We start from the raw sequence: 71,059 nt of genomic DNA, 5'->3' as shown, positions 1-71,059 counted from the left end.
TTATAGAACAAGGAGAGGGATGCGTTACAATGTGGGACAAATCCCGACTTTCATGGGATCGTCTGTCCCGACTTGACTACTCTTCGGCGCCATAAAGGCGCCCTCGATATTCACACCAAATGTACATGGGTGCGTACACACGCTGCACCCCGCCGATGTAGACAATGTTTCCCGGTTTTCGCCTATGGTCGAAATTCTTCACGACATCTGCCCCCACCTAACTGCACGTCCACCGATACGTGCCAATCTGGTTGAAGGGTGAGAGATTTCGGCCGGTGAGAAACCGGTCTCCCGTGATCCGCATCTCGGCTCGCTGCCGGTTTGATCCGGCGGTTTCGAGTCTTCCTTCGCGCTCGCCTCCCCGTAGGCTCGTTCGACCCGTCGATGGGTCCTCTGCCGCGATCTCCATAGCACGCGTTCTTCCGTTGGCCCTTGTTCGGCCGTATGAACGCCCCGCTTCCCGCCGTATGCCCGATGTCCTCCACTAGAGGAATGCCCGTGGCAGCCCGCTTGGCCTCCGTTGTCGAATCGTGATGTCCCGATGGTGTTTCGTGTCGCCTTCGTCCTTCCGCCGCCACCTTCCTTCTCCATGGTCTTACATCGCCGCGTCGGCTCGAACCGCCATGGTCTCCGGAACGGTGTGGAAGATCCCTTTCCGGCCTTCTCCGCTGTCGTGAAGAAAACCGTCCATAAGCATAATCGGCGCACCAAGGCGTGGGAACCGGTTCTTCACGCGCGCACGCTCCAAGTTGTACATAGAAGCGAATTAGGAGGATAATCGGCAGGAACGGGCCCTAACACAAGTGGAGACAAAGACCGCGCGAACAGTCTTTTCGGTCGCGCGCGCGAGCTAAGGAACTGTACGAGTCGGCGGCGTAACTACGCGGATGCGTGAAGAACGGAGCGGATCCCTGTTCGAAAGGGACAGGGAATAAAGCTGACATGACGGCCTGCTCGTCGGCCTATATAAGGAGCAGGAAAGAGCTGTTGCAGGCATCTCGCGCAGAGAGGACGAAGTGCTGTCGGACCGTTTCTGGACGCTTCTCTCTCTGTTTCCTTCCTTCTTGAGCTCCATAGCTTTCTGTGCAGGGTTCCGAGGAGGCTCGCGCTGTTTCGAGGAACGCCCGAGTGCTTCCGGCAGCACCTCCGACCTGCTACCCCCCTTTGTGCGTCGAAGCGAACAGGCATCGGCATCTGTTCGCCGGCCTGTTCGGTTGTAACCAACCTGTGCCCCATCGAGGGTTGTAGTCGTGTTAGCCATTTTGTTAATATACATATTTAGTCATTCGCATTTGTTTGTGTCGGTGTCTGTTCGCGTTCTCCGTGCTGAAGGGCCGTGTCCCTGTGTATCCCCGGTCCTGCGTAGCAGGTTCTCTCTCTTTCTCCTCCCTCGCTTGCTCTTTGGTTCGAGACCCCCGCGGTCCCGCCTCGTTTCCACACGCACTTGCGTAATATCTCGACATCTTTGGTGAACCCGACGTGAAGGAGGCGGCAGAAGAGCAGAAGATGAGGGGGTCGGATCTTGCAGAGGCCATGGCTTCGGCCGTGGATCGGATTGTAAACGCGCGCGAGGGCACCGGTGCCCTCGACAGAGCTATTGAGGCGGTCGTCGGCACGATCAGCCGGTTCGATGGGAAGGATGCCACAAAGTATTTGGCGTCCTACGGTGCAAAGATGCTGATGCGGGACATTCCGGAAGAAAGGCGTTGTCGAGATATTTCGCAAGTGCGTGGAGAAGGGCGGAACCACGGGGGTCTTGGACTAAGGAGAAGGGGGGAAGGAATAGGACTTCGGAATGGAGCTTAGCACAAGAAGAGAAAGAAAGAACAAGAGGAAGATGGAGGCCAAATGCTCAACAAGATATACTAGAACCGAAAACCGATTACAAAAATGGCGGCCGCGTAGGCCGCACCAAACGACTATGATAAACCCGAAACCCTAATCCGACGAAGAAGAAAAGAAACCCTAACCCTAAAACGAAAGGTATACCTCACTCACACTCCAAAATAAGGCAACCCCCACAATGGTGCTCTTCCTCCCCTTTTATAGCACAAGGAGAGAAGACCGTTTACAAAAGGGTGCTACAAAATATCCCCTTTCAATCAATGGGGATATTTCCCTTGATTTTAGGGGAGGTGGGAAGGATGGGTCTTAACTCCCACCTCTACACGAACTACCACGTACCTATCTCTCTCTCTCACGTGGATGTGCGCGCAAAAGCACATCACCTTTACACTTTACAAATCCTAAGGTGCATTTCTAGCACCATACTTATCACTATCGATAAATAGAAATACAACATGTTGATGTGCAACGTTGCACATCGCGGGTTTGCTTGCTTCGCTCGGTTTTCCGCCTATGGACGAAAATCTTCACGACATCCGCCCCCACCTAACCGCACATCCACCGGTATGTGCCAAAAGGGGAACAAAACGCGAGATTTTCGGCCAAGGCGGCCAACCGAGCCCTTGACAACCTCGTGGGCTTGCCCGGCTTCGTCTTCCACTTCGAGCAAGTCCACCCCGTCCACACGAACCACCGTCGCCTTCCGGCCCACCATCTCCGCCGAATGGTCTCGAACCGTCGGCTCCATCCGATCCGCCACACTCGACGATGCTCGCCGAGTCGTTGCCTCCACCTGATCCGCCACGTCCACCGTGTTTCCTCGAACCACCGACTACACTCGGACCGCCATATCCGATGCCCGCGCTTTCCTCCCCGTTCGGTCCTCCCGAACGTCGTTGCCGACCCTTTGTCCGCCTCGCATATCCTCCGGATCCGCCTTTTTCGTGCCGCGCACCTCGTCGTGCCGACTCTTCTCGCTCTGCGCTTGCCTTCCGTAGGCTTTCCCCGTACGTTGGTGTTGTCCTCCGAATGCGTGCTCGTGCTTCGGTCCTTCGATGACCCCATCACGCATTTTTCGCCTTCCCTTTGCTTGCCGCGCTCTCTCGCCGTAGAGCATACCATCGTTCCCGTGCTCGTTGCTTGGCCCTCATGCGGCCGCATTGCACGTTTCGCATTCCGCTCCTCTTCGCGTACCCTTTCGGAAAGGTACCTTTCTTCCCCGACCTCCGTTTCGCTCGGAGGAACACCCTCTTGGCCCTCTTGGCCCGCTCGACCGCACACATCCTTCGTGATGTCGTGTTCGTTCTTTTGGGCGCATACATCTTCGTTCTCCGCGACCTCCCATATGCCTCTCTCGGTGCCTTCATCCGTTGTGGCCTTCGTCCCCTCGCCGCCACCGTCCGCCACTCTTGGTCTCACGTCGGCACTCGCGCCGACCGCCAGAGTCTCTATAGCCGGTGTGGAGGATCCCTCTCGGGCCTTATCTTCGTGGCCGCCGGTCTTAGCCTCTCCGTAGGCCACCTCTTCCCACCAATCTTCCCTAGCATCGTGCCAGGTCTTGTCATCGCCGCCTTCCTCCTCGTATTCGCCTCTCGAAGGCGTGATCCGACCGTCATCTTCGGTCGCTTGGCTCCTTCGTAGGCATGCTTGTGTCTTGGCCCTCCATCGGCCGTATTGCATGCATCTCGTCTCGCTCTTCCGCCGTAGACCCGACCTCCGTGTCGGTCTTCTCCTCCTTTGTCACCGTAGCCCGTTCCGACACGGGCTCGCCGTCTTGGACCCACCCGTCCACCATCTCGTAACGGATATCCGTTCCGGTAACCTCGTACGCTCCGGCCTCCGACTCCTCGCCGCCACCCGCCGTCTCTCCGGTCTTATGTTGATCCGCAACCGCCGTAGTCTCTAGAGTGGGTATGGAGGGTCTCGTTTGTTTCCGTTTTCCCCCCGAACCATGGTCGTCGTGCCCGGTTAGCCTCCATCTCGCGCTTACCGGCTCCCATCGTAACCGTAACCGTAACCGTAACCGGCCAATCGGTCTTGCCGGCTTCCTTCGGTTTGGGCCCGGTTCGCCGGCCCTTACTCTCTTCTTCTTCCGTGCCGTATTCCGGTCGGGTCGGTTCCCGACTCTCTCCTCGTTTCCGCTCCGGTCCTCTCCGTCGGACCCACCGTATACGCCCATTCCGGGCCCCGCATACTCGTCTTCGTATGCGCTCTCTCCGGGCCTCACCTCCTCACGGTCACCGCCCATCTCTCCGGTCTCACGTTGGCATTCGAGCACAACCACCGAAGTCTCCGGCCCCGGTGTCAAGGGGTCTTGCCTCCGTCCGCTCCAATCTTCCTTCTCGTTTCCGTTGCCCGCCTTGCCGTCGTCACCTCCCGTCGCACTAAGCCTCATGCCGGCACTCGGGCCGGCCATTGGAGCCTCTAGGATTGGTGTGGGTAAGGACCCGGCACCGCCGCTTGTTGTCTCCGTAGCCGCTTTCGTTCGGACGTCGTTGTCCGCGGCTCCCCCATCTCCGATTCCGTAAGCCTCTAGTATGCTGGCCACCACCTCTTCTTCGCCGTTCTCTGCGTCATTTTGTTTGCCCGCCTTGCCGCCTTGCCGCCCGTCGTTCTAGGTCTCGTGCCGGCACTCGGGCCGACCGCCGAAGCCTCTAGGGCCGGTGTGTGGAAGGTCGCGGCACCACCGCTCGCCTCCTCTCCGCTCGATGTTTTGGGCCGCCGTGCCCCGAATCTTCCGCCCACTTTCGAAGTGGCGCTCTCCGCTTTGTAGTCACCGGCCTCATCCTTGGCCGTCCATTCGCCGCAAGACGAGAGGGTTGCTCGCTCCGCACCCTCTCCCATGTCGTCGTCGTTTCGGTTGCCCGCCTTGCCGCCGCCACCGTCCGTCACTCTAGGCCTCTCGCCGGCTCTCGGGCCGGGTGCCGGAGTCTCTAGGACCTGTGTGTGGAAGGTCGCGACACCACCACTCCTCTCGTCCGTAGCCACCTCCATTCGGACATCGTCGTCCGTGGCTACCCCGTCTTCGGTTTCGCAAGCATCGAGTATGCTTGCCGCCGCCTCTTCTTCGCCGGTCTCGTCCTCATCTCGGTTGTCCGCCTTGCCGCCGCCACCGTCCGTAGCTCTAGGTCTCGTGCCGGCACTCGGGCCGACCGCCGAAGCCTCTAGGGCCGGTGTGTGGAAGGTCGCGACACCATCGCTCGTTTCGTCTTCCTCCTCCATTTCGCAAGCCTCGAGTATGCTCGCGAAATCCTCGTAGAACGTTTCGGGCAACCGCGTCCCGAAACTTCCGCCCTCTCTCGAAGTGGCGTCCATCGCTCCGTAGATATCGGCCTCATCCATGGTCGTTCTTTTTCCCCGAGATGAGACGGTCGCTTGCTCCGCACCTTCTCTCGTGTCGACGCCGTGGTCGCCCGCCTTGCCACCGCCACCGCCTTTCACCATAGGTCTTACGCGGGCACTCGGGCCGGCCGCCGAGATCTCTAGGAATGACGCGTGTAAGGTCGCGGAACCGCTGCTCGCCGATGTAATGTCCGTAGCCACCTCCGCTCGGACGTCGTTGTCCGTGGCTGCCCCGCCTCCGTATATGCAAGCATCGGTTATGCTTGCCGCCGCCTCTTCCGCGGTCTCCTTACCGTTGTCTCGGTTGCCCGCCTTGCCGCCGCCACCGTTCTTTTCCCTCGGTCTCACGCGGGCGCTCGGGCCGGCCGCCGGGGCCTCTTGAACCGGTGCGTGGAAGGTTGCGGTACCGCCGCTTGTCTCCTCCGTACTCGATGATTCGGGCCACCATGTCCCGAATCCGCCATGTCCGCTCGAATCGGCGATCGCCGCCTCACCGTCCCCGACCTCGTCCTCGGTCGTTCTTTTCCCCCATGTCGAGAGGGCGGTTCGCTCCGCACCCTCTCCCGTGGTACCGATGTACCATTCTCTTTCGGCCTCCGCATAGGCCCCGTCCTCCATGTGTGAGGAAGCTCCTTCCTCCGCGTCCTCCGATCCGCTCGGGCCCGACCCCGCAATAAGCCATTCTTCGGCTTCGATTTTCGCCATTACGAAGGGGAAGAAGAAGAAGCAGAAGAAACCTAACCCTAAACCTACTGGTATACCCTCTAATCCAAAATGGGCAACCCTTTTACAAAGGGTGTTCCCTCCCTTTTATAGAACAAGGAGAGGGATGCGTTACAATGTGGGACAAATCCCGACTTTCATGGGATCGTCTGTCCCGACTTGACTACTCTTCGGCGCCATAAAGGCGCCCTCGATATTCACACCAAATGTACATGGGTGCGTACACACGCTGCACCCCGCCGATGTAGACAATGTTTCCCGGTTTTCGCCTATGGTCGAAATTCTTCACGACATCTGCCCCCACCTAACTGCACGTCCACCGATACGTGCCAATCTGGTTGAAGGGTGAGAGATTTCGGCCGGTGAGAAACCGGTCTCCCGTGATCCGCATCTCGGCTCGCTGCCGGTTTGATCCGGCGGTTTCGAGTCTTCCTTCGCGCTCGCCTCCCCGTAGGCTCGTTCGACCCGTCGATGGGTCCTCTGCCGCGATCTCCATAGCACGCGTTCTTCCGTTGGCCCTTGTTCGGCCGTATGAACGCCCCGCTTCCCGCCGTATGCCCGATGTCCTCCACTAGAGGAATGCCCGTGGCAGCCCGCTTGGCCTCCGTTGTCGAATCGTGATGTCCCGATGGTGTTTCGTGTCGCCTTCGTCCTTCCGCCGCCACCTTCCTTCTCCATGGTCTTACATCGCCGCGTCGGCTCGAACCGCCATGGTCTCCGGAACGGTGTGGAAGATCCCTTTCCGGCCTTCTCCGCTGTCGTGAAGAAAACCGTCCATAAGCATAATCGGCGCACCAAGGCGTGGGAACCGGTTCTTCACACGCGCACGCTCCAAGTTGTACATAGAAGCGAATTAGGAGGATAATCGGCAGGAACGGGCCCTAACACAAGTGGAGACAAAGACCGCGCGAACAGTCTTTTCGGTCGCGCGCGCGAGCTAAGGAACTGTACGAGTCGGCGGCGTAACTACGCGGATGCGTGAAGAACGGAGCGGATCCCTGTTCGAAAGGGACAGGGAATAAAGCTGACATGACGGCCTGCTCGTCGGCCTATATAAGGAGCAGGAAAGAGCTGTTGCAGGCATCTCGCGCAGAGAGGACGAAGTGCTGTCGGACCGTTTCTGGACGCTTCTCTCTCTGTTTCCTTCCTTCTTGAGCTCCATAGCTTTCTGTGCAGGGTTCCGAGGAGGCTCGCGCTGTTTCGAGGAACGCCCGAGTGCTTCCGGCAGCACCTCCGACCTGCTACCGCCTTTGTGTGTCGAAGCGAACAGGCATCGGCATCTGTTCGCCGGCCTGTTCGGTTGTAACCAACCTGTGCCCCATCGGGGGTTGTAGTCGTGCTAGCCATTTTTCTTAATATACATATTTAGTCATTCGCATCTGTCTGTGTCGGTGTCTGTCCGCGTTCCCCGTGCTGAAGGGCCGTGTCCATGTGTATCCCCGGTCCTGCGTAGCCGGTTCTCCCTCTTTCTCTTCCCTCGCTTGCTCTTTGGTTCGAGACCCCCGCGGTCCCGCCTCGTTTCCACACGCACTTGCGTAATATCTAGACATCTTTGGTGAACCCGACGTGAAAGAGGCGGCAGAAGAGCAGAAGATGAGGGGGTCGGATCTTGCAGAGGCCATGGCTTCGGCCGTGGATCGGATTGTAAATGCGCGCGAGGGCACCGGTGCCCTCGACAGAGCTATCGAGGCGGTCGTCGGCACGATCGGCCGGTTCGATGGGAGGGATGCCACGAAGTATCTGGCGTCCTACGGTGCAGAAATGCTGATGCGGGACATTCCGGAAGAAAGGCGTCTTGCCGGATTTCCCCGAGTAGCAATGCCGAGCATCCATGCGGAGGTGCTCGAGGTGCGGGCGGAGAGCCGTACCTGGGAGGAGTTCGAAGGTCGGCTCCTAGAGAAATACGGGCTGGACGACGCGCTCCGGCTTTCGAAGCGAAGGTTCATGGAATGGGTGGAGTCCCCGGGGAAGGGAAGAAACGCGTCGGCACTCCTCCGGGAGTTCGAGGAAAACTTTGCGCGCCTTTCGGCGCTCGACCGATCCATCCTGGACACGAGCCGGGTCTTGCTGTTTGTCAAGTCGGTCGACGAGCGGGATCGGGAGCAAGTGGGCCTCTTGCTGGAAACCGAAGACGGGCTCACTACCGACTGGGCGGCTGTCAAGAAAGTCTGTGGCCGTTTCGACAAACGGCGAGAATGGGCGGATAACGGGGTAACCGGGTCGGGCTCGGTCGCAGCAAGGAAGTTCGAACCAGCGCCGCAGGTGCGAAAGGAAGAGACCCGAGAGTGGTTGGAAACCGGTTCGGCTTCGACCGGCGTAGTCAGAGGCTCAACCGGAGGAGCGGCGCTGGAGGAATTGACGAGGGCGGTAAAGGACCTCCAAATCGCGCAAGCCCGAAGGGAAGGTGGCGAACCGGCTCGTGACCGACGGCCGGCGGCAGGAAACAGGTGCATGTGGTGCGATGAAGTCGGCCACATTCGGAAGGACTGCGGCGACTTCGCGGAGGCGCTAAGGGACAGGGTGGTGTACCTGTGGGAAGGGCGGGTGCATGCCAGCGACACCCGAAGGGCCCTGAGCCGAAACGACGGGCGAGGTGGTATGAAAAGGTTGATGGAAGAGGCGGCGGCCCGACACGCGGAAACCGTCCACTACTCGGCGTCGGCCGGCATTCGAGTCGGGGGCGGCGAGGCCCGAAGGGAAAGCAAAGCCGGATTCTGGCCGACGATGCTGGGAGGCCTTGCCGGTGCAAGGCTAAAAGGGGAGGAATCGGACCGCGCGGAGAAACGGGTACGGGAGATGACCGGGTGGAGCGACCCGGTCGAGGAAAGGACGGGCTTCGTGGAAGCCGCTTGCCAGAACTACGAGGCTCTGGTAGAAGAGAAGCGGGTGGGGAAACCCGGGACGACCGGGCCCTCGCAACGATACGAGACCCGGTCCGGGCCACGACGGGACGAAGCCGGCGGGGCCGGTACGAAAGATAAACCCCAGAAGGGCGGGTACCGTCTGGGGACGGAGATAGAAAGGACCACGGACTTACGAAAGGTCCTGGAGGAACGGATCCTCGACAGCAAGGTGGAGCTGTCGTTACGAGAGGTGCTGGGAATCGCCAAGAAGGAGTTCCACGACTCCATCGTGGACTTGGTGAAACGGAAGAGGCTGTCAACGGAGACAGAACCGGAAAGACCAGTGGGAGTGCAGACGACGCACCTAGACGACATAGCGCTGGGAGACGAGTGGGCGGAAAGCCACTATTCGAGACCACACTGGGCCCGAGCGACCACGGAAACCCCGGTGAAGATCGGCGATGTCCAGGAACCGGTGATAGCTTTGGTGGACCACGGATCGGAGATCAACTTGATGTCCATGGACTTCTATAAGAAGGGCAAATGGCCGATCAACACCAAGCACGGGTGGAAAATAAGGGCGGCAACGCGCGCCACCGAGGAGCTGCACGGGGCCTGTCCGAATGTGCGAGTCAAGATCGGCGACGTCGAGATTGACCAGCACTTCTTCGTGCAGGAGACGTCTTCGCATCCGGTCATACTGGGAGAGCCGTACATCACGGCGGCGCGGATGGAGACCAAGGTGCTGGACAATGGTTCGGCCTACGCGAGGGTCAAAAGCCAAGACGGGCGCCATTCGGTCCAGTTTCTGACGGTACGGCCGAACCACGAACGTAACCGCGACTCCCTCGGTTCCGAAAACCGAGAGGATTTTTAGAGAGGACTGCCAAGGCGTGGGGCCGCGACAGTCCGGATGCTCCGGGAAAACCCCACATCTGTACGATAAAACCGTGTACAATAGGTAGGAAATTTTGCTTCTCCGACAGCGGAGCATGTACGATGGTCGGCATCGCCGGCCGAGAGAAAACAAAGACGGAGGGGAGACTTCGGGCGTGCGGAGTTCTCGGCCCTGACGAAGAAATCAACGGAGCCGTGGAGGCAGTCTCCTTCGACGACACCTTGGGAATGCTGAGAGGGTAGTCGAAGAAGACCTTATCGAAGACCGGACGATACCGGTATGTTCCGTAGAAATGTACGAAGTCATCGCGGACTTCGGTCGAGGGCTCGAGTCGGAACGGACGGCCCGAGTTAGCACCAAGTACAAGACTGTGGACCGGAAGGTGAGGCCAGTTGCGGCGCCCTTACCGGAGGGCAGCGAATCCCGAATCAAAGGGGTTGCATCGGACCCCAGCTTACGAGATCCGGCCTGCATAGGACACACCTTCACCAACGAGACGCTCCGCGAGCTGAAGATCGGTGGGGGCAGGTTCCTACTGCCGGTGGAGGAAGACCGGTTTCGGAGGATGCTCGGAAGGCACGGGAAAGCCTTCGCATTCTCACCGGAGGAAATCGGGTGCGTAGACCCGACGATCGTAGAGCCGATGGTGATATTCACGGTACCGCATGTACCGTGGAATCTCAAGCCAATTCCGGTTCCGAGAGCTCACATCCCGAAGTTGATGGAGCTGTTGAAGCAGAAAGTTGATATGGGCATTCTCGAGCCGTCGAGCGCCCCGTACTCGAACCGGTGGTTTACGGTACCAAAGAAAAACGGATCATTGCGCTTCATTCAGGACCTGCAACCGGTCAATAGGGTGACCATTCGGAACGCAGGGATCGGACCGACCATAGACGAGTTCGCGGAGGCCTTCGCCGGAAGGTCGATTTACTCGGTCGGTGATCTATATTCAGGGTACGACCAGTTCCAGCTAGCCGTGGAGAGCAGAGACATTACGACGATGCGAACTCCCCTCGGCCTAGTGCGGATGTGTACGCTGCCGCAAGGAGGGACCAACTCGGTGGCCCACATGGTGAATGCAATGAACAAGGTGCTGAGGGACTGCATCCCGGACATCACCATGCCGTTTCTAGACGACATCCCGATCAAGGGATGCCCGGTAGAAGAGAAGGACGAGACGATCGGGCCGGACGGATGCCGGCGATTCGTGGTAACGCACATCGACGACTGCGAGAAGGTGCTGCAAAGGCTAGAGGATGCGAGGCTCACCTTCTCGGGGGAGAAGTCAGCCTTCGGGTAGTCGGAAATCATGGTGGTCGGACATTTATGTGGACCATATGGCCGGAGACCGTCTCCGGCAAAGATAGAAGCCATCTCCGCGATGAAGCCTGATTGCAGCTCGGTCACGGAAGTACGAAGATTCTTGGGGGCATGCGCCTTCTACCACATATGGATCCCGCATTACGCGCACGTCGCGGAACCGCTGTACGGATTATTGAAGAAAGGGCGAAGATTCGAATGGCTAGACAAGCACACGGAGTCGGTCCGGAAGCTGAAGGAGGCTCTTTCGGCAGCACCGGCGCTCCGAAAGGCCGTCTACAGGAAGGGCACCCCAGTGTACATAACGGTTGACACGAGTCCGACCGGAATCGGGTGGGTCGTCAACCAAGAAGACGAGGACGGCAATCGGTTTCCGATCCGATTCGGCGCGAAGGTCCTCAGCGAACGGCAGCGCGGATACGCCCAGGTTAAACGCGAACTCTGGGGTATCGTTTCGGCGGTGAAGGCCGACAAGGACTATCTGATCGGGACGGAGGTAATCATAGAGACGGATTGCATGCCGATTCTCGGCATGGTTTCCGGATGCGCGACGCCGGACCTGGCAATGCTCAGGTGGATAGCGTACATCAAGTCCCTGGACCCGGAAATACGACACATTTCCGGGAAAGACAACGCCATAGCCGACATGCTTTCGAGGGCGAGATTCGATGACGAGGGCGGCATGGTTTCGGAGGACGAAGAGGTCGGCGTGGACTTCTTCGAGACTGCGTATGTAACAACCGACGGAACAAGCACTCCGGCGCTTAACGACTTCGACGCGAGCAAGTACGACGGGGAGTGGCTGCAGATCGGTGGGTTTTTGAAGACAATGACGCCCGATGCGTCATGGACGAAGGACGAGGCCAACCGGATCCGGAAGAAAGCGTACCGGTTCTTTCTCCGGGATGGCTATCTATGGAAGCACCCGAAGAAGAGGGACGGCGCTCCGCTCCGGGTGGTGGCGATGAGGGAAGAGCAGGAGGAGCTGCTGACGGCCTACCACGACAGCCCTTGGGCTGGACACCGTGGAACATGGGCTACGTTTGAGAAACTGAAGGGGAAGTATTGGTGGCCGGGGCAGTACCGGGACGTGCATCGGTTCGTGACAACTTGCGAGAGCTGTCAGATGCACTCCATAGTCCGACATCGAGACGAGCTTCACCCTACGTACCCTCCGGCCATCCATTTCAAATGGATGGTAGATCTGGTAACGATGCCAATGGGAGTAGGACAGATGCGGTACCTGGTCCTAGCGCGAGGGTCAAAAGCCAAGACGGGCGCCATTCGGTCCAGTTTCTGACGGTACGACCGAACCACGAACGTAACCGCGACTCCCTCGGTTCCGAAAACCGAGAGGATTTTTAGAGAGGACTGCCAAGGCGTGGGGCCGCGACAGTCCGGATGCTCCGGGAAAACCCCACATCTGTACGATAAAACCGTGTACAATAGGTAGGAAATTTTGCTTCTCCGACAGCGGAGCATGTACGATGGTCGGCATCGCCGGCCGAGAGAAAACAAAGACGGAGGGGAGACTTCGAGCGTGCGGAGTTCTCGGCCCTGACGAAGAAATCAACGGAGCCGTGGAGGCAGTCTCCTTCAACGACACCTTGGGAATGCTGGGGAAGGTAGTCGAAGAAGACCTTAACGAAGACCGGACGATACCGGTATGTTCAGAAGAAATGTACGAAGTCATTGCGGACTTCGGTCGAGGGCTCGAGTCGGAACGGATGGCCCGAGTTAGCACCAAGTACAAGACTGTGGACCGGAAGGTGAGGCCAGTTGCGGCGCCCTTACCGGAGGGCAGCGAGTCGCGAATCAAAGGGGTTGCATCGGACCCCAGCTTACGAGATCCGGCCTGCATAGGACACACCTTCACCAACGAGACGCTCCGGGAGCTCAAAATCGGTGGGGGCGGGTTCCTACTACCGGCGGAGGAAGACCGGTTTCGGAGAATGCTCGGAAGGCACGGGAAAGCCTTCGCATTCTCACCGGAGGAAATCGGGTGCGTAGACCCGACGATCGTAGAGCCGATGGTGATATTCGCGGTACCGCATGTACCGTGGAATCTCAAGCCAATTCCGGTTCCGAGAGCTCACATCCCGAAGTTGATGGAGCTGTTGAAGCAGAAAGTTGATATGGGCATTCTCGAGCCGTCGAGCGCCCCGTATTCAAACCGATGGTTTACCGTACCAAAGAAAAACGGATCGTTGCGCTTCATTCAGGACCTGCAGCCGGTCAATAGAGTGACCATTCGGAACGCAGGGATCGGACCGACCATAGACGAGTTCGCGGAGGCCTTCGCCGGAAGGTCGATTTACTCGGTCGGTGATCTATACTCAGGGTACGACCAATTCCAGCTAGCCATGGAGAGCAGAGACATTACGACGATGCGAACTCCCCTCGGCCTAGTGCGGATGTGTACGCTGCTGCAAGGAGGGACCAACTCGGTGGCCCACATGGTGAATGCAATGAACAAGGTGCTGAGGGACTGCATCCCGGACATCACCATGCCGTTTCTAGACGACATCCCGATCAAGGGATGCCCGGTAGAAGAGAAGGACGAGACGATCGGGCCGGACGGATGCCGGCGATTCGTGATGACGCACATCGACGACTGCGAGAAGGTGCTGCAAAGGCTAGAGGATGCGAGGCTCACCTTCTCGGGGGAGAAATCAGCCTTCGGGCAGTCGGAAATCATGGTGGTCGGACACTTATGTGGGCCATATGGCCGGAAACCGTCTCCGGCAAAGGTAGAAGCCATCTCCGCGATGAAGCCCGACTGCAGCTCGGTCACGGAAGTACGGAGATTCCTGGGGGCATGCGCATTCTACCACATATGGATCCCGCATTACGCCCACGTTGCGGAGCCGCTATACGGATTATTGAGGAAAGGGCGAAGATTCGAATGGCTAGACAAGCACATGGAGTCGGTCCGGAAGCTGAAGGAGGCTCTTTCGGCAGCACCGGCGCTCCGAAAGGCCGTCTACAGGAAGGGCACCCCAGTGTACATAACGGTTGACACGAGTCCGACCGGAATCGGGTGGGTCGTCAACCAAGAAGACGAGGACGGCAATCGGTTTCCGATCCGATTCGGCGCGAAGGTCCTCAGTGAGCGGCAGCGAGGATACGCCCAGGTTAAACGCGAACTCTGGGGTATCGTTTCGGCGGTGAAGGCCGACAAGGACTATCTGATCGGGACAGAGGTAATCATAGAGACGGATTGCATGCCGATTCTCGGCATGGTTTCCGGATGCGCGACGCCGGACCTGGCAATGCTCAGGTGGATAGCGTACATCAAGTCCCTGGACCCGGAAATACGACACATTTCCGGGAAAGACAACGCCATAGCCGACATGCTTTCAAGGGCGAGATTCGATGACGAGGGCGGCATGGTTTCGGAGGACGAAGAGGTCGGCGTGGACTTCTTCGAGACTGCGTTTGTAACAACCGACGGAACAAGCACTCCGGCGCTTAGCGACTTCGACGCGAGCAAGTACGACGGGGAGTGGCTGCAGATCGGTGGGTTTTTGAAGACAATGACGCCCGATGCGTCATGGACGAAGGACGAGGCCAACCGGATCCGGAAGAAAGCGTACCGGTTCTTTCTCCGGGAGGGATACTTGTGGAAGCACCCGAAGAAGAGGAACGGCGTCCCGCTCCGGGTGGTGGCAATGAAGGAAGATCATGAGGAGCTGCTAGCGGCCTACCACGACAGCCCTTGGGCTGGACACCGTGGAACATGGGCTACGTTTGAGAAACTGAAGGGGAAGTATTGGTGGCCGGGGCAGTACCAGGACGTGCATCGGTTCGTGACAACTTGCGAGAGCTGTCAGATGCACTCCATAGTCCGACATCGAGACGAGCTTCACCCTACGTACCCTCCGGCCATCCATTTCAAATGGATGGTAGATCTGGTAACGATGCCAATGGGAGTAGGACAGATGCGGTACCTGGTCCTAGCGCGGGAGGATCTGACGAACCAGGTGGAAGGCCGGGCCCTTCCGAACAAAACGACCGCGGCCGTATGTCGGTTCCTAATCGAGGACATGATATGCCGGTACGGGTGCGTCGAGAAGATCGTGGCTGACCGAGGGGAGTTGGACGCCGAAGAAGCCGCGGAGCTGTTCGACCGGCCGGGAGTCAAGCTCTCGCTCACCACTGCGTACAATCCGGAGGCGAATGGAAAGGTGGAGCGCGGACATGGACCGATCGTCAAGGCGTTGGTTCGGGCATGTGGAGGCCGAGTCGGTAACTGGCCGCGGCTGCTACCTTATGCTTTGTGGGCAGACCGGACTACGCACAGTTCGGTAACCGGGTACATGCCGACGGAGCTTATGTTCGGCCAGAAGCCGATCATGCCGATGGAACGGACGATCTCCTCATGGGCAACGGTCGATTGGAGGGACGAGATGAGCCGAGAGGAGTTGTTGGCCGCGCGTATACGACAGCTCGAGCGGAGACCGGAGGACGTGGAACTGGCTGCGGAGAAGCTCCGAGTGGCGAGGACGAAGAACAAAGCCAGGTTCGACCGAACGCACCGGCTCCGACCGAAGAAAATCGAAGAAGGTGACTGGGTGCTTGTCTACGACAGCAGCCTCGACAACTAGCACCGAGCTACACGGAAGTTCGCACGAAGGTGGTTCGGGCCTTACGTGGTACGGAGCGCCAATGACAACGGGACATATCACCTGGCGGAACTCGACGGCACGAGAATGGCGATACCGGTTGCAGGGAAGCGGATCAAAGCGTTCAAGAAGCGACACGACGACGAGCCAGACCCGGCTCTCCTAGTCAGCAGTGACGAACGATCCGAAAACGAGGAAGAACCGACGGGCGAGGAATGAAGATGGGCCGGTTTTCTCCGTCCCAACTCTCTTGGCGCATACCGGAGGATGCGCGGTTAGGTGGGGGCGGATGTCGTGAAGAAAACCGTCCATAAGCATAATCGGCGCACCAAGGCGTGGGAACCGGTTCTTCACGCGCGCACGCTCCAAGTTGTACATAGAAGCGAATTAGGAGGATAATCGGCAGGAACGGGCCCTAACACAAGTGGAGACAAAGACCGCGCGAACAGTCTTTTTGGTCGCGCGCGCGAGCTAAGGAACTGTACGAGTCGGCGGCGTAACTACGCGGATGCGTGAAGAACAGAGCGGATCCCTGTTCGAAAGGGACAGGGAATAAAGCTGACATGACGGCTTGCTCGTCGGCCTATATAAGGAGCAGGAAAGAGCTGTTGCAGGCATCTCGCGCAGAGAGGACGAAGTGCTGTCGGACCGTTTCTGGACGCTTCTCTCTCTGTTTCCTTCCTTCTTGAGCTCCATAGCTTTCTGTGCAGGGTTCCGAGGAGGCTCGCGCTGTTTCGAGGAACGCCCGAGTGCTTCCGGCAGCACCTCCGACCTGCTACCCCCCTTTGTGCGTCGAAGCGAACAGGCATCGGCATCTGTTCGCCGGCCTGTTCGGTTGTAACCAACCTGTGCCCCATCGAGGGTTGTAGTCGTGTTAGCCATTTTGTTAATATACATATTTAGTCATTCGCATTTGTTTGTGTCGGTGTCTGTTCGCGTTCTCCGTGCTGAAGGGCCGTGTCCCTGTGTATCCCCGGTCCTGCGTAGCAGGTTCTCTCTCTTTCTCCTCCCTCGCTTGCTCTTTGGTTCGAGACCCCCGCGGTCCCGCCTCGTTTCCACACGCACTTGCGTAATATCTCGACACCGCGCTCGCCTTTCCGCTCCGGCACCTCCGTGTGTCACCTACCCTCGTCTGTTGTTTGGTATTGCCCGTGTTGCACTCCTCGTTGGCCCCTTTCCGGCCTGATCGTGCATCGCTGTTCACCCGCATACCGGTGTCCTTTGCATCCGAGGAACACCCCGTAGTAGCCCGCTTGGCCCTTCCCGTCGTCGTGCTGCTGAAACAGGTCCTGGGTCTTTCGCTTGCCGTTGTCCCCTCGCCCCCACCAGCTTGTCACCCCGGCTTGCCGTGTCCGTCTTTGTTACTTCAATGGAGTTACCGAGATCTACGAAGCGAGTGTGGAGGATCCTCCTCCGGCCTCTCTTGTCGTCCTGGTTCCGACCCTGTGCAGTCCACTAGGCACTTGTCCCTTCGTTCTCGGCACCTCCCTTGTGCCGTCTTCCGCTTCCTTCGTTCGGCCTCGCCCACGCCGAGCACCGTCCCATAGTCACGCTTCGATCCGGCCCGTGATGGCCACTCGCAAGACTATTTTTCTATCCAAGGTGTGCCTTTCCAGCCTGACACACCTCCCCGTGTTCACCCCTATCGGCTCCTTCCGATACCTCGTGTCGTCGGGTCTCGTTCCCTGCCACCACCGTCCTTCTCCCCCGGTCTCACGTTGCCACGTTGGCCGAACTGCCAGAGTCTCCGGATCAGTGTGAGGGTCCCATAGGGCCAGACTCCGTTTCTATGCTTACCGAAAGTCGGGCGTCTTTTGTTTGAGTCCCTCCCGGACTCTCCTCGTGTCTTCCGCGTAGTCGGGTCCCGTTTCCCGCCGCCACCTTCCTTCTCCCTCGGTCTTACGTTGCCACGTTGGCCGAACAACCGGAGTCTCCGGAACCGGTGTGGGGATCCCGTAGGACCGAACTTCCTTACGCCCATTGTCTTCGTCACCTCGCCGCCACCGTCAGTATCTTGGTCTTACGTCGACCGCGTTGCCGATTGCCGAAGTCTCTAGAACCGGTGTGAAGGATCCTTCGTAGGCTTCCGATCCTTATTTTCCGACCTTGTCCCGGGTTGTCCTTTTCCGCATGCCGAGAGGGTGGTTTACTCCGCACCCTCTCCCGTGGTACCATGGTACCGTCTCCTCGGCCTCTTCGTAGGCCTTGCTCTCTTCCTCCCTCCCGGAATGGTCATCCCGGAGTCCACTCCGCCCGGTTCTCGCTCGGGTCCGTTCATCCTTCCTCCGGATTGCCGAGTCCCGTTCTCCTGTCGCCACCGACTCTCTTGTCGGACTCACGCCGGCACTCGGGCCTGCAGCCGGATCGGTGTAAGGCAACCCATAGGACCGGCTTTCATTCTCTTTCCAAATCTCGACCTTCGCCCGGTCGGTCTTTCTCCCCATGTAAAAGAGGGCGGCTCGTCCCGCACCCTCTCCCGCATCGGCCCCTTCATGTCGAGTTCGGCCCCGATCGAACGATCCACGACCGGATTACGCTCCACCCGTATCAGAATGTTGATCCTCTCGTGCCGTGTCCGTCCTCGGCCTCCTCGCAGGCCGTTTCCCATCCGACTTCGCTGGCATCGTGCCAGGACTCCTCGGTACCGCCATCCATCTCTTCGGTCTTACATGGGCATACGGGCCCGAATGCCGAGTTCTCCAGAATCGGGTCCGTGGGCTTTCGTCCGCTCCTTCCCCGTATCGTCACGCCGGTGATTCTTGGCCCTTCGTCGCCGCCTTCCTCCACTTGGGACTCACGTGGGCACTAGGGCCCAACTGCCATCGTCTCGGGAGCAAGTGTGGGAAGACACAAGGAATTGCCCGTCCGTTTTACGCCCTTGTCCGTAGCCACCGGCTCTCCGTGGTCGGTGGTCGACTTCTTACCGATCGCGCAAGCCCCGTCTGGGCTTGCTTCTCCAATGACCGGGATCTCATGCTGACACGCCCGAAACCGTTGGTCCCAACGTTCCGGTTCCTCGATCGGTATCTCGGCCTCGTCCTTGGCCGTTCTCTCTCCGCATGTCGAGAGAGCGTTTCGTTCCGCACCCTCTCCCGTGGTACCGTCGTACCGATCTTCCGTCGTCGCGTGGGGCAAGTCCGTCTCCTCGGTCTCGGCTTCCGGCCTCGATCTTCCTTCTTCCTCGAGCATCACTTTGAGAGCTGCGTACGCCTCCGCAATCCTGGCCCCAACGCCGACCCTTGTCGACTCTCCCTGCCGTTCGGCCTCTTCCCGCTATGATGGCACGCCGTCGCGTCCCTTCCTCTTAGCCCTCTCGGCTCGCTCATCATCTAGCCGTTGGCACACCCTTCCGACCTTCGACCAGTCCTCCGTAAGCCCATTCGCTCCATCATCGTCTTCGAGCTCAATCCCGATGGCTTCCCATTCCGCCCGATCGATCGACCTGACAAACAAAAGGACTTTGTCCGCCCCCACCAAACCTTGTTCCCGCTCTGGGAGCCGAGCAAGTCGTCGCTCGAATTCCCGGAACGCCTTCGTCGCACCCCGGTGGGTCTTTGCCGATGCTACCCACTAGTCGAAGTGGTGCCGTCCCCGGCTCTTCCACCGTCCTCCGTATGCCTTCAGGAGCGCTCCGCCCCCACCAAACCTTGTTCCCGCTCTGGGAGCCGAGCAAGTCGTCGCTCGAATTCCCGGAACGCCTTTGTCGCACCCCGGTGGGTCTTTGCCAATGCTACCCACTGGTCGAAGTGGTGCCGTCCCCGGCTCTTCCGCCGTCCTCCGTATGCCTTCAGGAGCGCCTCTTCGAAGGCCTCCCACGAACCACGAGCCTCACGGAGCTCCATTACTTCCGCATGCATCCGAACAGCTACGACCCGGCAGAAGAACTCCAGCCTCAACGCCTCGTCTACACCACGCTCTTCCATTTCCGCGTTGTAGGCTTCCAAGTAAGATGGGACTTTGTCCCCGTTGAAACGGCCGACTCTTTCGACTACTCACCCAACCGCTTGTTGCGTTGCTTCTCGCCTCATCACCACTCGTGCCGACTCCAACACCACTTCGGCCACCATCTCCGCAAGGTTGTCGTCTTCCGACTCCATCCTCCCTTGCCGCCTTTCACGTCGGGTTCACCAAAGATGTCACGTTATTATGCGCGTGCGTGGAGAAAGGCGGGACCACGGGGATCTTGGACTAGGGAGTGGAGGAGAAAGATTAGCTCAAGAGGAGAAGTGAACGAATATGACATTATGATAGAAGAAGAAGATGCAATCAAGATACTCAACAAGAAGTTCTATTAAGAAATGAATGATTACAACAAAATGGTGGCCGCCATGGCCGCACCAAATGACTATATGAAAAACCCTAAAGGAAAACCCAAGAAGAAAACCGTAACCGAAACCCTAACCCTAAAATGAAATGGGAAGAAGTAGAACCCTCGACTAAGTGGTATGCCTTACTCACACAAAATAGGCAACCCCCACAATGGTGCCTTCTCTCTCCTTTTATAGCACAAGGAGGGAAGACCGCTTACAAAAGTGAGACTAAAATATCCCCTTTCATTCAAAGGGCATATTTGCCTTGATTTGGGGGAGGGTGAGATTGATGGCCCCTTAACTCCCACCTCCTCACAAACAACTAGGTACCTATGTACCGCATAGTACCTCTCTCTCTCTCTCTCTCGCGTGGATGTGCGTACAACCACATCACCTTTATACCTTTATTACTATTACAAATACATTATGTACGTGTGCAACGTTGCACATCGCTCTTTGGCTCTCGTTGCTCGGGTTTCCGCTTGTGGACGAAAATCTTCACGACAACGTTTAGGGCATATAGAACGAGTTATGACAAGTATCCAAAAAATGTCATTCCATCTTGAAGTGAGTGCATAATACAACTCCAACAACTCGTCGGGATTGAATAGAAGGAATGTTATGGCTATAATTGACTAGCACCATGACCACTATGAATCCTACTTCAAAGCCAACTTACTTGTCCTCTTCTTTCAAGTGCACTCTAGACTAGTGTTTGGAAAGCAATGGGCTCCAATAGCCTATATTATGGCATTGGCAATGGCAAAAACAATGAAGGCACAATTGGTCAACTAAGTATGTCTAAAGCCAAGTTATGAGGAATTACCACAAAATCTATTTCCCCTAAACCTAAACAACAAAGAAGCTCCCACAGGAAATAGGCACAAAGAACTCTAAACAGTAAATAGGAGATATAAATAAATACCTCCCATCACTAATTAAAACAAACAAGTAGCTTAGGAACTTGCACCCCAAAAGGCATATTTTGAACCTTCATCTATGAAAATGAAGTGCGATGGACAATGACATGTGTAGTGCGATGAAGTCCACCAAATACTGTAGTATTTGACAATGTCATCATAAATGGTTCATGAAGAAATTGAGGCTCTTCACGTTGGTCAGGGTAAGGGCCTCAAGATGACCTTGACTTTATTGGGATCCACGGCGATGTTTCCCTTATTGATGATTTGCCCAAACACCATATCACTGAAAACCTTAAAATTGCACTTGATTGGTTTAAAGCTCAATTTCATGGTGCATCATTTTCAAGGCATATCATCAAATGTCACATATGGGAAAATTTGACATTGAATACATCAAAGTTCTAGACCATATAGGTAAACAATTATAGCCGTACAATCTTTGTGATGATTTGTTGAAAATTAGTTAATGTTTTCTTGTGGCTGAACATCATAGTCATTTTGTGATGAATGTTGTATTTTCTTGATATACAACCACCATATACATTTGGTTATAGTCATTGCACCCATCCAGGAATATTTATATCTCATGACTCATGATGATGTCCACAACATTGTCCATAACCAATAGTGAGAATAGTATTCAGCTTGCGATAATCAATGCAAAACTTATTTTTTCCCACTCTTCTATAGGTTTATTTGATGTTGGTAGAACGTAGGATTCAACACGCATATGTCCTCATAAGACCACAAGAAGATGTCAGTATACATTTTGACCATGCCAAGGAGGTGTTGGTGAAGAGATGTAAGGTTCGTTGTAATTAGAATTGCTTATGCATTGGTGCTCTAGGTTAACCCCCTCGTCGGTCATGGCTTGCACATGCTGAATTTTGGTTTAGCAAACACAATATTCCACATGCTCGTGTGAGTTTGAGGATAGACATGCATGGTGGTTTTGGTGCATAACTCGATGCATCAATTAAGATGGCTACTACCATTGGTGGTTGATATTAGTGGAGTTTGAGGATAGACATGCATGGTGGTTTTGGTGCATAACTCGATGCATCAATTAAGATGGCTACTACCATTGGTGGTTGATATTAGTGGAGTTGCACCACATTAATGGACTTTGATCTCGAAAAACAAGATAATATTTGGATGGTTCTCTAGGTATTCTTCAAGGTTCTCGTCAGCTAGACCTTCAAGCAATATATTCATATTCTCAACTTGCAAGGAAGTCGATCTCATACCATGACGTGGCCCCGTCATTGTAGTGAGCTTGGACTTTGTGTTCCCTTGCTCGAATGTAATCTGGCTCCTTTTGGTGTGCGTTAAGGTCCTTGACATTCCTTGTTCGCAACTTTAAGGTTATCGCATCAAGAAGGAGAATCGATACCAAATCGTATGATTTAGCACATGTGGTCAACTTTCTATAAGAGAATGAAATATGATTATATGAATGCATACAATGAAACCATTCCAGTTGCGATTGTGGTGAAATGAGATTTTTATGTTTGAGTGCCACTTGTTCGTCAAAACCAAAGACACTCTTTTATATCAGAGAGAGAGTGTGTGTGTGTGTTCCATGATATACGTAGACAAAGAAGTTAGAGAGAATTCAGAGCATATGGCTCATAGACACATTTTACATGATGTGTTTGGCTATGAGAACAATGCTTTTTTATGTCAAACTGTCTGGTAATTAGCATTTGGGGAAGAGTTGTTCTGATTTTGAGCTTGGGGTAGAGACAAAGTATTGACATTTACAGAACATTTTTGGGGCTGGAAAGCAAGTTTCTTTTTCCAGAACACACGGGAGGGCCACCAAGTAACGTAGGAGGGGATGGGGGGGGGGGGGGGATGTGCATCCTTCCATACGAAGGCGGGAATATGAGGTAAATGTGAGAGGAAGGCGGGGTTCCTATGGTAAGCTTCCATGAAAGACGACCGGGCCCTCGGGCTCCCGGCCGGCCCGGCACCCGGGCCAAACCCGAAGACACATCTCAGGACAATCCTAGGAACCAAGGGAGGAGGAGGAGGAGAGAGAATTTAGGTCGTCTGAACTAGAGATACACACATAGAGAGAAAGAGAAAGAAGAAAGAGAAAGAGAGAGGTTTTATGACCTAGACAGAGCTAGTAGAGAGAGAAAGAGAGAGTCTCAGAGAGAGAGAAGAAGAAGAAGAAGAAGAAGAAGAAGAAAAGAGAGAGGGGGCTATTCAGACACAGACAGACAGACAGACAGACAGCGAGCGAGCGAGAGAGAGATTCCTTGGCCATAGCCAGGCCTGGCACGATGGATTCGAACGCCGACGGAAGAGTAGACAGAGACGAAAGAGAGAAAGAAGGAAGAGGAGGTGGAAGGCGAAGAGGGGAGAGAGAGACCTTAGATACCTTCTCAGAGGAGGAAGCAGAGGCAGAAGCAGAAGCAGAAGCAGAAGCAGAAGCAGACGACGAAGACGACGATGATGAAGAGGAGGAGGAAGAAGAAGGAGCAGGAGGCGGCACGAATGATGAAGAAAGGAAGCTTCTAGATGAGCTAGAAGGCCTAGAAGAAGCTGAGGAAGAAGAATACTCTGGCCCTCTTCTCGCAGAAGATGAAGAAGAAGAGGATGATGAAGAGGACGACGAAGAGGACGACGAGGAAGATGACGAGGAAGATGATGAAGAAGATATAGATAGAAGAAGGCAAATTGAAGACGAAAACTTGAGAAGAAGAGAATTCGAAGAAGAAAATGTGAGAAGAGGAATTGATGAAGAAGAAGCAAATGTGAGAAGAGTGACTGAAGATGACGATGAAGAAGACGAATATGTAGATGAAGAAGAAGAAGATGAAAATGCAAGAAAAGGGGTCGAAGAAGATGAAGATGCAGCAAGAAGGTTTGAATTAGAAGAGAAGGTAAGAAAAGGAGTAGAAGACAACGATGAAGATGAAGAAGAAGAGGATAAGGATTCTGAAGGAGAAGAAGATGAAGAAGAAGAAGAAGAAGAGAAGGAACCACAAGAGCCACCTAGTGTTCTAGACTTCTTGAAAAGGCCACCAGAACTAGATGCAGGAACACCTGAGGAGCAAGAAGAATTCTCTCGCGAGGTGTCACGTTTCCTATCCAACCGCAAAATGGAGTACCGGCCTCCCAGATTCTATGGAACTAACCTTAATATGCTCCAGTAAGTAATGTTTATTTTAAATTGATAAGCTCATGCAATTGGCCTTTCGTTTGTTTACCATGTGCAAGTAAGCAGTATTGTTTAGCTTACTATTCTCTAGTAAGTGTTATTTTTACCTCCTATGCTCTACAAAAGTGTATCTTTTTGTGCCTTGCAAGACTTTTTGCAGTTGGCTTTTTAATCTGCCCAGGAAAACGTGGTTTCTGTATCTTCCATGACGATTGCCATTCACTTTTGCCTGAAGTTTTTCGTTGTAGACATTATTCTGGTATTTTTGTGAATTGACTTTTTAATCTGCTCATATATGTTTTTCCTTGTGCCGCCACCTTGAATTATGTTGTTATTTTGTGCCTTAGCTTTTTAATCTGCTCAAATGAGTGATTTTTATGCTTTTTTTTGTGGTTCTTATCAGCTTAACTAATTGATTATCTTTGTATCTTGACTTTTTAATCTGTTGACATGACCTCTTTTTGTCATCTGCTGAAGTGACTGACCTTTTTTGCCTCACTTTGTAATCAGTTCACAAGTGTATTTTTTCTGTCTTGACTTTTAACTGGCTTTTAATCCGCTGAAGTAACTGGTTTTTTTTATGCCATTGGCTTTTCAATCTGTTCAAGTTTTTGTGCCCTGGGTATTTTGTTGTTTTCCTTGTACATAGTATTCATTGTAAACATCTACCCGTTGATTCTATTTTCTATTTCCGAATGATGTGTTCTCATATGGATAATCTACATTCTGCTGCAAAAATTCATGTTATTCTGTCAATGCACAAAGTGTCAGACGTTTTCCTATTATGTTTCCCAATTTTGCGAAAAAAGAACTAAAATGATGAACTTGTTTAGGAGAGGTGGAAAACGAGCTTAATAGGTATGCTTTGCCTTGCCTGCAGAAGCGTGCTATGTTGAGCATTATAGAGAAGCATCAAGGAAATTAGGCTCTTTTTTCCAAATGGGAAACATCAGGGAAAGTGGAACAAAAAGAATTGTAACATTGTATATATATGACGGATGAAAAAAATAGGGTAACGATTATTCCAGTCTGAGACCTCAAACATACTTCAAACATGCTTCCATACCCATATACATTATGTTGCATGCATATTTAAACTTTGAAGTGGATTCTCTTTCTCATCTGAGAAACTGTCTAAAACTTCTTGCATAAGGTCATCAAAAAAGAGAAATTAAAAGAATATTTGTGCAAAAATCCAGCTTTTCCTTGGAAACAACTTATAAGCAAATAGAATCATAAATCGGCGAAGTATTCTCTGAGGATAGGATAAAAAAATATTTCTTTGCCATTGCAGGCTATGGAGAACTGTCATCCGACTGGGAGCATATGATTATGTAAGTTCTTTGTTACTGTCTCTAGTTTGCTACATGCATATGTTTTTCGATTTCAGAAAGGAATGCACAGACATCCATTATTTGTGTTTTGAAGTGTGATAATGCATAATGGATATTTGGAACGTAAAAGATTGGAGAACTATATTTGTGATCAGAGTAAAACATGGATAATTTCCTTAACATCAATGCTATAAGGATATTTCCAAGATGGATGAAAAAGAAAATAGATTAGATAGAATGTATAGTTGTTGGAAATGGTGACTTCCTACCGCTTCCTTCAGCTTGTGAAATAAAAAATTGGTTTCATTGTTTCCAGGGTATTTGAGAATTTTTTGATGGTTCTAATGTGTCTGTTTGCTGAAAAATCATAAAAATGGTGCTGTAAAATTTTCAATATGAATTTGCTTCCTCACTATATATATCTGAATAGAACCTACATCAAATTCTCTAATTTTCCCTAGTCTTCTGAGCTGACACATGATTTGCTCATTCTATCTATTTGCGTCTCTCATAACTTGAAAATGTGTACTTTCTTGTCTTATTTTCATTTTTATCAATCACTAACATATATTTATTTCTATCTTGTGCCTCAATTAAATAGAAACTATTTCAAATGTGGGTGTTATATAAATCTATCTTCAGTGGCTTGCAGATGTATACTTTTTATGTAAATACATCTGTTAAAACACCCAAACATCTCCTAAGTTTTGAAATGAGGAAACTCTTTCTCCTATTTCACATCTTGCTGAGATCTACAGGATGGGTTAAATTGCTTTGAATAAAGTGAAAAGTAGAAAGTTATCCTGCCGAACTGTATGATAATGGGATTACAAATAAATGCACTTATTGTTGCTGTTTTAAAACAGGCTTCTCATTATTTGATGCAGGTGACAGCTAACAAGTTGTGGCGGCAAGTTGGAGAGACTTTCAATCCTCCAAAGTACTATTGTTATCTACTTATGCGTATGACCGTTTTGTTGAAAGTGAAGCTGTTTTCTGGCTAGCATCTTCATTGTGCATAGTATCCATTCCTTTCTTTGTATGTTTCAGGAAATGTACTACAGTATCCTGGTCATTCCGAGGATTTTATGAGAAGGTAATGTGCTGGCGCTGTACCGTTGAAGAATTTATCATATGTTTAAGACTGTGTTAGTAAATTGTATATATGCTTGCTATATGTGGAGGCAAAGCCATAGGATGAGAGGACATTTTATATCTAATGGTATACAAGGTTGAACCTTGTTTCAATGCAGGAGATGTCATAACATATGTCTTGATATGAAGGAAGTTTTAAAACATTTATGGACACATTTGAGGCATAACGTCTATTGAACTCAGGAGCTATCGACCTCACCTGCAATAGCTACTATGGCATCTCTCATACTTTGTAAGAGAAGTTAATGATAATTGAGGATGAGAACGTATTTTTCTTTTATAGAATGATGTTCAAACAGACATAGCCTGAGGTAATAGGGTAAAGATGCTGCTATATGAGTAAAGGGTTCTCTGTCATATTAACCATGATTCAGACGCCTAGTTGTGAAGATGTTTACAGGTCCTGTTTGATGTCCTAGATATGCAGAGGTAGCACATGTTAACTTCACCTACAATAGCTACTGTTGCATCTCTTATACTTTGTATGAGAAGTTAACGATAATTGAGGACGAGAACATATTTTTCTTTTATAGAATGATGGTCAAACAGAAATAGAATAAGGCAATAGAGTAAACGTGCTGTTAGATGAGTAATGGGTTCTCTGTCATATTAACCATGATTCAAAAGTCTAGTGGGGAAGATGTATACATGTTCTGTTTGATATCTTATGTATGCAGAGGTAGCACAAGTTCACCTGTGACGTTTATTAATTAGAAATTCTCCAAAGCAGAAACTAGCCTCTCAAATGGATAGCCATGTGTTGCAGAGAAAAGTCTTTTGATCATTCTATGTGATGATGCTGACATGATATGATTCCTCTGATGAGCATGCAAGTTTGTAGTGCATATAGCTATCTATCTGTCACATTGGTGCAAATGATGCCATCATGGAATGTCTTTGAAACTCTCATTTTATAGGCAGGTTTGGGAGAATCCATGAGTGATCCAAATTGTTGCTTTTGTATTAGCAAAACTCTACTTAGAGTTTGAGCTCTTCGAGCTTGAGTCTTCACATGGGAAGGATAGAAATTCATCATGTATTTTTTTTAATTGAGCTTAAGAACTCCTGTAATGCTAGATGGATGGGTTAAGATATCTTCTATGTATGAAATAGAAATGCTCATAAAAGGCCATCGTTTTGAATTGGACAGTCTCTTCTGGATTATGAGAGACACATGCTGCGAGGAACAGGGTACAGCACGGGTCGCCGGGGTCGTTTTGATGCAGCTGAGGGTCAGGTTCAGAATGGGCTTACACAGGTTCTTTTTCCTTCCCTGATGTCATAACAGCATGAATTATGAAACCCTGAAATGCTTGTGTGTGTAGTTATGATATGAAACTTTGAACGATGAAGTGAAACGGTTGTGAGACAAATATGTTCAACCATGAAATGGAATACTTGGATACCATTGAAAGAAATGGTTGTGTATATATTGGTATGGTAAGTGTGCCACAAAATATTGGAAAATTTTGCTCATCATAGACTAGACACAGGGACGTGCTAGGCGAGATGCAGCAACGAGGGCTATGCAGGGCTGGCATTCACAGAAAATTCGCGAGAATGAAGATGAAGGGGTGCACTTCTCTAAGGTATATTTCATGATAGACATCTTTTTTCTTCCAGTTTTCCCCATGTTTCAGTTTTGTGAACATCTATATTATGCCAGGAAAAAGTCTCTAGTATGCCGACACCGAAAAGAGATAGACAGATGGGTAAGCAACTGGAAATTAAATGAAATGTTTGTTTTGAGTAAGAGTTGGACGGAATCAATTTACTCTCTAACTACTTAACCGCAGAAATCCCAAAGAGAAAGAATACTCCTATACCAGTTCAACCTGTTAAAGCTGCTCGTTTGATGAATGGGACGAGGTCCCATTTTGCTGGGGATTCACTCAAGGTTGATAGTGATGATCACAGATATCCATCTTTCAATGAGATGCAGAAGAGGCAATCTTTGAAACAAAGCCATACAAAGCCTGTGTCGAGAAGTAGTAGCTATCATCTTGCAAATGGAGTGGACATTAGAGTTGCTGATGAAGGGCCAGAAGCTGATTGGGTGAAGATCAATGTGCACAAAACAGTGAGCTTCATGAAACACTTTGAAAGTAAAATAATTAATATTAAAGAACTGATTTGTTTCTAAAATTCCTTAAAACTAGGCATGTAATTTTTTTTTCTATTCTGTACTTATCTATATCTGGGAAAAGATACAGACACTTGATCATTGACGGCTGGTTGAAGTTTGAACTTGCCAGTTGGATGCAGTTTGTAATTGATCTATATTAAATTGTCTTCCAGCATGCTATACATTTTATGTAATGTCTTACAGTATCCTATTATTTCATGCATTAAAGAAACAAGTTTCAAGTGAACTTCCTATAAATTTCGATAATTCTCATTTGTCCTATTATTTGATTTGTGAAAAGGAAACTCAACTGTTCTGTTACTGAACACTTATAGTTGGGGTATAAATGTCCTCAACACTGATTGTTAAGAGTTGCCACAAACACATTGCCATGCTATTTTAATTCAAATTGCCTTAATGATTATTTTTTTTCTGGCCGTTGATAGGGTGATTGTTTTGAGGTATATGCACTGGTTCCAGGATTGCTTCAGGAAGAGGTATGTATAAAGGCTCAAGGGTCAACCCCTGTGGTTTTCATACTTGCTGCCCTCTTAATACCAGCTTGACACAAGTATATTGTGAATAATTGTTTCCTTTGCAGTTAAGAATACAATGTGAACCAGGTGGAATGCTGGTAATTATTGGTGAGCCAGAACAGCCAAACAATCCTTGGGGTGTCACTCCGTTTAGGAAGGTAGTCATTGAAGCATTTCTATAACTGACTGTGTCACTACTGGACAAATGCTTGATTATGTCTCAAGTGTATATATCCTTATCTACTATGAGAGAGATTGGTGGAAAGAAGGAAATCCCTGTCAATGATGTAGTGTGCATAAATAAGGGGGCATCTCTAAAAGTGGAAAATAAAGAGAAATACACAACTTTATAGGAATATAGAAAAAAACTCATATATGTCCTACTCGTTCTTAATTAAGTATTTCCATTCCAATCCACAAGTTTAAATAAACATTAGCCCAGTGATAAGAAATATGGCCATTATTTTCTCTAACATGCTCTATTTATATATTATATTTGGAAGAAGCTAACCTGCTGTTGCAATTATTAAGTTCAAGTTTATTTTGATGCCAGGTAATAAAGCTGCCGTCAGCTATTGATGCCAATCAGACATCTGCAGTAATTACATTGCACGGCCAGCTTTTTGTTCGTGTTCCATATGGTGAAATATAGGGGGTTTACGTCGGCATATCTTGTTCTTATGATGTGTATACTATACATGACTCATACGAAGTCCAACACTGGTCAAGAATCACCAGTAAAATCACAGCTGCTGATGATATTTTCAGTATTTGCTCATTGCAGTGCTCCAATCATGCTATAAGGGTCTGAGCTTTTGACTAACAGCAGCAGTCAATTGGTTATTATGGATATTTCTAGAGCTCCACACTTAGTGTATTTGTATATAATAAAAAGGTTTGATTTGTGCCCAATGGAGCTAACATGCTGCCTTGTTTGGTCAACTGAAAGGAATGCATGAACAAGAGGCCAGAATAGGGAATATTTTAGTTAGCTAAAAATTTGGCCTGACTTGATTTCATGATGAGAAATGTATAGGAAGGGACATTCTGAATAGAGAATTGTTCGACTTTGTTTTGTGCTAACATAACAGGTGATTCTCAAAGGCAAATAAAACTTTTTAGCCTGTTGTAGTTCAAATATTATCTGATCAATGGAATTGTCCAGTCACATGTAGTTAAATGTAGCTGATCTATCTCTTCGACCTATGAAATATATATCTTCATTATCTTCATTTCTATGTATGGCTTCCTCAAGTCACTCGTGATGATGTCAAATAATTTGTTAAATTTAGATAGAATGTAAAAACTTGTATGTTTATGTTCTCGGTTCTAGAAAATTATGATGTTAAATATGACTCGATGATATTCATGGCAGAGCAGGCCCAAGTATTAGAGTGGTAGCTGTGAGGGTAATAAACATACAGCTGGATTTGTCTTTGAGATAAACTAGTATTGCCATTTACCATTTGTTGCACATACATAGGCTTGGTTGAAACCTAGTTGCTTCTTTTCCAATCTCCATGTCCTACATATGACTACGCTTGGCAATCCAAAGTTCTCCCCAAAGGATCAATCATCTTGAAACTTGGATTCATTCCATAAAGCGAATACTGTTCCAGATACGATGCATGGGCCTGATTTTGGAACACTAAGTTCTCCCCAAAATCATTGAGATAACCCTGTTTTTCTGCTTCATTTGCATTTGCAACTGCATACATCCATTAACTACCTTAAAGCAAATATAGAAACATGAAGGTGCTCCACACCAAGATGGAAAGTAAAAGGCTACATACAATTTTTTAAGGAAGAAATTTGTTAATGTTTGTGTGACATTACAAAAGTCTCAGTTTCTTGTCTCCATATATACATGCATCAGTATTGTTACTCCCAACACTCGAGATTATCGTTAATAAGATGCATGATGAAATAAATATGCATCTCCACTATATCTTGAATTGTATAGTTGTTATTCCCTTGTCACCTCAATTATGTGTAACCCTTGACTTTTTATAGTCCTCTGCTGTAAGGTTAGCCTTTGTAATGTTTGTTAAGAGAGGCCCCTTCAATACAATAGTAGATACATCGAAAGGTGAAGAAATAATCAATAGGGAGAAAAACAAAGACTAGATATTAGCCGACTCATAACCATTTGGATGAGCTTGGTGCCACTTCCATGACATGGCAATAGATTCTTTCAAATCTGTGTATTTTGCACTCCAATTGAGCTCTTCATTGATTTTCTTAGGGTAACTCCAAACTTCAGCATAATCGCCTGACCTTCTAGGCAAATATGAGACTGTGATGTTGACGCCTGTCGCCTCCTTGCAAGCATCCACAAACTCTTTTACCGATTTCCCTACAATGACAAAAGCCCCAAACAAAAGATTAGTCAAAACATATAGATAAAGTTTCTTTTCTTATCCAAAGCAGCCTACTACCTTGGCCAGTACCAACATTGTAGATAGATACCGTAGACAATTCCAACTTCTCAAGAGATTTCACATGGGCTTCAACAAGGTCCGTAACATGAATATAGTCACGAATGCACGTTCCATCTTTGGTATCATAATTGGTTCCTTTTACCTGCATTATGATACAAAGCCAATCAATATGTTGATTATTGCACATACAATATGACCTCTCAAAGGAAATGTAAAAGCATTATTTTCTCTCTGTATTATAAAAATAGTTATCATGAAATGGGAAGATACAGCAAGGTAGCTTTGTCATTTAACAACACCGCAGAAGATACCAATGAATGGCGAAAATCGATAACTAACACACCTGTAGTCCAGGTATTAAATTTAAGGCAGCATCGAAGCATGCTCCAGAGATTCGTCCATGATGCCTGAGCTCTGGTCTGGGTGCTTCACCAAGTCTTCCATGAGGATCTGATCCAATCACATTAAAATACCTGAACATATCCCAGTGATCAAAATCCACACAATATCTATCTTTCACACAGGAGGTTTTTTCTTGTCAAAACGTTTGAAAGCTATTGTTACATGCATGCGTTCAAGGACCTATTTGAAAAGCCACAATATCACGTGTGTTCAATGCCTTGTGTATAAATCCCTATTAACTTGCATGAATAAATCCACTGGTTAGCACAACTAGCAAAAGGTTCCCATCACGAGGAAAAAGTAAGGTGTAACAGGCAAACTATAACGTGTGCAGTCACTGCTTTTAGCTCTACTTCTGGAATTGGCAGAGGAGGTTACTAAATTGATAGATTCCAGAGAAATTAAAGATTCCATCGCTTTTTTTTGCAGATGACAGTTTATTTTATTGCGAACAAAATGGATGAATACATTGATAAAATCCAGAAAAATGAAAAAGGTTTCTGGATAGAAAACACAATTAATATTGGCTGAAGCTAGTTTTCTGAAAAGAGCACAGACGACTACTATAAAATGTTAAATTTAGGATTTCCAGAATACGTTTAGCAAAACTTCTGAAAATAATAGAATGCCTTCTGGAGAAACACAATGCACTATCATTCACAAGGCAAAGTAACAGCATATACCTCAAAATGGTAGCTCCCAAGTCTGTTGTCCGTGCATAATCTTTTATTATGTCCTCAGACATCTTTTTAGCTTTTCCATAAGGATTTATAGGAACCTTCATTCAGAAAGAAATGCGATTCAATGCTTCAGATAAATGTACAAAAACACTTCAGCAACAAAAAGACAATTTCAACAAATTCAGTGAGAAATAGACAGTCTCACAGTAAATTTAAAAATGCAAAATCCAGTTATAAATAGATCAAATAACCTGAGGGGTATCTTCTGTAATAGGCATTCGTTTGGGTTCTCCATAAGTGGCACAAGTACTTGAATAAATCAGCTTTTTCACGCCATATTTCTTCATAGCTTCCAGTAGGATCAAAGTATTTGATGTGATATTCTTGTAGTATCTAATAGAGCACGAGGCATTGAATATTATTTACCATTTCATATAAAAGCAAACATAATTTTTGGAGCAGTTAAGTGGAAAGGCAAGAAAAGACTTATACCGAAGAGGCTCTTCCATACTCTCCCCCACATATGCAACAGCAGCAAAGTGCATCACCGCATCTATATGACTAGTGGAAAATATTTGGTCCATCTGATAATAGTCAAGAGATCAAAACTGATAACCACAAAAATAATAACTTAGAATATGTTGTTTTATTGATTCCCCGCTGCATGTTAAGTCCATCATGGTGATACCTTCTCCGTATTTATGGAGCATTAATGAGCAACATGCATAAATGGTCTTTTAGATGGACACAAATGGCATACTGATTTGAAATTTAACCATTAACAAATATGTAAATAGCATCCACATGCACAATTTGGCATTTTGTAGCATTAGTGAATAGCTTATATAAATTTCCGCATTAATAGCACTGAGGAATAGCTTATGTACATTTGGCTTCTAGTGGTAGCCCTAAGGAATAGCTTATAGACATAGCCAGATGCATACAAATGACATGCATGCCGATGCATGTCTCAATTTCTGCTCCTCATAAAGCTGAGGCAGAATTTGATTCATCATTTTCTGCCCTCACAGCACCCATTTAGAGAAAATAAAAACTATCGATAACTAGATATAATCAATATTTATTTTCAATTGTTTTACTTTGAAAAGAGCATGCAAAGGTCAGACAAGATGGTGGAAAAGGATACCGTTGCAACATCACCCAAATCTGCATGAATGAACCGCAGTCTGTCAGGCTCAGGAAATAGGTTGCGAAGCACTTGTACTGCACCCAAGTTTCCCCTCGACAGGTTATCCTGTAAAACAAAATTACTTAATGTTTCAAGAAAAGACAAGGTGGTTGAATTCCCCCAACTTTACAGTAATCAGTAGTTGCATTACCCAAACTAATATTAAAGGTTTGAAATTGACGGTACAAATACCTCTAAGTTATGAGAAGTTTCAAATGAAACCCTGAAACATTGAGATCTCTACTAACAAATTATTCAACAAAATTTTGATCAAGGTTATTATTACCTTTCAGTAAAATTATTATTATTTTCAGGCATTAAACCCCCCCACCCTCATTTCATCCCCACTATACAAAGCAGACACATACCACAATTGTGACTTGGTAATTCCCTTCAAGGAGGCGTAGTGTGGCGTGCGATCCGATGAACCCTGCTCCTCCAGTTACCATGACATGCATGATTCCCAGCCCATTTCTAGGGAGCTTTTAAACACATGGGTTTCAGGGATAAGTCTTGTTAAACACTTTTAATAGTCGGGAAGAATTAGCGAAATGGAAACAAGATCTTACCAGATCCGAATTCAGATGGAGAGGGGTCGAAGATTGCCTTAGCATGTACATACAGAGGACAGTGAGAGAGCATGCCACAACCACTTTCAACGCTATTTGGGATCGAGGACGGTTTCTGATGCCGTAATCCATCCCTTGAAAATATATAGAAAAGAACGAGGCTATAAGAACATACACAAAAACTACTTAAAAAGAATCCTATACATCACACAAGAAGCGCAGGGTATATTGCGCCATATAGTACAATTTGTCACAGGAAGGGAAGAAAATCATAAAACAGGGATGAGTTACGTGTGGGTCTAGCTCATTGAGGATCCAGGAATCAAAGAAAATCGAACATGCCCTTTTTGAAGAATGCTAAAAAGTAATGCTTTGCATTGAGCATGTCTCGTCAGGCAAAAGCTAAAACCATTATTACTTGATACCAAGATCAAATCAAGCATACACATATATACGTAAACCGATACATGCCCACATACATATAGATGAGCACATAACATGTAGACGTACATATGGCTCGGAGAAAGCAAGCACACCTATTAAAGTCCACGATTGCGAAGACCTACTTTGGGTTCTCCTTCTAGGAAGACTAGGTGAGGCAGGAGGCATGAGTCGTTCTATCGATCAGAACAATTATTAACTGTCTCTCTCGTGCTCTCTGACCCTCCCTTTGCTTAGTGGCTTCCTATCTTCCTCATACCTGCATCTGTGGCCCTTCATTTATGATTAGTGCCCTTCATCGTGCAGGAATCGGGCATAAGGATCAAAAGAAAACACTCTGGCACATGAAAGACATAAGAGAGAGAGAACGTGAGAAAGAAGACAAGGCATCAACCTGGCGCTTTCGAAAAAACCCTTTGGAAAAATTGCTGCCCAGCGGATAAAAATACGGAGAAGATCTGATTGGGAGGGGGGGGGGGGGATAAAAAAAGGGATTTAGGGATAGGGATAGGGAAATCGGGAGAAGAAGATTAGGGTTTGAAAGGGCAGAGACAAAAATAAAACGAGAGGGAGGGAGACAGTGGAAGAGAAAACAGGGAGAGGTTAAGATTAGGGTTTGGGAGGGGGGAAATTAGGGTTTGAGAGGGGATATATAAATAAATAAATATATAATGTATGTGGGTAAGCTCCACTTTGCTTTTCTCGCTGTCATTGTTAGAAAAGCAGACAAAAAATTTGCGGTTTTCAGTTGACCTCCCGCCTCCCCTGTTCTCCTTTCCTCTTCCTCATACACGAACAAACAAGTTATGTAGTGAAGAGAGAGAGAGAGAGAGAGAGAGAGAGATGATGATGATGATGATGATGATGATGATGATGATATTGTGAAAGAGCCATTCCTTCATTCATTCATTCAGTACATAGTTGGGTTGGAATGGGCTATGCTATACATATACATACACATATATTGATATACATATACATAAACCGTATACGTATAGATATACATATACATAAACCGTATACGTATAGATATACATATACATAAACCGTATACGTATAGATATACATATACATAAACCGTATACGTATACGTTTACATATGTACATATGTACCTTTGCTAGCCACCCCTCCGTCACAGAATCGGTCACTAAGTCTCCGCGTTTGTCGATAGAACAAACAACGGCTTAAAGTAGCAGACACTGCGAAGTTAAACCGAATGCATATCGAAGATTTTCTATACTACAACGCATGCATATCCCGTGATTACGATGAAGGATTCATACACAATAGAAACACGTTTGACTTTGAATGTGCTCCAAAGCAAAATCTTGGTTTGCTCGGCTACGCTTTCTTTTTTTATACATTAGTTCAACAAATATATGTCAACCCTCGATGACCCACTTCAATTGACCATGCTCAAGAGGCCAGTTGGTTGTTTGCTACATTTGAAATCACCAAATCGCAATTTCCTACCTCATCTTCTAATTCCGCGGACACATCTATTATTCAATTAGGTGAATACCCACATCATTTGTTTTATTCTTCCATGTGTTAGTACTCTCTATCATGGAAGCTTAGTAAGTGCTTCTTTCTCTGCCTGATTCTCGATGCCTTGCCATACAATTGTCCACCATGGGAAAATATTCGACCTTCACCATTTCATCCACAATGAGCTCACAAATGAATTGGTATTGAGCGAAATATTCATGGGCCCCTCTCTAGAATATTTTTTATTAGCTATGTGATATGCCTCAACTTACCGACAAATATACAAAACTTGATCATTCATCTTGAATTAAGATCTTAACTTCAACTTGAATAAGATAATATCCGCTTTCACGTTGTAAGTGAGGACAAAATCATCAACATGCATCATATGGATCCTTATTTGCTCACCATGTGTTTTGATGTAAAGGGTTGCATCAATTGCCTCTTCCTTGACATCCAACCTCTTCTTTGGCATATCCATTTAGAAGATTGATGTCACATCTATATTGTAAACTTGTTATTGTTGCCATCATACTAAATTGTTCCTCAAATCTTGCATCCCATATCATTTGTGTTGGTAAGGAGTGTTCGTCTAGGAACTTTTCACTTCAATATCCTCTCTTATTCTTTGCATTATATACCAATGTGCCATGGCACACTAATACATACATCCAAATCGCATAAATGTTGCTTAAGAGTATACCAAATACCCTTTTTTTGCCATGTCCTACAACACCAACTATTAGGGTACACGTCTTTGGTTTGCTTTTTCATTGAAGGCATCAATCATTTGACCTTTTAGTGCACATTCCTTATTTTACTTGGTTCAATTCCTATGATTTCCACTTTCTTTTGGCTCATTTAACCATGCGATGCATGTGCATGACTTCTAGGAGAGCTTTTGAAGCCACTAGTTTTTACTCTTTGCATCCATTTCCTTGTTGATTATAGTCACTTATTTCGTTTTGCTCGTTCTTCTTGCATATTACATATTTGACACATGTACCTATCGTGGTCCCAATTTCGTTCACTCTCATGAAATACATACGTATATTATGTGCCTTTTTTTCTCAAACTTGCACATTGTCCAACATTGATATATATATTGGGGTGTCTACATCTCAAATCAGAGGTTTCAAGTCTTCCACCCCAGTTTTGGTTGTTTTCCTTTACTATACATATGTGATATATAACGAACAAAGATTTCAAATCCGTCTAAGATGTTCGTTACTCTATTGTGATATGATTAATTGATACAAAAGCACTTTTGTATTGAATTAAAAAATACCCCTCATATAGAGGGTTTCTATCAACTCTATCGCTAAGGTAACTTCGTTCGTGTGCACTCTGTAGATTTAACCAACCTGGATGAATTTTAAAACCATTTCGCACACCCATCCCTTTATATTTAGGGAAGGTAACAATATTATTCATCGCTTTAGAGGGTAATACTAGAAACTTCATAAATTTTGGAAGAATTGATTTTCAAAAGATTAAAACCTATATTTTTGGCATTGTGGCCTTTGACCAAGGGTATGAGGATCATGATAGTCAAAGAAAATACAAACGATTGGGAACCCATGTTACCCTAATTTGAGGACCAATATTGACAATTTCACTAATATTTGAACTTCTATTGTTATTGATACTCAAACCAATCAACCTTTGTGAACACAATTAATCATTCCTGATTATGATGATTGATCAAATCGGTTCCCATATTGTTTAATGTTATACCAAAAAGAACAAAGAAACCCAAATTTGCCAAAATAGGATGCTTCAGGATCCAACTTTCTAAATTTAATAATATGATGCGTCCAAAGAAAAATGCATTCAAGAAAGAAATCATGATCCTAATTCAAAATAGAGAGTTGATATGCACAAGAAAATTTTGAGAGCACATTTTTTTTCCTTCGAATCTTTTGGTCTAAAAGAAATAAATGAATCCCTTGAGAATATGGTAGAGAGAACAAACCCGTAACCGATTTTTATTTTTATTTTCAAACAAGAAAACTAGTCATTCCTATCTTTAACTCACTTCAAATTTTTAATCTGCTCACAACCGCCTACCAATAAAATGATCACATGATGAAGTTATTCAAAGATGAATGTGTCAAATTGAAGAGTTTGAGACATTTGAACAAGGCTGAAATGTTTCTTGAACATATTAATTCCGTATCAACTTCCCATATCTCAAAAAATGCTAAAAGCTAGAGCTCTATCATTTTTTCGAAGAAAACTACAAATATGATAGTCAAAACATTTGCAAGAAAGTGAGTGATGACTCTTGATGTTCAAGAACTTTATTAATGAATGTTGCAATTGAGGGTGCATGTTTTGATTGTGAGAGCGAACTATATAAATTCATTCAAGGAGCTTAGGTTTGGTCGAAGATTTGCAAATCATAGATCAAATTAGATTTTTTATTGTGCACGAGGAGGCCAATTATGACCTATGGAATTCGAATAAATATGTCATCTTGTATGTAATTCCTTCCTGAGAATGAGGGTTATTAGTCTATAATAAAATCTTTCTAAGTGAAAATAATGGATGCACATATGTGCTCTCGCTTCTTGGTGGAGATTTGAGTATGACACGTAAATTATCATGCTTGTTTAACACATCATCATACTTATCACAAAATTACATTATATGTTGATATTCATCCTCCACTAGGTTCTCGTTGCATACCTAGCATATCTTCGTACTTAGGTGATGATGCTTCCTCAACAATTAACGTGCGTGAGTTATTTCGAAGAAGTGTAAGGGGCTCATGGGGATAGTAGCATGTGGTTGGATATGTTCTAGTATTATGGCCATTGGGGGTTGACATTTGTATAGTATTATTCCAGTTTTGACTTTTTAACATCTTCGTGCGTGTACTCTATGATCACATCAATATGCTTTATAGCAACAATTAAAACTCCAAGAAATCTTCTAATGCCCATCTTTTAAAACTATTTTATAATGTGAAGCACCTAGCTAGATGAGAGATTTGCTCTCATTAGTTTGTTGTGTCTTAAATCTTACATTCAAAGCTTGTTTTAACAATTTGTAATAAGGCATATTCTAGGGATGCACTCTTTGGACAACTGTGTGTGTTAGAGAGAGAGAGTGGACATTTGTGCTTATCCATGGCCACAAAATGCATTTATATGTGGAGACTTCAACAACTCTCCAAATGTAGGTGATAACACTAGTGGACACTCGCATATGTTGAGAGAGGAACAAGGTCAATGATATAATATGCAAAGCTCATTGGATTGGGTTGATTTATGGAAAATGACACATCCACATGTTCTTGGGTTTACTTTTCATCACACCACCCACTCCTCATATTATGCAAGGCTTGATAGATGGTATTTGTTGCACATGTACAGTGCATGTAGATCATGCTTTGCAGTTGTCAGATCATGCTCCTAGGTTGCATCTAATACGCCAAAAGGAATCCATTAAATTCATCAGAACCAGTGATGGTTTGTGGACTACAAACCGACTTGAACTAGCCAAGGAATGTGTAACTCACTTCTCTCACATATTTGAGATTAACGTAGTTGTTACAAATGCAGTTAAACAGGTATGAGATGCATACTTGTCACTAGTTCAACCCACTATTTGGGTTGATAAAGCTATTGTTTTGAATGCAACATTCATAATGGAGGAGCTTCTGGAGGCTCAAGGCAAAGCGCCTGGTTGGGATGGAATTAAATTAGAGTTCATTGCAGAATTTTAGGATGTCCTTAGGGATTTAATATTGTATATGGCAAATAGAGCTTGACAAATGGGATATGCCTATCTCATGGAAAGAAGGTTTGGTCAAATTAATACCCAAAACGAATTTGTGTGAATCTTTTTTGGATTAGTGACCAATCACTCTCAATGACATGCTAATGATCTACAAGCGTATTGCAAAGATAATTGTTAACCGTATTAAGGACATTTTGTTGGGAGGCATACACGTAAACCAATATAAGTTCATTCCACAAAGGCAAATTACAGATAATATTGCTAATGTATATATTGGAATGGAGTATTATGCCAAATACACCAAACAAGATGTATTGATAATGTAATTTGACATTGAAAAGGCCTTTGATACCATCCAATGGGATTTTGTGGCAGCTAGAATGGTCAAACTAGGATTTGGCTCGAAAATGTCTCCAATAATCTATTGGCTTTATGGGTCTAGCACATCTTCATGCATTATTGATAGTGAATTGACAAATTCATGGAGCTTATCCAAATGAGTAGGACAAGGTTGTCCTGCAAGTGCATTGTTGTATGAAATTGCAACTCATCCACTACTATTGTACAAGGATAATCTAGTATCAATTGGTTAACTTCACGGTTTACAAATGAAAGAAGAACATGATTTCGTAGCCCAAGCATATGCAAATGATACATCATTCTTGTCACAAAACAATCCAAATGATATGAGAGTGATTATGGATGCCCTCAAATTGTATGGATTAGTTGTTGGACTAAATGTTAACTTTAGCGAGTCCAAACTCCTACCCTTGACACCATATAGTTGGGATCAACTTTTGTGGCAAGGTCAAGTTTTTGGTCCAAATGAAATGGTTGGACATCTTGGTTATCCATTGGGTTGGAATGCAACAGGCAAAGGAAAGGTTGAATGGGTTCTATAAAAAGTGAGACAAAAGCTAAGCTATTGGAAGCGTCCATGTCAGATTGAGGATAGTGCAATCTACATTCATGGCTTACATTCAATATTACTTAATTATGATTGATTGGCCGAAACACATAATACAAAAGATTAACTCAGAAATCATAATCAATTTTTGGTACTCTAAGTAGTCGCGTAGTGGTGTACGACTCTTATTACTGGAGAAGATATGCACTCCACGATTGTGTGAACGGCTAAATATTCTTAATTTGCAGTTGCATATGTTGGCCAGAAAAGCTACTTTAGAGCCAAAAGTTGTTGAACAAACATTGCCTTGGGCAAGAATGCTATCAAATATGTTTGATAATTTGAAAACCAAGTCATTTGGATTATGGGATACTAATAATTGGGATGTAGTGTTTGGAAAGCTTGACAGCCATATCGAAGATTGTCCGTTTAGCTCAAAGCTTCTAAAGCATTGGAAGGAAGTATTGCACTGGGCACATAAAATGGAGAGGCAGAAATTCAAAATTAGGGAACTCTTTACGCCTCGAAAGCTTACATTGGACTGCTATATTTCCACGGTCACTAGTTGAACAAGAGCCTAAAAAACATTATTTTTTAGCAAAGAAGGGGCCAAAATCAATTGGAGATGTGGTAAATGACCAAGGTCACACTAGACCATTTGGATGGCTTGCAATACTAAGGTCTTTGATCGAAACCAACTGCATGAAGTTAGCTTCTTTAAGCAATCCCTCAGGCAATCTCTATTTGATTGTCTGCAACTTAGAGACATCACACTGCACTCTTTACTTCGAGTGCTTTCAAGCTCTTTTAGTGTAGACTAATCGACACTTCATATTTTGTCTCTTTATTCTTTGTGGGTTTGCACCTCACTTTGAGGTTTCCCAGTAGTAATAAAAGTGTTACTAAAAGAGAGAGAGAGAGGGAGAGAGAGGAATGTTGATGTTCCATGCAAAGATATATTTGGTGGGAGAAAGAGGGGGTGAATGGGTCAAGGCTTGAAAAGTATTTGGATCGACACAGTGTCAAAAAGGTGTTTCTCCAATCAATGCATCAAGTTGTTATCCAGAGTGTGGAAAACAAAGACAGCATAGATCTTTGCGTGATCATTGATGGATTAAATTACAATGTCAATGTTGTCATGTCTCATCATACTTTTGTGGACTTTTCTTCAATTCTGTAATGTATCAAAGGTATATTACCTTTCTTTAAATGGAAGGTAACTTTGGGGTACATATATTTCAATTTTATACTTAGAAACAGATCCAATGGATTCCTTGGATAGAGCCTTTTGACATTGTTCCCATTATGCTTCTCTACATAGAAAAGTGTGTTTTTTCTTATTTTTATCATTGATTGATCCTTATCATTCATTTACTACGAAACAAACATGCATCCAGTTGTCTTGATGCGCACATTATGTTCTTGAACGTGGGTTGCATCCTATAAATCTCCACAACTTTCGATCCAAATTTTTTATTACTCTTATCGATATTCATATGATAATATGCATATTTGTTTATTTCTTGTACAAATTTTAACGGAGCTTTTGTATCATTCTCATCCAAAAGTGAAGTGTACTTATAAGTTATAGCCATTTTACATTAACAAGAGCCAACTAATCCTCTGAACTACTTTTTATAAAAGCTCCGTTTCTTCTGCAACCTTTCAACAATATATTTATGGCCAACATGAATTTCTTTAAGAAACGGTGAAAAAAAATCATTGTGAGGGTTATTATTGATCTACATGTTTCCATGCAGCTTTTAAACATTAAGGAATGGAAAATTTGGTCACAAAAATGAGTTACTGTTGCAGGCATAGGAATGCAATTTGATACTTTCTCTCGCATATTTCATGTTGCCACAGCTGATCTGATTGTCCAGCCCATTCTGACATATCAAGATGACTTATAGCGACACCTATTACAAAGGATGACCTTTTGGAGGCAAGAATAAGGTTGAAGCCGTAATTGATAGAGCCAAAGAATATTTAGGACCAGGTAGGTAAATGCATCCATCATAATCAACCTGGTTTTATATATTGGCACAAAATAATGTTTACTATTGTGAATGCTTATATATTTATGAGGAATATGCAAATTAGAAAACACGAAGATGTAATTATTAAGCATTTAGAGTTTCATAAAGAAATTTGATATCATCCAATGGAGTTTGTTGTAAGGTGCAATGCATCCAGATAGGACTTTGCCCTTAAATGTCAAAAAATACTTATTGGTTCTATGAATGCCGTATGCATTTAGCATGGAGGAATCACTAATTCTGTGGTCATTTAATGATTTGATAGGGCTCTTCACTACTGTTATGTAGCGACTATCACTATATATGGATAGTTTAGTGACATCTGGACAAATTACATGGGTTCCAATACCCAATGAGATGGATTCTGTGGCTGAAGCCTATGTGTATGTTTCATGTTTTATGCCAGTAGTGATCCCCCAAAATCTGAATGCAATAATGACGGCTTTTGAGTTGTGTGGTATTTGTTGTTGGCTTGCATGTCATTGTTATTAAGTTTAAAAAGGCCTACTATTGCATTCATATTATATGCATTCATAATTTCATAGGTATGGCTAAGGCATATAAATAGCCCAAGTTAAATAATAAGACATGTTCGATATCGACTTGGCTGGGTACAATAGGCAAGAAAAGAATCGATCTGGTTTTACAAAAAGTCGAGACAAAAAAGTCGGATCATTAGAATAGCCCAAGATGGCTATTATATGATTGCTTATAAATAGTGCAACAAATACTACTTATCTCTTATTGAGTGGCCTAAGCACATGTTGCAAAACATAATCTCTGTAATTTTGAATCAATTTTGATATTTAAAAAGGCTTTTACCACTACCAAAGTTATGCACACCGCGACTCTAGTGAATTAAATTTACTTCGCTAGTCCAACAAATTTTCCTCCGTATCGTGTTTGATGGTCTTATCAAAAGGTGTCCTCTTATCACCAATTTGGTCGAAGATTAGACATCAGTCTATACAACATCTTTGATGGAATGGCAGAGGAACACACGTTGAGAAATCCATGAGATTCAAATACCTATTGGAGTTACCTTTCAGCTCATGTGGAGCCATGTAGAGAATTCCCCATGGCTAAATGATTTTAGACGTGGTACGATTTTAAGATGAGATAAAACAACACAATATTTGTCCCCAACACAAATGTATTTCATCCAAAATTCTGCAAAAGTATTACCAATATATCAGAATTATAAGCATTAAGTAGTATATGTTATTGGCAATTGAATTGCAGTAGATGTATTCAGATGACCACATTATTTGCTTGTAATATCTACATTTACATTTTGTAATTATCACATTTCACAATAGATTGAAATATCTCAACCAAATGCCATTGATGAGCTGAAATATGCCAACCTATTCATATACTAATCCATTTCTACGTGCATTACTTGTGTTGTCATTTTATTTTGTCACATTGAGAGAACTTAGCTCATTTTGGGTTTACCTTAAGAAGGCAATTGCTTTGCTTCCAATGTGTTGGGTTGTGTATTATATAAATGGTAAAATCTGCTTGTTTTCAACTAATCAACAAGAAACATGCCCAAGGGCAATACAATCAAGGTATTCGAGGGGCCAAGAAACCAAGGTTCAACAATATTAATCCAAATAAGCTTGAATTTCCTCACAACCAACAAAAAGAAAAGTTGGTAGCACTACTTAAATAATTTGTATGCACAGCATTGCTCACAACTAAAAACCAATTATCTTCAAACCAATTTCTTACTGTCAAGTCAAATAGTGATTACTGCTAACAGCAAGCATGGAATAGTGATTATTGCTACTGAAGAAGGAACCATGCATTTGATTGCTATTAAAGAAGTGTGCATTTGATTGTTATTAAAGCTTCTTAGGTACACAAGTCAGTTAAAGAAGGAACCATGCATTTATGACACATTGTCTTTTAGTGTAATATTGATGTAGTTTTTGATGATTTGAGCTATTTGCATTTAGGCTTTACATATATAAAATCCCTGTTAGTGAATAGTGAAACTAATAATAAATTATAAAGGCAAACAGTGAAAGCCTTCCTTCATGCTTTAAAGAAGAATAGAGACATTGAGAGTTCTCGAAGGGCATAGTGATCCCACATTCTTTTTTAATACTGAAATATTTTGGTGGTTTCAAATGCTTCAACAATCACAACTGATCTCAATGCCAAACAGTGAAACCATTGCTTCATGCTTAAAAGAAGCATAGAGATATTAAGAATTCTCGAAGGATATAATGATCACACCTTTTTAATACTGAGAAATGTTGTGGTGGTTTCAAAGCTATAATAACCACCCTTAAGCTTAGTCAATACAGCACATTATGAATTCAAAAACCGCAATTTAAACTATTGAAATGTACAGTTATTGGTAATGTGCCGATGCATCATTGCATAATAATTGCTCCATCATTGCATCATTACTGTTTGAACACGTACAAAGTAAGCGTGTAAAAGCCCAAACGCATTAGTTATATGCAACGAGCTCTAACTCTGGATGATTTTTGCACAATTATTCCAACTATGAGGATCGTTTTGTATAAATTATTTATTACATATCACACAACCCTTCTAATGGCCGGTGTTATCCCCATCAATTTGAATGGTAGGAGTAAGAACTCCCTCAAAAGAATGGAATACCAAAGTAGAAGATACACTAGTGTTACAGAAGTGCCCTTGTGAGAGCTAATGAAAAACTTGAGGTGAAGCATAGTATTCACTCTCATTAAAAACAGGCCTTAGATCCTCCTCTTCTAGGAATCTCAAGGGAAACAACACAAGAAACCCTTTTATGCCATCCACAGATATATCAGGACACTCTTTCATAGCCATCCCCAAATCAATTGTAGTGTGTCCAAGCTTTTCCTTCTCCTTGAAGAAAGCTTGTCGTAATACCATTCTGCAAAATTGATGTAAAAAATTGTCATCATTTGTCAATAATGGAAAGTGATATGAATATGCATTTTTACCGTGAACGGATAGTCTCATTAGGTATACACCCAAACATCTTGTCATAAATCATTGTATTCTTCTGTGAAATACAACCGCAATCAATCAGTAATTTTAATTGTGTAAATAGAATTGGAAATCAACAATCGTGCAATCTAAACAGAATGTGGTTGTGCATCTTCCTGTTCTTTTTCATTGCAAATTGCCATTCTTGACTAACTTTGCCTTGGGAGTTTCCAAATCCATTGGATAAGAGAAAGAACGATATTATTAGCATCTTTAAAGACCATAATGGCCTATGAGATGTGACAAAGACTAAGATAATGCTGATGATGTTTTATTAACGTCCAGACAGACCCATGAGACCACCAACCATTACAAAACACTCCCCGACTATGAGAAAGAGATGAAATGAACATAGTATATTAATGTTATACAACAGAGAACGTGTTATATTAATGTTATAAAAGAGAGAAACCTGTGCAGTTGCCATCCACATGTGTTTATAAGATGTCTCACAAACAGGATCCATCAACACACTGGCCTGCAGATAATCCAAAAAGGACGGACAAAATATACTTCAGACAGATATTCAGGATATATTTGCTACATTTACTTGAGCATAAAGGGCTCATGGGTGAGAAATAACATTCTGCTAACAAATATCACTAATAATAAAAATACCTACACAATACATCATCTTATCTGCTTAGGATAAGAACGAAAAATACAAAAAATGGCCTATTAAACTTAAAAATATTATAGCTGTGGGCGTTGAGAGAAAGAAAGATATATAATTTTTGCTATCCTTAAAGAAACAGTGGAAGCATCCTTGAATCTCATAGTAATTGGTGTAGTTGCCTCTCTCTGTATGGCATGGTTGAAATACTTCTGCTCCGAAGGGACGCCCACCCTCTTATACCTTCTGATGTGATGAGGTGTGATCTGTCCAATCATGTATCTCAATCTATCAGATAGATTGATATGCATATACTGAGGCTGTAATATAAACCCAACCTCAGCGATGTTGAGAAGATGGTCACAATAGAAGGCCATCTTCAATGCATTTCCTCCTGGTATATAGCTGAATGAGATCTCCCAAATGACTTCTAATATCTGGGTGCATCAGTGTGAGAATGGTGTATCGAAGGAGTATTGGAAAAGAGATAGTCTGTCTGTACTAAAACCAAGTAGCTCAAACCACGATTAATCTGGGAATACCAACATGAGTCTCGCCCTAATCTAGTATCATTTCCTAAAACCAAAATAAAGTGGGTGAAAATGGACATTATGTTTTTTCTATATTGGTTTACTTTCATCTCTCCATTTTCTAAGAAACCCATGAATGTGAACTAACCAAAAACTCCTACACATTTAAATAGTTCTCTTAGTTTGTCTGCTGCTTTTCCATTTGCACCCTTGAAAAGGATTGAAAGGTTGGGCATCTTATGATGGCACACAGATAGAACAGAGGAAGAAGAGTGAAAAATGCATTGATGTCTCTTAAATTTATCAATGACTCAACAAGATATTACCACTAAAATATTCTCTTAGAAAACAATGAAATAAATCATATGAGCACTCCCAAATATGCTTCCAAAAGTATTCACTTAAATTTAGACATATGAATATAAACATGACTTGGAGAGAGACACACAGACAGACAGACAGAACCTCTGAATGTTGCAACCCCAAGTGTTCTCTCCATAATGACATCCGCATGGAATTGGCAAATTTTCCAGCTTGCCATGGCTTTGAATCCATATAAGAGTCAACATATTCCCTGTCTTTAATGACCACAGCAACCTGATACATACATATTAGTGTAAGTTCCACATTTTCATACATTTATCTATCAAAACAGTAACTAGCACAGCTCATGAGTGTTTCTTTAAATCACTCAAAACCAGTGTTTAACTTTTGAAAAGTTATTTTGTTATGAAAGAATGTTTTACGATGATAATACTAGCCTACTTACAACTGCAGACACATTGCCATGAAATATCCACAATACGTATTTTACCTAAGCCAATTAAAGTGTGCAACATGAGGATGTACTTCAAGACAAGCCTGAATCATACAATATACTTCAATTTCATGTACCGTTAATATAAAACACAACTTTACCATAAAATCAGATGTAAATAAAAAAACTAGTGAGCCACCTTAAGACTGGGTTACATCATGGACTTGGGGGGTGGTAAAGGAACTGTTTCAACTACAGGTTAAATCTCCTTGCTAGTCTCTAAGGAGGTTGTGCTTTAAGCTAACCTGATTAAAGGTTGCAACACGAGAATAACACAAAATAGTACTTCCTGAATCTTTTTGAACAGTTAATATAAAACATTATTTTACCATAAACATGAAAGCAAAAGAAAACTTGTGGATCTGAGCCACTTTGAAGCAGGGATGCATCATGAATGAGGCTCAAACGAACTGTTTGAGGCCTACAAAGCTTTCCAGGTTAAATCTCCTTTGCTAGTCTCTAAGGGGGTTGTACTGTAATCATGCACATTATTTCATGGATAATTTCTGACCACAAAGATGTATATAATATATGAGCAATAACTATCAGCGGACCTTTACGAACATCTCAAAAACGTTTACACTGAATCAAACAAATGTGAAAAATCTAACCTCAGAATCTCGTGATCCGAGCAAACTTCTATCATTCAAATTTGGTGATCCCATAAGAACTACCCTATCATCAATAATCATGATTTTGCTGTGGACATAGACCTGAAAAGACCAAATTGCCCATAATATCTAGAGCATTATTTTCTACAAAAACTGTTTGAAAGTAAAAGCAATTCTAAACCTAGATATACCTGACTAGTTACTAGCGGGCAACCATCCGACAATTTACCATAGTTTCTAAGTCCATAAAAAGACACATAATTCTCTGTTTCTGAACCAATAGCATTATCCAGCCTCTGCAGCAAAGAATGTCTACCTCGAGAGATTGTACGATATTGCCAATGCATTATTGCTCTTACTGTAGCTGCACCAGCATCATCAACACCACCCTGGAAAGAAAATCCCTTTCAAATTCCATTGCAAAATAATTACACAATGAATCTGATGGGCCAAATTAAGCAAATGAAAAGTGTATCAAGATCAGTTTTGGTTGGTAAATATTGGTTTATCTATTTGATTTTGAGGTAACCAGCTATAATGTATACTGCAAGATGAATTGTGCAAGAAAAAAACATCTTAACAAGATAAATAGCAAACAATTTGGGACATTGTTTCCCTTTTTCTTTTCTCTCCCCAAATATCTGCTGATTGTGTTTGATTGACACTACTAGCAAGCTAGATCTTCTTTCTCCATGGCTCCAGCTACTTGTCCCATGATATGGTGGATTTCCACACCTGATTTGTACAAGATTGATTTTTCTCCATCGATCCAGCTTCTTGTCCCCTGATGTGGTGGAATACTACACAGCCAGCATCTGCCAACCTTACCACAAACAGTAGGTTCTTTCTGTCACATATGAAGGAATAGCATCACTTTGTTCCCTAGGCTTGCATCTTTACATATAATAATCCACTTTTCTTGGCTCTATGCTTCTGCTTGTTCCTCATAGCTATGAACACACCATCAGTGTTCTTGACGTTCTGGAACCAGTTTCTTCAATCTGTCAATGTCGTACCGCCCCTTCATCTAGAAGGCAGGGGTCTCTGGATCTCTGTACTCGAGCATTTCACCATGAGGCTTTTGGACCAGACACTTCCCACTTCCATAGCTCTAGTCTCTGTCTGTGAGTTGAAGGTGCAGAAGCCTTATTGGTGGTTCCCAAACCAAAAGCTTTTAATGTCATAGTTCCTGGACATTAATTTTCAGAACGAGTGTGACCCTCAGACTTCAATCATTTCTCTTTCAGATTCCGTGCAATATCCAAAACCTCGTGGGAATGTGAAATTATTGTCACCTTGAACTTCCAGTATATATTTCATTTCGTTAAGTTTGACATCCCATTGAACACCCAAAGTTACGTTCATGTGAATCTTTAAGATCTGGTAAAATAAACTAGGCACACCGAGAGAGCAAGAGAGAGACCTGGAAACCTGGTAGTAGAGGTATAATTATAATAACCCGGAAACATTTTCCCTCCTTGTGAGCTCGCATAATCCGATCATACAAAGCTTGAAGTACCCGATTCCGGATCACATCATCATCATCAAACCCAGAAATGAAAAACTGGTTCTGCATGAGGTAGGAAAATGGTTAGGATATATCAAAAATCCAAAAGATAATGGATAAAACAAAAGGTACTAGCCAAATGACAACCTGGGACATATGTTCAAGAAACAGAATACAAAATAGAGCAGAGAAATAAATTGAGATCATTTGGTAGCTTGGGATTACCTCTATATATATAAAATATTCAGCTTTATCAATAAGTGAACAGTAAGCAGTATGTATACTTTTTTCTTCAGGTTGACTTGTGCCAGCTGACCAAAAACCAACACTCCTTAAAACCTGCAAAACCATCGAGTAAAAAAAATATCATAAAATGGCAGAGTGGCACTTAGAAGAAGATTGGCAAGTATGAGATTTACAATGTATCAGACCTGGCAAGCACATCTCACACGTGGACCAATCTCACTTGCTTCATCCTCTATACAGGCTTGCCCTTGGCTCTGGAGACCTTGCCACCATTCTTGATGGAGACTATTCTCTCCAGGATGATACCCATTCTCCCTTGATGGATGTGAAAGCCTGGAACCTTGAGTACCTGCAAAATCGTTAATCTGTATGATTTATATGTCACACCTCATCATAAAGGTGTGCACAACTGGGTAAACCCCATTGCATTTACTTCAGGTAGGTGGATATCCTACCAATTGAGCTTGCTTCATATGAATGAGATTCCACTCCTGTTTCTTTATCCTCTTGGGGAAATAGCAAGGGAATATCATGGTAAGATGATCGGGCAGATGTGATTTGCTCATCTTCTAACTCTTGTAGAACTTCCTCTTTTACTGTAGGTACATAAGTGGAATGATATCCCGGAAGAACCATCTGGTGGTATGGAAGAAGTAAGGGTATTCCAGGTTCATTTGGTGCTTTACTTCGCTGTTGGTAGAACCACAAGAGAACACTTAGTATCAAGCCAGATGCAGATTTCAACCTTGTGCATATTCAATATGAAGTTCCCACCTTCGCATAATTCCAACGTTGCACAAAATGCCTTGCTACATCACGACAAGCTGGACCCCATATTGCACAATGCACATCATGCCAGGGCATTCTAGGATATTGTTGACGATCTAGTTCATCCTTCATAGTATCCTCCCAGGAATTCGGCTCTGATTCTCTACAAACGTATCCTTTTAGCATATAGTTTTATCAGGACCATATGTCACTAAATATTATGACTCTAGATGTTTATTACCTTGGATTATAATAATCCTTCCCTGGCCATATTCTGGATGAGGAGTCATGAACTCTATGATCTTGACTATCATACCTTCCAAAACAAAGATCAAGCCCCCCAAGAAAACAAACTCGATGGTCTACAATGACGATCTTCTCATGATGAGACCTGTGACAGTAATAAGTTTAAAATTGATCATAGCTTTGAAACAGAAGAAAGTAAAAAGAAATAACATACCACAAGTAGACACCAGCGGCAAAGTGGTTGGGAAATCTCAGAACCTTTATATTCTCATGAACAGCAAGAAGCAATCGCTTAGAATACATACTATTGATCTTTAATGCCAACGCAACCTCTTTATACAGTAGTATGTAAATCTGCAGTAACATCCAATGTAGTAAAATATCAAAATCTTGTTAAATATTGATAACAACAGAGAAAGAACGTTTCATCTTAAACAATTTGTTGAATGAAAACTAATTAACATGATTTTTTCTAGCAATGCTAAAAAAAAGGTATAATTCAATAAAACATCTCAGATCAATTAATCTATTACAATGTCTAATATATTAGAGATGTCCCACCTTAACACCCATTTCAGCTCTTTTCCGTAGCAAGATATCGAGCCTTGACTCCTCATGTTCAGCAAATGGCCGTTGCATATACAACTCTGGGCATAACCACCAACCAGCTATGAGAACCTGAAATAAGTAAAGATAGCTAAATGCACATTGCACAAAGTTCAATAAATGGAAATGCTAATAGAAGAAAGGAGATAATATTGAGACACACTTCTGACTTTGCACGCTCTATTGCTGAAGCTATTGCATGGAATGCAGATTTTCCATCAACGAACCACTGAGCTTCACTGCCATCTTCATGATCCCCTCTTGGAGGAGCAAATGATCCATAGCGGTGGGGGTGGCACCATCCCTCAGGTGGTCTTAGGCCAGCATCATTGATGGCTGCAACCCAATCACGAGCATTCCCTGATCGTTTAGTTCTTAATTTAATTGTTCTGTTTCCGCATGTCACCTGACATACGAGAGTAAATTATTCCTACAGCCAACCAAACCCAGAATTTGTTTTTACACAAAACAACAAACTGAGCTCACCACAAACCCAAAGCACAAAGGGTTTCTTTCTTTTGCCAACTTTGCTAGACAAATCTGCCCATCTATGCTTCCAGCCGCAAATGGAAGCACATCAAAAACAACAATGTCAAGAAGTTTCATGTCAAAAGGATCCGCAATGAATGCTAAAAACCCTGGCTTGAGCACTGCCCACACCTGCGATTAATGCACTTTTTCTTTAGGATTAGGCAGGAAAGGCATACAGACAAATATATAGAGTGATTCCCTCAGCTGATAAGGAGCACCATCATGTGCCACTGAGTTCGCTAGACTAGATAACTTATTAGGGAGGATAGTGATATCATTCTTGGACACCCATGTAGAATTTCTTGAAATAATTTCACATTCGGTGAAACTTATTTGACTTGTAGGTCTCTCTGGCAGATGGCACTGAATATAGCTTACACTGTCTTTCTTTAGATATTTTACCAGATTTCACTGAATGTAGCTTATTTGGTGTCATAGGTCAATTTGGCCTTTCAAAAACGTTAATAATGTGCTTGGCAACACATTATTTCATCTCTCTTTCAATGACCATTAATTCCTTCCTAAATGTGCTTGTTAATAACAATTTGGCCCCACTCAGATGGATAACAATGCTGATAATGTAGATTATCAATCCCCCAAATAGTACGGACAGACGCTATTAACTTTCACTGGCAATCAAATTAGGATTCAGAATAGCAAAGTTAAACTTTACCATGTTATCTCTAATCCATCTAGAAATAGTCTCAAACTTACACGAACAGATAACCCGGCCCACCATAGTGACTACCCAAACATACTCGTAGTTACAGAATGTGAATTTTTACCCAATATTACAAGTTTGTACATGACACAACAATGTTAAGAGTTCTAAGCTGTCAACCTTTCGCCAATTGTCATTGCACCTGCACATCATTCCACAGCAAAAGCAACAAGAGTTATCCTCTGTCGAACAGATTATTTGAAGGTGTTTCACACGAACAAATCCTTCTGCTAGCTTTGGACCATATTCGGGTTTGAAAGAAAGTTTGGAGACTTCCAAAAACTTGCAGACCTGCAAAAATATTAAGAAATTTATAAACATCAAGGATAATATAATAAAAGTGAAATTTACAATTCAAGAAATATAATAAAAGTGAAGGACCAAACATTTCAAGCTAGAAATTTAAGACTATATAATCTAGATTCCATAAAAAGGATGTTCTGTAATTATATTTTTCCCAAATCTCATCAAAATCATGTTAGAACAAACAAAAATGCAAGTATATCATGAAGAGCTAATGTTACTTAGACACTTTCTGTCCTACAGCCTGGAAATTAAAAGTTTACAGCTCAAACTCATGCTATAAAATCATAATATGTGGATGAATACTTTGCTGCCTTTTTCTCACTGTCATTGTTCCCATGATTTTCATATGAGTGGAAAAGCTCAAAGGCAGCTAACAGATTTCATTCTTTCCTTCCTTCTGTTAGATACTAGGTAACAAAATTTTGACATCTTGTGCTAGAAAAATAGAGCTACTCTTGTTTTTGCTGTTCTTGTGAAAGGTAACAAAACATTGACACCTGCTAGCTCATGCTAGATAAGTGGATTTATCTTATTTTTGTGATTTTGAGGAGTAATAGGACAGAAAACTTTGGCATGTCAATGGGAATTTTTGTAGGGAGCAAAATGTCCCTTGTGAAGTGAGCACAAATGATTATCATGCAGCACCTCCATGATCGAGCAGATTAGGATTTTTCGTCTTGTTGGCAAATCAAAAGAGAGTTTATGATCTGCTGTTTTACCAGAAATCAGAGTTTCTTTTTTATAATCAGAATAATGGTTTCTGATTTGTGGAATACTGATCAGATATTCGTTTTTCTTACATTTTATTTATAGATTTTCTGAAATTCTGAAATTATCATGCTGCACCTCCATCATCGAGGAGATTAGGATTTTTTGTCTTGTTGGCAAATCAAAAGAGAGTTTATGATCTGCTGTTTTACCAGAAATCAGAGTTTTTTTTTTATAATCAGAATAATGGTTTCTGATTTGTGGAATACTGATCAGATATTCGTGTTTCTTACATTTTATTTATAGATTTTCTGAAATTAGACATTCTGAAATCCAAAGAATCTTTGCAATCTCAAATACTAGAGAATTCAGCAGCATGGCAGGTTGGCTCGGACTCTCTTATTAGTTCATGTTCTGCAGTACTCTGGGTTGTGCTTGCTGGAACTCTTTTCTTCTAGTTGGATTAAGAAAGAAGTACTTATTGGAGCGCCAGGCTTTGTTGCCAATTGGCAAAAATTGTGTTGAATCTCATAAACAATTTCTCTCTCATCGAGCATACTTCAATCATAATCAATTGGGGATAGCTAATTATTGGTGAAGATGTTAATCACTGCCCTGGGAATTTGTATAGGCCAGTTTCATTAATATAATGTTGATATGAAGTAATACTAACTACATGAACCCCCATACTGGCTTCATCACTTCTCCAGCGAGTTTGTGAGTTCGTGACATTATGTTAAACTACATTATTTCCTTACAAAACGCTTAATAGACACATGTGCAAATCTACACAAATCAGTACTTCTCTTGTGTTGACAATATCCAAGCTCCCAAGGAAATGGTTAAGATAATCTTGCATTGCTGAAATTGCGTTCCTTGAGATAGAAGATGAATGTCCCAAAGCAGGTTTAATGATGGGGAAGGCAGCACGTGAAGGAACATCTCTGTTCAAATATAAGGGTCAAACTTCTGGTAAACCTATAAAATGAAGAAAAAAATAAAACATGAATATTAAACAGGTATTACCTTCGTGAGGATGATGGATGATGGATATCCTCGAAGTTATCCTCATCGTCATGACAATGAAGGTGATCTCCCAGCCCAAGGTTTTGAAGCCTTTGTTTAACCTTTAAAAACATGAAAATATGAGAACTTGTCACATTGATATGCAACGTATCACATTAAGAAATGCTTATACCTGCTCCTGCTTCTCCTGTAGCTCTTCAATTAATGCTCTCTTTTTCAAGTCAAAATGCAACAAAAGGACCTGTGATGCCTTCTTAACAAGTTTCCAATGAAACTGCCAAGAAAATGGATATCAAGATACAAGCCAAAAATGAGTTTATAAATAGATCACTATATAGATCCAAATCTTTCTTTCAGATTTGCAAATATCTTTTAAAAGTCAAAATTACAAGTGTGCAACAATATTCAAATAAGAATAATGATATAAGAGTAATAACATAAGGCAATGAAAGACTTGTTTTTAGATCTTAGATAGTGTTACTTGAGAGAGAGAGAGAGAGAGAGAGAATTGTTAATGAACATTTACAATCCAACTTAAAGTTAGTGGAGTGAGAGAGAGTTTGTGTGTGTGAAATAAAGAAAGATATTAATGTCTAATAGAGGTCATAATCGGCCCATGAGACAAGTCATGTGTATAAAATTGAGCTATCCATACTTAAAAAAAGTAAAAATTTCTAGGTTTCCTAAGATCCATGATAATGAACCATGATCTTAATGCATGAGGTCACTTTACAATTGATAATGATTCTTGAGATCGTTTTACGAGAGAGAAGAGCATAGCTAATATGTATAGGATGAGTCGTGGTGAGGGGACATGATATCTGATGCTGGTTGATGCAGTAGAGTGAGGCTATGACAAAGTTCACCGAGTACGTGTGCGTGAACTCAAGTGGAGATTCAAATAAAGAAAAGAAAGAAGAATATGTTATTAGTGTCTTTTAAGAGACCAAAAAGGCCTCTGATACCGAACAAGATATTACATCTTTAAATGTAGACTCATATTTATGAACAAACCAAAATATATAGCTAAATTAGTCGAACTACCTAAGGTACCAGAGAATCTAGTTAGATAAGCAATTAACATCCCAAACTCAGATTCCTTCAAACTATATCCAAAATGTGACAATCCAAGATGGAAGGGTCTCTAGAGTGAGAAAAACACCTTCAATGCCAGGTGATTACGACCTTTATTTGTTGATGATAAGGGTGACGGAACCATTGTCCAGATAGGCATGGCCTATATACATGACAAATTGCAATTTCCCAGTCTTTTGTATCCCCTTTGGAGTGTTGCAGTCGAGACCCTACTTCTGTAGCCCTCGATTGACTTGTAGCATGAGAAGTGAGGGATCTAAAGAAAATATTTATGGTTCGTTGTTGATGATGAGGTGCTGTGGTTGTATTATTGTCTGTTAATAACTTTTCTGTCTCTTGATTTCTAGCAATAACAGTCCCACGCACCATTGTGCTTTATATTCCATTACCTTGCATAGTCAGCCAAATCTTGTTTGAAGCGGAAGTGGTATTTTCCTCGTATTTCATAAAAAAAACAGCACAATGGAAAATACAGTGTTCCTCCAATTCCAAGATATAGTGTTCCTTGTATTTCATCAAAAGAAACAACACAATGGAAAATATATGTTCCTCCGCAATGGCACAATTGGAAGATCCATTCTTCCATAGATTGGTGTGCATATTTTCCTGTATCAATCCCTAATTTATGTGAAGAGGTTCTAAGCTTCCCTATTGCAATACAGATTGCATGGCATAGATGTTTATTCATACAAGACATGATGATAAATACATCCTGCCAGGAGAAGTGAAGATGATTTGAGTTTTTGCATTATCCAATTTAATGATATCAGTAAGATGTCTAGCAAAACCTGATGATAAATCCATCCTACCAAGAGATGTGAAGATGATCCATGTTTTTGCATTAACCAATTTAATGATATCCGTTAAGATCACTCTATTCTTTACCATTTTGATCATGTTCAGGTGTGGACAACCCAAACTGTATAGGAACTGGCGTAGCGCACTTATATTTATGCCATGTGATTGGAACCATTCTTGCATTTCAATGTACCAATAATTATTGTCTCCATTTTGGGCCAGTTGTTTTAATGACACAAGTGCCAATCTTGGGCACCTTTTCATTTGGGAGGAGCTTCCAAATCTGTTGGATACAGAAGGAGAGGAAAATATGAAGGATATGCTAACATCTACTAAAGGCCGCTGCCAAAATCGACCAATGGGGCAAATCATGATTGCAAGTTGGGCTATCCATACTAAAAGAAATAAAAGCTTCAGGTTTCCTGAAGATCCTTGAAAATATATCTTAACACATGCAGTGGAGAAAGAAAGAAAGAAAGATATGTTGACATCTTTTAAGAGGCCAAAATGGCCTCTGAGACCAAACGAGAGATTACATCTTAAAATGTTGTATTATCTTTGACAACAACCCATCAAAACAAATATAATTAAATTAATGGAATTGCCCAAGGTGCCTAAGATCTAGTTAGCTAAGCATTTAAAAATTTCAAGCCTAGAGAGAGTGAAATTTCTACATTCGAATGATCTTCAACATGGTTCGCTCCAAGACGAAGATGTCTCAGAAGCAAGGGAACCACCTTCGAAGTCGGGCCAGAATGGCCTTTACTTGTCAACGAAAAGGATTACAGGGTCCTGTTTCAGATGTGCACAACAAATTGCTGTAGCATATTCTACTGTAACCCCTTCCAAATGTTGGGTTTGAGACCCTACTGGTGTAGTCATTAATTGATTTTTCGCATTCAGAGTTACTTGTCAATGAAAAGGGGTCCAGAGGTGCATGGCAAATTGTTATAGCATGTTCTACTGTAGCTCCTGCCAAATGTTGTATTTGAGACCCTACTTGCGTAGCCATTAATTGATTTCCCTTGCATAGTGGACCAAATCCTTGTTTGGAAGGGCAGTGGAATCATTGGCCATTAGGTAACATAACAGAATAGGTCCATCCAGAGAAATTAAGTGATAAGGGATATATTGGGGAATCAGATGGGATTTGTTTGATATAGAGCCTCATCTACTATAGTCATACATTCTGTAATTAATATAAAGAAGAGAGAGAGAGAGAGAGAGAGAGAGAGAGAGAGAGAGAGAGAGAGAGAGAGAGTTGATAATGAACCCTTATTCTTGAGTTTAGAATTAATTTGGAGAGGGTGAAACAGAGAGAAATTTTGTCATGTTGGCTAAAGGGTTCTCTCCACGTTTGGTGAGTGAGGGAGACACTCGTGTTTGTATATCTGAATACCATTACGGTTTGAGTTACATTGTTTTAGTAGTCCTTAGATGCACCATGTCTCACATTGGCTCACCCAAAGATAAACAAAGCTGTTAGACAGGATGTCATTCAGCTAGAGACTAGGACATAGATCAAGCCTCCACAAGAGTTAGAGAGAAGGTGGCCTTCTATTTAGACCATCTCCTCCACATATCTGAGGATGAACCCATACAATGCTCCAACTATGTAGATATAAATCAGTTTCATGCAGATATTTCTTGGATGACTTCATGAATATCGTTTCATGAAACCAAATCTGATGCAATAAGCAATTCAACTACAGATGAAATTGAGGTAACACTAAATCTTCCTATGAGAATAGACGGACTTTGAACTTTTGATGAGGATGATAATACAAACTCAATTTCTCATATCATACACCTTTCTATCATGTCCATTAGAGAGCAGGTAGGCCAAAATGCTGCAGCAGAACTAAATACTTTCAGGTAAATGTCGATTATGAATATCTGATTTACATCTACCATATGTAAAGAGAGCACAATCACTAAATAAATAAATAAAACAGAATTATTTGTTGTTCAAAAGTAATCTAACCTGTTTGTAGTGGACTTCAATTGTATATACAAGCTGGAAATGGCTGATGTCATGGGCTTCGGGTCGTGAGGCCTCGATGACCACAGCTGATGGAAGCTCATCAAAGATATGCTCCCCATCTTGGCAGGGCCCAAGCAGAGGGGTGGTGAGAGTGGCGGAGGTATTTGTCTCCACTGCTGCTGCTCCAATGTGAACATTATGTGAATAAGAAGGATCAGAATCAGATTGAGTTGTCATCCCTACCCAATTTACTTACTACGAAAGAAGACGAGATTGAAATGAAAAACTGTGATCTTTTTCTTTCTTGTTTTGTAGGATCGGTAGAAGGAAGAAGAAGGAATTGATGCGGGGATTTTCCTCGTGGTTCTCCGTTTTGTTTCTCTTTCTCTTTCTCTCTTGTACGAGGGACAGAAATGGAGAGGAGCTAAGAAGGAAGATAAAGAAATTAATGCACGAACCAAGCCCTGTCGGTGTTCTTTTTTCTCTATAGGAAACGGAGGAATGGGGAACCATGAAAGAAGGAAGGACTGAGATAGAAAGGCAAGAGATAGAGCTTTGGGCTATACTCCTCCTGCCTGTTTATGTTTCTGGCTATGGTGTTGTTTTGCTTCTCTGCATTGTTTCCTTCCTCTTTGCTTCTGTCTATTAATTATTATGACTTCAAATGCAGTTCTTCTTCTTCTTCTTCTTCTTCTTCTTCTTCTTCTTCCCGCTGCTCTTTGCTGATTCTAGTTATGGCTGTGGCTATGGCTATGGCTATGGTGGCTTCTCTTCTGATCAATTCACCACCCCCTCCCTCCCCTGTTTCCTCTGCCTCATTTCCTCGCCTGCTTTATAACTTTTCTTCTTCAGACATTTTTTATGTGTTTTGTGACTTCTAGGTTCTGGGTTCAAATCCAATCCAATCCAATCCAATCCAGCCTCATGAATGAATGATTGATTGACTCTCTTCTTCTTCCTCGTAGTAGGCCCACACTTCCATATGTCCCGTCAGTATGTCCGTTCGTCGAGAATGTTTTCGGTATGTATTTTATCATCAAACCCACCGCCTTCTATTAACCCTAGACCTTGTCCCTCGAGAACGTTGTTGTCATTTATCATCGAACCCGCCGCCTTCTATTAACCCTACACCTTCTCTCTCTCTACCGATCCAAACCCAAGTACATCACCCTCCCTCAGTGGGTTGATCTTACACTCTTTGTTTTTTTTTGTTTCTTCTCTTTTACATGATCGTGGCGATTCAATGTTTGGACCTTCTACTCTCCATTCAGCACAAACCCTTGCCCACTGAGTTGATGCCCCTTTGGCATCCATCGCCCACTTCTCTTCGCCTTCAAATTCTTATATGTCACTTGCTTCCCTTCTTCTTCCACTATTGTTGTTGCCTTTTCCTTTTTTCCCTTTGTACAAGTTTGGGATTTTGTTTTTTCTTTGTGTGTGTGTGTGTGTGTGTGTGTGTGTGTGTGTGTTCTAGTTCACCGACTTTCCACCTATCACCCTCACCCCCCCTCCATGCATCGTGCACATTACACTGACAAAAAAAGACACCCTTGTTAAAATATGTTGTTTATTTACTTGTGTTTTCTAGGGGTATCAACCAAACACAAGTAAATGTAAAAGACATGACACGAACGCATCGCGTTCAAGAAATGTTTACTTGGTCACATTATATTGTGGTGTGTAGCAGAAGAGCATATGTTAACAAATCATGATTTTGCACATAGGTGTTCATTCGTGTATGTTTCATTCACTCATCCATGGTACATTGTATTATGTGCATAGGAACATCAATTCAAGTACATTCTTAGAATATTCACTCAATTTTGTGTGACACGTAGGGGATTGGTTGCACTACCTCAAATTACATCATATTGCGTACATAGAAGAACCATCATGTTCCCTAAAAGTCTTTTTTCCTCTAACTTCCCAGATGAAGATAAGTTTTGTCGCCCGATGCCAATTAAGAGCCACACTAGCATTCTATTATGTTTCATCATGTGTCGTGATATTGCAAATGTTTCCTTTATGTGGATGAAATTAATCATAAATGTACCAATTCTACCTTTGGAAGAACACTTGGATTGGTTCATCATAGTGAAAGGTGTATTCATAAAGGAGAGAGCAACGTGGTTGTTTCATCCCAATGGTTCATAAATGCACCCACCTATGGGAAAATCTAATTGTTTCAAGGTGCTAAAGTGCACATTTGATAGTAGGATGATTGTGGTTATTGAATATAAGTTCAAAGTTAGTGTGTCTAAGTCAATGGTAGGACGTAATTAATATTGTCCTTCTATAATGTTATCCAAGTTTGTGCAATTAATATTTTCTTTGTGAAGGATTAAACCATCTCGAAGCCGCAAAGAATTGCTCCAATGCTTCCTAAAAAGGCTATCATTTTAGAGTTTGTAACCACAAGATAGTCGAGTATTAGACTCAATCACTTCCACGACATCATAGTGATAACCTCGATGGAACAATTTTCATACTCATTATGTGTGAGCTTCAAGGGTTGTTGGTATATGACAATGCCAATCATTAAGATAGATTAATAAAGTAATGAGACCCCCTATTGAAAAACATACTACAAGTCTACAACCTTTTGTTGAAGCCACAAAAGTAAACTTGTATCTCTCTCAATCATTCATCCAATTTAACTTGGATAGCTATTTATCCTTGACAATACGACATTTATGTTTGGCAATGTTTTTTGTTTTTATGGGTTTCTTTCATGGCATAACTACACTCAAATGTGTTTTAAGAAACTGACTTTGAACTCTATATCCTATTTCATGTGACGGTCATGTCTCTCTCTCATTTACCCAATTTAATGTGGGTCAATGATTTCTTATAACACATTTGCGCTTGACCATCCCTTCTTTTGTTTGCAAAAATTCTTTTATGACGTAACTACACTTGCATGTGCTCCGTGTGATTGGCTTTGGCATTAGTTGCGTCTTCTTTTCATGTGAAATTAGTGTAAAAGAGACGCATCCACATATTACGGAAATGTCCCACATATAAAGTTTGAAAGGTCATTGGATGGCGATGACCGTTTTCTCCTTTTATATGATTGGTTACTTTAATAGACTACAACCACCATCTCGAGCATACGTGGTGCAGGCATGTCTCGTTCAATTATATGAGCTAGAGCATATTCCAATTGGCATACAATTTACAAGTATATTCGGCATGTATAAACTCGTAGGATCTCATGCATGATGACGAATCTCAACTTCGATAACAAGCTTCTATCTTATAAGTTGTGAATACTTCGCTTTATGATAATTTGATTGGATATAAAATCTTCGTTTGAAAAGAAGCAACAAATAAAGAAATCCCCTTGAAACGGCATTACTATGCTCTAAATCCCAAGCAAAGCATATGCTTTGTTGAATACTAGAAGAAAAAGTAATATCCCTACATAATCAAGAATATTCTTGCGTGTTTGTTGATCATGCTACTTTGGTATGAGAAAGTCAAATTTCTTAACAACTTGCATATTTTTGTTCTATGAGAGCCAAGGTGCGAGCTTCAATAACATAACATTAAAGTATATATAATCTAAAACATTGTTAACCTTATGTTGATTGGACATTGTAGTATTGCTCATATCACTTTATGAGCTATTTAAGTTCCATAGCCCTCCCAAATATCTAAGTTTTATTTCATATGTCGAGAACTACAAATCTGATTGTTCACATCATACCTAATAGAAGCAATGTTTTCTTCTTTTCCATGCCCCTATTTTAGCCATTTATTGCCAAGAAAGGCAAAATATTATGATTGAACGGTGTAATGGTTTTTTTCCCTCACCAATATTTGAAGAGAGAGATAGTTTATAGGAAAGAAAGTGTAAGAAGATCAAAAGGACAATACACTTCCTTAGGTGCCCCTATTCAAATCATTTTGTGCCATGCTATTTTTTTTACTATCAAATTTCAATAGAGTTTTTTGTATATTCCAACTAAATTGATGTATCATTTTGCACTATAGGGGAAACAATGCCAACTTATGCTTGATTTCACCCAATTGTTAGGTTAATGTGAATTGGAAATACGATATGAGTGAACTTTGCACTATATTTATATGTTATTGAGTTAACTTGGTGTACTAGTTAGTTGAATTTAATGTGAAGGGTATTTCTCATGTGAATCCAATCCTTGTTTTGTCTCTTTGTCTAGAAGGGTATATATTAGTTCTTTTCTTGCAAAAGATTGCAATGTAACGTTGACATATTTAAGCATAACAAACACACAAGTCCTACATTTCAAGTTTGTACCATGTGTCCTCAAATTCTCAACATATGAAATGATGACTACACCAAGAGTTGTGTTACGTCCCACAAGAACCTCATGGCATTGACTTATCCTTAGGTTCAAGCATAAATTCATCATAAACCCATATTTATAACACATGGTTGGATGTGCTATTAGCAACCCCTTTCTCACACCTATAATAATAAGATGGCCAATCATTACTCGACACCCTTGTCATAACCTGTAAAAATAAGACGTATTACCCACCTCTTTACCCTAAAACATAAAAGTAGGAGAGCCTAACACCCCATTTTTTAGACACACATACGCAAGTAAGACATTAGGTGCCATAACCACAATGAAAAGACATTGCCTCTTATATTGTGCATAAGAAACTACATTTACAAAGAATCCATTATATACATCAAAGTTGTGATGGCATATCTTTGTTGTGTTTTTAATTAGAGAGAGAAAGTTGCTTAATCAGCAACATCCATAACATGGAAAACCCAATTGCTTATTTAATTACATATGAAAGATTGTCATATGCCAACACTATACAATTATGCATGTGATCTAAACATCTTGGTATGGGGTATAATTAATTGTATGTTTATTATTAATCTTCAAACACAATGAGGGCAACAAATTTGTTCCATGACATACAAAAAATCCATCATAGATGCATCCACAAAGGGATAATAATTCATGGACTTTCACTTAGGGGCAACGAGCCACAGGATAAAAAATGCATATGACCAAGAAGGAAAGGTATACAAACAACTCAAAATATGAATTCTACGTCTATATATTGGAGAGATACACACATAAACTCAACTACCGAATGTGAGTATATCTTGAATAACATGATGATGCTTAGTTTTGCTCAGAATGATGCCTCATTAATGCTTGCATAATCTTAAAAGGAAACAACAAAAGAAAGTAAATAAAATAATAAAAAATTAATTTCTTGGAAAAATGTGATTTGAGGTTTTCAAACCCCGCCATTCCTTTTGCAATAGGGAACTTAATAATGAGACCAAAATACACTGTGATTTAATCAAAACATCTCTACATCAAATCTTACCAATTGGGAGGAACCCCCTTTCACACATTACATGAGATCTAGCATAAACTATTCTTTTTCTCTAAAATGAAGATATGACTTTTATCTAAAAATAAAAACATGTTTCTTCCCTAAAAGTAATGAACCTCGAAATAGGCCATGCAATCCAAGCACACAATCTACACACACCCGCCACACAATCTTCTTGATGGGCATGACATTATTCCCCTTCTATCGATGACTTTAGGAGTAGGTTCATATGAACACCAAAGATGGAACTTCTAGGTGGTATCCTTGGTGTTATGGATGTTGGGCTAAAAGTCCCACTCGTGGCATTGTACTTCTAGTGTGAACTCTCCTTAGAGTTCGGGTTAAGTACCCTCATGTATAAATGGGAGGTATTCCTCCTTGTATAGATTGACAAATAATGCAACGTCTCCTTTTTCCCATATAACAGTTTCCGTGTATATTTGTGTTCTCTGTACATTTTGTATAGCACTCTCAGATCAAGAAGAACACAAGACCTCATGCCTACTCTACACTTGTTTGCTCCACAACCACAAGATCCATACTTGTTTCCGCATAGTTTACCAAAGTTGACTAACTGACTACACACAGTAGTAAACCAGACACTACACAAGTGCCAACAAGTGGTATTAGAGTGAATTGGAACCAGGCAACATGAATATAAGAAGAGGGAGAAGTTTGAAGGAAAAGACCAGGCTAACAAACACCTCCAAAAGAACAATGGCCTCAACATTCACTATAGGTTGTGAGATCAGGAAGTTTGACAACAAAAATTTTCCCTATGGAAAGAGATGATGCAAGATGTATTGATCATACGACACCAGATCGAAGTGATAAGGCACAACAAAAGACCGTCAACGATGACAACCAAAGAACAATGGTCACTCAACGAGATCGACCATCTGAATACATCTAGCTGAAAACACCTACTTCAACATGGCAAAAGAATTAATTGCATTTGCCCTATGGGAGAACCTTCAAACTATATACGAGAAGAAGTCAAGCTCTTCCAAACTCATGTCAATTCGGCAATTGTTCAACATGAAGATGAGGGAGACAAAGCCGATGACCTCCCATATCAACACCTTTAGTTGGGTGTTAACAAAACTCTCCTCGCAAAGTCTGAACTTTGAAGAAGAAGTCAAGGCACTTGCACTCCTTTCGAGCCTCCTAACAAGTAGCAAAGTATTTTGCATGATCATCACCAACAGCTCAAAGAAGCAATCGGGGCAATGTTGTTAGAAGAGCTTCGATGACAGTGCCAAAGCTCACTTCTATGGGGAAATGGCTCAAAGGTCCGGACGCAATCAAAGCAAGCCAAGGTATGATGGATGTACATATTTTGCATAACTAATCAAATGTTATTAGAAAACCAAACAATAGGACAAAATCTTCAATAGATTGCTTAATGCCTCCTTCACTAGGTTGAATGAGGTATGTCTAAAGATAGATGATGATCCTGATGTAATTATTGCAATTATATTAAATATTGAGTATGCATGTGTCATCTCATAATTACGAAACATTTACGACATGAAAGAGAAAGGAGGGCATTAGATCGTAGTGACCTTGGAAGTAAACATAAATAAAGATGAGGTGTAATAAATATACGAAAAGCTTAGGTGGAGAATTGAAGCACAATTAGAAATGATCTTTTGTAAAAGAGAAGAAAAAGTATAGCAGCTGCAAATGAGACCACCGCCTATCACACAACAGGCAGATGCTCTAAAAATGTGTGGAAGGACACCTAAGGATCCACAAATATGGACAGAAGGATAAAATATGAGACTCTTTTTTAACCTCAATGGAATAAAATTGTTTTACTCAGTTTATCTCTACCTTGGGTACTCCATTTGAAATCACTTCTCATTGAATTTCAATTACCATTAGCGTATCAGAAATCATATTACAAGCATGAGACTCGCACGTGTACACAAATAAAGAAACATATCTAGCAGCCTAGCTATCAAAACTCGAAGAAAAAATTTATGTTCCATCATCTTCACTGTATTAGCTTTCGAGATATAGCCAATGCTTAACGGTTGGCCTTGGCAACACGCTCAATTTCATCTTTCTTCTTAATGGCATAGCTGAAGTTGTAAAAAAAGGCATCAGAGGATAAACAAATATCAGCATACACCTTTATGATTATAACACTATCAAACACAATATTTAACACTAACCTATTTGATGACCCTTTGGCAGCATTGATCAACTCATCAGCTAGACACTCGGCAATAGTTTTGATGTTTCTGAATGCACTTTCCCGAGCCCCTGTGGTGAGGAGGTAAATAGCTTGGTTGACTCTTCTAAGAGGAGAGATATCAACTGCCTGTCTCCTCACAACACCAGCTGAACCAATTCGAGTAGCATCTTCCCTTGGACCACTGCAGCATCAAGTTTCATTTGTGAAATTCACAAAAAGCCACATGAACCATACGTCCATTTTATATATTTATGAGGTTATCCTTAGGTCAACAAAATTCTATAGTGAAATTATGTAGTACATGGTGTTCTTCTGGTAATTATTAAAATTTTACTACTGTTATGCTGTTTGCGACTCATTGCATATACAAGAGGATTTAGCTTCAAGCAGATGTCGAAAACCACAAATAGAAGGCTACCTGTTAATGATAGCATCAACAATTACTTGTATAGGATTCTGATCACTCAGGAGATGAATAATTTCCATCGCATGTTTGATAATCCTCACAGCCATTAATTTCTTCCCATTGTTCCTCCCATGCATCATGAGTGAGTTTGTGAGCCTGTAAGAAACTATTTCTTACCAGAAATACAAAAACAGCAATGCTCACTTTCAACTAGTTAATATATTAAAAATACCTTTCAACAATAGGGCATTGTGCCTTTCGAAAACGCTTGGCTGAATATCGACCAGCAGTGTGAGGCACAAATGTAGCATGTTTATCCACAGATACAGCAATGTAATCAGATAAGGAGATGTCGTTGATCTGAAATAGAAGAGAAATTTAGATTTAGGCAGACTAAGATGCATAAAAAAAGAACTCAATTTTGTGAATGAAGTTCTTAGATTAGTACACAACAAGAAAAATGTGCATAGATGTTACAAAGAAATCTAAATCAGTAAAAGGAACTGGTTTTCTACCTAATGTTGCTAGCAACACCTCAAAGAGCTTATACAAAAACCTGAATTAGGAAAAGGAATCTACTTTCCTTCTCCATATCATTTTGTTAAGTAAGGAGGCCAATCTCATCATTGTTTATGATTCAGCATTGGGAAGAGAGAACAAGGAACAGGTACAGAAAAAATAAACTTGCTGAATAAGAATTATCAAACTATCTTTTGTCAAAAATGAGGGGTAAGTATCTATTAGCAAACTAAACTAAAGAGAACTTAGAGAAGATACTAAATCAGCAGAAGCAACCACTTTTCCTTCCCAGAGTCCCGGAAACAAACTAAAACAGCTTCCACAAATCCTAAATCAGATAAAGGAGAAATTTGGTACATTGTCAAAAACCTAAAAGCTATTGTCAGGAGGAGGACCATTTTGACTCACGACAATCACAAAATAAAGGCCTTGATGCAGAAAATCCAATATGCTCAAAGGTTTAACGGAAAACCACTTAAACTTCACTTCAACATGAAAACAGAAGAGAAACACGAGTCTCGACGGACGCAAAAACCTCAAATTTCTGACAAAAAACTCTAATCTAACAGCGAAAACAGTTCATCTTAAAAACACGTTGCAATCCGAAACAAACTCTTTTTGCCAGGGTTGGATTCATCGTAGAAACATTACCACGCATTCTCCAGCGACAACAAAATGGGAGTAACGAAATGAGATGAACATTACATTTTCCAGAAATTTGAGAATGAGAGAGAGAGAGAGAGAGAGAGAGAGAGAGAAACGAACTAAAACCTCTACATCCTCGAAGGACCAGCGACCAAAGAGTTTCACTTCAGGCTGAGAAGAAGGAACGATCGCAGCATCAGCAACAGCAGACACAGAGACAGCCATCGCCTCCTCGCGCGGAACACAGCAGAAGCCCTAACACCTCCTGCTCCGTTGCCTTCGTCCTTCGTTCTTTGCCTTCAAGACGCAGATGGAAAGAGCTTTCACATTGTCTGTGTAAACCCTAAAAAAAACAGGAAATAAAATCTCGGCTGGTACCCCTCTCCACCTTCCTTGTCACTTCACTTCACTTCTCAAATATTTTCCCGGAATGCCCCTGGCCTTGAGACCTTGAGCTTTCCTTAAGACCTTTGTGAAATTTGATCAAATTTTGTCACCACTTTTGCTTCGTCTTCGTCTTCCTCGATTGTTGCCGTTGGAAGGACATGGGATGGATGTGTATTATTTCTAAGCTCCAACACCATTGTCGAGATTTCAAATGGGCATCCATGCACACGTATGGCGATTTGACTATTGTACAAAGTGCTTTGATGACTCTTTGCTTCATCATCCATACCGAAGCCAAGAGGTCTATTTTCATTTGCTAGATTCTCATTGAATATGACATGGAGCAATAATCTCTTCGACTCTAAGGTTTGTTCGTTAATCATTGCCATTGGTATTTTTATTATCGATAATGGGTGGTCTATTGGTAGGGGTTGCCAAGAAATTTATTTGTGATTAATTCATAAGCCACCATCACTATATAATATCTTTAGTTATTCTTGTAATCTTTCTCCATTGTTTTTTGTTGAAACATGATATTAATTTCAAGTGGTTTTTGGTCATAATTCCTACCTTATATTGTTGTAACTCGTTTCATAGAGATTTAGGGCTTAAATGCAAAAATTATAATTAGAATCATGTAATATGTTCTTTGTAATTATTGACTTAAACCTCACCCTCAAGTTCAAAAGAATATCAATGAAATGTTAGTTCTTGCATTGCCCAAATTTCCAAATTTACAAATAAAAGGTTTTACACACAATGGCCAATGTACCACATCCTCAAATCTTGCACATCCTACAATAATTTGTTAAGTCGATAAACATTATCATTCAATATGTTAAATGATAGATATGTAACAAATACTCATGAGTACAACATGTTGGAACATGCTAAATGTTCCTAAATCCATGATTGTTGGTCTTACGCAATTACTAAGCGTTACACGTTGTTTTACAATATTCAAACAACTTTGAGAACATGACATTTAGAATAAGAGACTAGTACATATTGATTGTGGGATTTATTTACACCTAACTGCCTTATGAAACTAGTGAACCCTCCTAATCGACTTATGAGCTCATTTGAACGCAAACAAAACCTACACTAGGTACAATTAGGACATTTTCGCGTTTTTGGGTTTTCCCGAAGGGAGCTTCAATAGGTGGTATAGTTCTTTGTATGTTTTGTAATTGTCTTGTCCTCAATACACCATCTAATAAATTCCATGAAATATGTCTAGAGACATATGGTTGTGCTTACCTTGCTTTTTTTCTTTTAAAAACCCTCTTCCCAACTGTCTTCTTTTCTTCTACTAGACTTACTTATGGGTCAAAAAACTATTAATTGTCCTTGAATTGTTGACATTGGACAAAACCCGGTGTTTTAATGTTATCTTACATTTTGATAACATGAAACACTAGCTTTGCAAATATTACGTGATACATGAGATTAACATGTTACGTTACTTCTAAATGGAATAGGAAAGAAAGGATACCTATCAATAGAAATCTACATTTGAATGAAATACAAAGTAAAACTAACTATTGCGATGTACTTCCAAATGGAATAGTAGAATTACCAATATTGGAAATCTACATGAAGTTAATGTGGTATTTTGGAAATTTGTGTCGATTATATAATCTACTACATTTCTAGTGAACTTGTCTACACATATTTGACCACTTTCTATTTTCCTTTTTATCCTTTACTCATCGATTCATTTCTTTTCATATTCTATGTAACAACTTATGCCCGTAGTGAAAAGAACATGATCAATTATTGTTTGTGCGAAATGTAGCAATGCCAACTTTTTATCTACTTTCTAAGCTTGACACATACTTGCCATTCTACAAGACCCTCTCAAGATCCACAACCAACTATACATCAAAGTTAAAACAGAGAGATACCCCGTGTGAAATAGTATAATTTAGAGTCACGTGGCTAGATACCATGAAAGCATAGGAAAATTATTGTATACACATTTTTCCAATGTTTGCTTATATCTAACTTTAACCCAAAATGTTTGAATAAAGATGTTTCTTTTTGCAAAATACGTGGCTTAAAATGATGAATAGAATGTTACATGAAAATAATAAGAGTAATGATTAAACAAACAAAGGCAACATAAAGCTTTGTTAGAAGGGTTTCATTTTCTTCGTCCACAGGGAATGATAATGGACGAAAGGAGGCAATAAAATTGGAAGAGGAAGAAGTTGAAGAAGAGGGAGTTGGACTAGTGGTTATGGAACGATGAGGGGAGTCAATGAGGTCGATGTCAACATTGAGATGGGAATGGTTGGAGAAGGGGTAAGGATTGAAAGAATCTAAAGCTTGGGAAGTAGTGGAGGATGAAAGGGGGCT

The 71,059-nt window shown here is 43.0% G+C and overlaps 5 protein-coding genes across 7 annotated transcripts in view; 1 reads left to right on the top strand and 4 right to left on the bottom strand.

The window, feature by feature from the left end:
• Positions 1–23,037: 23,037 nt before the first annotated feature.
• LOC147869831 (uncharacterized) lies at positions 23,038–30,319 on the top strand. Of its 2 annotated transcripts, none has more exons than XM_087333688.1 (11): positions 23,038–23,992; positions 25,296–25,335; positions 26,223–26,275; positions 26,386–26,431; positions 27,641–27,748; positions 27,984–28,079; positions 28,157–28,202; positions 28,287–28,570; positions 29,062–29,112; positions 29,217–29,309; positions 29,705–30,319. In XM_087333688.1, the coding sequence occupies exons 1-11, from the start codon at positions 23,121–23,123 to the stop codon at positions 29,801–29,803; spliced, it is 1,788 nt and encodes a 595-aa protein (XP_087189814.1). In that variant the 5' UTR covers positions 23,038–23,120; the 3' UTR covers positions 29,804–30,319. The 2 variants fall into 2 exon arrangements, with proteins under 2 accessions (XP_087189814.1, XP_087189822.1); XM_087333696.1 differs by having other exon boundaries at positions 27,978–28,079.
• A 756-nt stretch (positions 30,320–31,075) lies between these two features.
• LOC147869830 (putative UDP-arabinose 4-epimerase 2) lies at positions 31,076–35,210 on the bottom strand. 2 transcript variants are annotated; one of them, XM_087333667.1, is made up of 10 exons: positions 34,969–35,210; positions 34,433–34,566; positions 34,232–34,345; positions 33,822–33,929; positions 33,167–33,258; positions 32,926–33,067; positions 32,678–32,772; positions 31,936–32,065; positions 31,590–31,734; positions 31,076–31,507 (listed from the first exon to the last, which is right to left on the bottom strand). In XM_087333667.1, exons 1-10 carry the CDS (start codon positions 35,039–35,041, stop codon positions 31,275–31,277), a joined length of 1,266 nt encoding a protein of 421 aa, XP_087189793.1. In that variant the 5' UTR covers positions 35,042–35,210; the 3' UTR covers positions 31,076–31,274. The 2 variants fall into 2 exon arrangements, with proteins under 2 accessions (XP_087189793.1, XP_087189802.1); XM_087333676.1 differs by having other exon boundaries at positions 34,999–35,210.
• Positions 35,211–45,569: 10,359 nt separating this feature from the next.
• Positions 45,570–56,575, bottom strand: LOC147869829 (phospholipase D zeta 1-like). The gene is made up of 21 exons (XM_087333655.1): positions 56,469–56,575; positions 55,479–55,580; positions 55,307–55,407; positions 55,083–55,224; positions 53,387–53,557; positions 52,501–52,674; positions 52,178–52,420; positions 51,970–52,086; positions 51,623–51,762; positions 51,404–51,553; positions 51,169–51,325; positions 50,850–51,084; positions 50,580–50,743; positions 50,374–50,487; positions 50,065–50,211; positions 48,833–49,030; positions 48,642–48,743; positions 47,679–47,810; positions 46,483–46,548; positions 46,025–46,086; positions 45,570–45,954 (listed from the first exon to the last, which is right to left on the bottom strand). Exons 1-21 carry the CDS (start codon positions 56,538–56,540, stop codon positions 45,741–45,743), a joined length of 3,003 nt encoding a protein of 1,000 aa, XP_087189781.1. The 5' UTR covers positions 56,541–56,575; the 3' UTR covers positions 45,570–45,740.
• Positions 56,576–66,386: 9,811 nt separating this feature from the next.
• On the bottom strand, positions 66,387–68,619 carry LOC147869828 (small ribosomal subunit protein uS7-like). Its single transcript, XM_087333645.1, has 5 exons — positions 68,438–68,619; positions 67,380–67,507; positions 67,160–67,303; positions 66,719–66,922; positions 66,387–66,625 (listed from the first exon to the last, which is right to left on the bottom strand). The coding sequence occupies exons 1-5, from the start codon at positions 68,534–68,536 to the stop codon at positions 66,571–66,573; spliced, it is 630 nt and encodes a 209-aa protein (XP_087189771.1). The 5' UTR covers positions 68,537–68,619; the 3' UTR covers positions 66,387–66,570.
• Positions 68,620–70,609: 1,990 nt separating this feature from the next.
• LOC147869827 (uncharacterized) overlaps positions 70,610–71,059 on the bottom strand; it is a 1,096-nt gene continuing 646 nt past the window's right edge. Inside the window, exon 1 of the mRNA XM_087333636.1 lies at positions 70,610–71,059. This exon is cut by the window's right edge and continues 646 nt beyond it. Within this exon, the coding sequence (XP_087189762.1) occupies positions 70,778–71,059 (282 nt within the window). The 3' untranslated portion in view covers positions 70,610–70,777.

This window comes from Azolla caroliniana, unplaced genomic scaffold (assembly GCF_043228905.1).
Source record: "Azolla caroliniana isolate FFs.n. ecotype wild unplaced genomic scaffold, voAzoCaro1.0.p SCAF_1, whole genome shotgun sequence".
NCBI lineage: Eukaryota > Viridiplantae > Streptophyta > Polypodiopsida > Salviniales > Salviniaceae > Azolla > Azolla caroliniana.
The sequence above is the reverse complement of the archived record's forward strand: the minus strand, read 5'-3'. Positions and strand labels throughout refer to the sequence as shown.

Excerpts from the sequence above, each read along its gene's own strand:
- LOC147869828 (XM_087333645.1), bottom strand. The coding sequence starts at position 68,536 with ATGGCTGTCTCTGTGTCTGCTGTTGCTGATGCTGCGATCGTTCCTTCT. Across the intron at positions 67,508-68,437 it reads GGTCCTTCGAGGATGTAGAG|ATCAACGACATCTCCTTATC; the intron begins GTTTTAGTTCGT and ends CTTCTATTTCAG. Across the intron at positions 66,923-67,159 it reads GTTGATGCTATCATTAACAG|TGGTCCAAGGGAAGATGCTA; the intron begins GTAGCCTTCTAT and ends TTGATGCTGCAG.
- LOC147869830 (XM_087333667.1), bottom strand. The coding sequence starts at position 35,041 with ATGCCTCCTGCCTCACCTAGTCTTCCTAGAAGGAGAACCCAAAGTAGG. Across the intron at positions 32,066-32,677 it reads TTGGGAGCTACCATTTTGAG|GTATTTTAATGTGATTGGAT; the intron begins GTATATGCTGTT and ends GGATATGTTCAG. Across the intron at positions 31,508-31,589 it reads CAATGTTGGTACTGGCCAAG|GGAAATCGGTAAAAGAGTTT; the intron begins GTAGTAGGCTGC and ends TTGTCATTGTAG.
- LOC147869829 (XM_087333655.1), bottom strand. The coding sequence starts at position 56,540 with ATGCCTATCTGGACAATGGTTCCGTCACCCTTATCATCAACAAATAAA. Across the intron at positions 52,421-52,500 it reads CTTTGTGCTTTGGGTTTGTG|GTGACATGCGGAAACAGAAC; the intron begins GTGAGCTCAGTT and ends CTCGTATGTCAG. Across the intron at positions 46,087-46,482 it reads TGTGGATGGCAACTGCACAG|AAGAATACAATGATTTATGA; the intron begins GTTTCTCTCTTT and ends TGTATTTCACAG.
- LOC147869831 (XM_087333696.1), top strand. The coding sequence starts at position 23,121 with ATGGATTCGAACGCCGACGGAAGAGTAGACAGAGACGAAAGAGAGAAA. Across the intron at positions 27,749-27,977 it reads TTCAGAATGGGCTTACACAG|ACACAGGGACGTGCTAGGCG; the intron begins GTTCTTTTTCCT and ends ATCATAGACTAG. Across the intron at positions 28,080-28,156 it reads AAGGGGTGCACTTCTCTAAG|GAAAAAGTCTCTAGTATGCC; the intron begins GTATATTTCATG and ends ATATTATGCCAG.